This window comes from Oncorhynchus clarkii, chromosome 24 (genome assembly GCF_045791955.1).
Source record: "Oncorhynchus clarkii lewisi isolate Uvic-CL-2024 chromosome 24, UVic_Ocla_1.0, whole genome shotgun sequence".
In the NCBI taxonomy this organism is placed as follows: Eukaryota; Metazoa; Chordata; class Actinopteri; order Salmoniformes; family Salmonidae; genus Oncorhynchus; species Oncorhynchus clarkii.
This window is the reverse complement of record NC_092170.1, coordinates 11,185,424-11,256,353: the sequence shown is the minus strand read 5'-3', so window position 1 is coordinate 11,256,353 and position 70,930 is coordinate 11,185,424. Positions and strand designations below refer to the sequence as shown.

Below are 70,930 nucleotides of genomic sequence, written 5' to 3'. Positions count from 1 at the left end.
TCTCGATTGGATTCAGGTCTGGACTTTGACTTGGCCATTCTAACACCTGGATATGTTTATTTTTGAACCATTCCATTGTAGATTTTGCTTTATGTTTTGGATCATTGTCTTGTTGGAAGACAAATCTCCGTCCCAGTCTCAGGTCTTTTGCAGACTCCATCAGGTTTTCTTCCAGAATGGTCCTGTATTTGGCTCCATCCATCTTCCCATCAATTTTAACCATCTTCCCTGTCCCTGCTGAAGAAAAGCAGGCCCAAACCATGATGCTGCCACCACCATGTTTGACAGTGGGGATGGTGTGTTCAGCTGTGTTGCTTTTACGCCAAACATAACGTTTTGCATTGTTGCCAAAAAGTTCCATTTTGGTTTCATCTGACCAGAGCACCTTCTTCCACATGTTTGGTGTGTCTCCCAGGTGGCTTGTGGCAAACTTTAAACGACACTTTTTATGGATATCTTTAAGAAATGGCTTTCTTCTTGCCACTCTTCCATAAAGGCCAGATTTGTGCAATATACGACTGATTGTTGTCCTATGGACAGAGTCTCCCACCTCAGCTGTAGATCTCTGCAGTTCATCCAGAGTGATCATGGGCCTCTTGGCTGCATCTCTGATCAGTCTTCTCCTTGTATGAGCTGAAAGTTTAGAGGGACGGCCAGGTCTTGGTAGATTTGCAGTGGTCTGATACTCCTTCCATTTCAATATTATCGCTTGCACAGTGCTCCTTGGGATGTTTAAAGCTTGGGAAATCTTTTTGTATCCAAATCCGGCTTTAAACTTCTTCACAACAGTATCTCGGACCTGCCTGGTGTGTTCCTTGTTCTTCATGATGCTCTCTGCGCTTTTAACGGACCTCTGAGACTATCACAGTGCAGGTGCATTTATACGGAGACTTGATTACACACAGGTGGATTGTATTTATCATCATTAGTCATTTAGGTCAACATTGGATCATTCAGAGATCCTCACTGAACTTCTGGAGAGAGTTTGCTGCACTGAAAGTAAAGGGACTGAATAATTTTGCACGGCCAATCTTTCAGTTTTTGATTTGTTAAAAAAGTTTGAAATATCCAATAAATGTCGTTCCACTTCATGTATGTGTCCCACTTGTTGTTGATTCTTCACAAAAAAATACAGTTTTATATCTTTATGTTTGAAGCCTGAAATGTGGCAAAAGGTCGCAAAGTTCAAGGGGGCCGAATACTTTCGCAAGGCACTGTATATCAGAGAAACATTTAAATATTACTCTGAGAAACCTGACAGTTTATGACAGCCCCAAAACATGTGCAACAGTGTGGCTGGTTCCATTTTACATCTGACAGAGGTAGGATCAAAATTAGAGAATATTCTTCCAAGTTTGGCCCCGGACCAGTGGACACGGTGAACCACCTTGAATTGAATGAGGCTCTGTAGAGCGCTAAAAGAGGACGAATGTGCCCTGTACAGCACAGATTCCCAGGTGTCTTCCCCAAGTTCCTCCCCCAAATCCTTTTCCAATCGAGTCTTTAAAGGCACCAAAGAAGGGTTCTGTAAGTCATTAATGATTGCATATACATCTGAAATTGCACCCCGAGGAAGCTTGTTCAGCTCAAAGATGCTCTCTATAGCTGTATTCGCAGGCCTATGGGGAAACTCAGGTGTGTTAGCTCTGTCAAAGTTCCTAGTCTGGAGATAGCGGAAAAAGTGGGATTGGGGGAGGTTGACATTTTCCTGTAGCTGAGCAAAAGAGGCAAATGTATCATCAAATAATAATTGGGCTAGTGAGGAGAGGCCTAGTGAGTGCCAGAAGGCAAAAGCCCCATCATTCAAAGATGGAGGAAATAAAATGTTCTGATTGATTGGGCCTGATAGAGAAAAGCCTCGGAGGCTAAAGGCTAAACGGAACTGATTCCACATTTTAAGAGACTGCTTTACAATTGGGTTGACACACATGTTGCCTAGGGACACTGGGAGAGAGGAGCACAACACAGAAGAAAGTGCAGCAGGTTTACATGATTCTGACTCCATCTGGACCCAGAGTGGTCTAGGGCCAGTAGGATCAGTCTGCAGCCAGTACAAAAGGGCTCTGAAATTTGCAGCCCAATAGTATGTCTGAAAATTTGGTAGGCTTCTGTAAATGTTTTCTACCAATCCGTGGTACCTTGCCATCCCAAATAAAATATATGAATGTTTGATCCAGTGAATTAAAAAAAGATTTTGGAATAAAAATGGGTGAACATTGAAATAAATATAAACATTTGGGCAACACATTAATTTTAATGACATTAATCCTTCCAATAAGAGAAAGAGGTAGCAAATTCCAAAAAGTAAAAGATTGTTTCAAACTGTCTGCTAGAGCAACAAAGTTTTCCTGAAACAAATTTGAATATTTCCTTGTCACTTTAACTCCCAAGTAGGTGAATTGATCCCAGGCAATCATAAACTGAAAACTTGTAAAAGAGCACTTTAAAGCAGCCTTTTTACAGGAAAAAGCTCACTCTTGCCTAGATTCAGCTTTTACCCTGAGATTGATCCAAATGTTTTAAGAACAGATAAGGCACGTGGCAATGAGGTATCAGGGTTGGAGATAAACAAAATGAGGTCATCAGCATTTAGCAAGACTTTCTGCTCTAAGCCCGTCCTGATTATACCTTGAGCATAGTGCAATGGCGAGAGGCTCGATTGCCAAAGCAAACAACAAGGGGGAGAGTGGACAACCCTGTGTGGATCCGCGGTGCAAGGGAAAATAGTCAGAGGACAAGTTATTAGTCCGTACCAAAGCCATGGGAGAAAAATAAATAATCTTTATCCACGCAATGAATTTGGGGCCAAAGCCAAATCTATAAAGGGCAGCTGTTAGGTAATCCCACTCAACACTGTCAAAATCTTTTTCCGCATCAAGTGAAACCACCACCTCCGGGTCCCCCGACGCTGGGGAGTACAGTATATTCATAAGGCTTCTAATATTGAAAAACAAATGCCTATTTCTCACAAAGCCAGTCTGGTCAGAGTGTATTACTTGGTGCAGCGAGACTTCCATACGGATGGCGAAAAGCTTGGCTATGATTTTGTAATCACAGTTTAAAAGCGAGATTGGGCGATAGGATCCACATTCCAGGGGGTCTTTGTGTTTCTTTAATAGTAATGAAATTGAAGCATGATAAAGACTAGGCGATAGCTTTGAGGTATTAAGGCACTCTGCAAATAGTCGAGACAAGAATGGGCGAAGCAGACCAGAAAACGTCCTGTATAATTCAGTTGGAAAACCGTCCGGACCCGGTGATTTACCACTTTTCATTGAGGACACTGCTGTTGCAATCTCCTCTGGTGTAAATTCTTCTTCTAGACTGTCATGGGAGTCTGTATCAATTGAAGGCATATTCAAGGCATTAAAGAATTAATCAATCAGCAAAAGGTCTTGGGGAGATTCAGAGGTGCAGAGTAAAATTGTTTGAATTGATCATTGATCTCTTTATGTATAACTGTGGTGGCACCAGACAGGGTCCTTATTTGTGGAATTAAACGTGAGGCCTCAAATGTATGGATCTGATGTGCAAGGAGTCTACTGGCCTTGTCGCCTTGTTCATACACTCTGTTTCGAGCTCGCAAGAGTAACTGTTCAGCTTGCTTGGTAGAAAGCGCATCAAATTTAGATTGGAGTAGTCTTTATGTAGATCAGAGGAAGGATCCGTAGCATACTTCTCATCCAATGTGTCTATCTATGGCTTTGCTCAGATCCCGAAGCCGCTGAGAGCAAGCTTTGTTTTGATTGGCTGTATAAGAAATAATTTGGCCACGTATGTATGCTTTAAGAGACTCCCATATGGTAGAGCAGGGCATGTTGAATTAGTTTCTAGGAATAAGGCGATTTCAGAAGAAACGAAATTGACAAACTCCTTATCTGAGAGTAAAATGGGGTTAAGACACCATTCATAACACATAGGAGGTCGCTGGGGAAACTCTCGTTCAAGCACTAAGGGTGATTGGTCAGAAATAACAATACTCTCATAAGTACACCGCCGAAGGTTAGGCAGAAGTTTTTTGTCCAAAAATAAGTAATCAATGCGGGAGTATTTTTGATGAACATGAGAATAAAAGGAATACTGTCTATACAGTATGTATGCCTCACACATGGCATATTTCTGAAGAAAATATTTAATAAGTAGGGCACATTTAGATGGGCCTGTAGTTCTTCGTGAGGACTTGTCAAGAACTGGAGTGGAACACTTGACCAACCCAGTCCCTACGCATCCTAAAATGCTCACCAGTCCTCAAGTGAGTCTCTTGTAGAAATGCAACATTTGCATTCAAACCCTTTAAGTGTCAGCACTCTCTTACGCTTCACAGGGTTGTCAACCCCTTTGATGTTCAACGAAATGGCCAAACCCGGACGATGCTGGACCAATTGTGTGCCGCCCTATGGGACTCCCACTCACGACCGGATGTGATGCAGCCTGGATTCAAACCAGGGACTGCAGTGACACCCCCTGCACTGAGATGCAGTGCCTTAGACCGCTGTGCCACTCGGGAGCCATCAAAGCTCATCACTAAGCTAAAGACCCTGGGACTAAACACCACCCTCTGCAACTGGATCCTGGACTTCCTGACGGGCCGCCCCTAAGTGGTAAGGGCAGGCATCAACACATCTGCCATGCTGATCCTTAACATGGGGGCCCCACAGGGGTGCGTGCTTAGTTCCCTCCTGTACTTCCTGTTCACTGACGACTGGGTGGCCAAGCATGACTCCAACACCATCATTAAGTTTGCTGACGATACAACAGTGGTAGGCCTGATCACTGAAAACAATAAGATAACCTATAGAGAGAAGGTCAGAGATCTGGAAGTGTGGTGCCAGAACAAAAACCTCTCCCTCAACGTGAGCAAGACAAATGAGCTAATCGTGGACTACAGTAAAAGGAGGGCCGAACACGCCCCCATTGACATCGACAGGGCTGTAGTGGAGCGGGTTGAGAGTTTCAAGTTCCTTGGTGTCCACATCACCAACAAACTATCATGGTCCAAACACACCAAGACAGTTATGAAGAGGGCATGACAATGCCTTTTCCCCCTCAGAAGACTTGGAATGGGTCCCCAGATCCTCAAAAAGTTCTACAGCTGCACCATCGAGAGTATCCTGACTGGTTGCATCACCACCTGGTGTGGCAACTGCTCGGCATCTGACTGTAAGGCGCTACAAAGGGTAGTGCGTACAGCCCAGTACATCACTGGGGCCAAGCTTCCTGCCATCCAGGAGCTATATACTAGGCGGTGGCAGAGGAAGGCCCAAAAAATTGTCAAAGACTCTAGTCACCCAAGTCATAGACTGTTCTCTCTGCTACTGCATGGCAAGCGGTACCGGAGTGCCAAGTCTAGGTCCAAGAGGCTCCTTAACAGCTTCTACCCCCAAGCCATAAGACTACTGAACAATTAATTAAATGGCCACCCGGACTATTTGCATTGACACCCCCCTCTCTTTGTTTTTACAGTGCTGCTACTCACTGTTTATTATCAATAAATCAATCAAATTGATTTATAAAGCCCCTTTGACATCAGCCGATGTCACAATGTGCTGTACAGAAACCCAGCCTAAACCCAAAACAGCAAGCAATGCAGATGTAGAAGCACAGTGGTTAGGAAAAACTCCCTAGAAAGGCCAGAACCTAGGAAGAAACCTAGAGAGGAACCAGGCTCTGAGGGGTTGGCCAGTCCTCTTCTGGCTGTGCCGGGTGGAGATTATAACAGAACATGGCCAAGATGTTCAAAGGTTCGTAGATGACCAGCAGGGTCAGATAATCACAGTGGTTGTAGAGGGTGCAAGAGGACAGCACATCAGGAGTAAATGTCAGTTGGCTTTTCATAGCTGATCATTCAGCGTTAAAGACAGCAGGTGCGGTAGAGAGAGAGTCCAAAACAGCAGGGCCGGGACAAGGTAGCATGTCCAGTGAACAGGTCAGGGTTCCATTGCTGCCGGTAGATCAGTCGAGACTGGAGCAGCAGCATGACCAGGTGAACTGGGGACAGCAAGGAGTCATCAGGCCAGGTAGTCCTGAGGCTTGGTCCTAGGGCTCAGGTCCTCCGAGAGAAGAGAGAGATAAAGAGAGAGAATACTTACATTCACAAAGGACACCAGATAAGACAAGAGAAATACTCCAGATATAACAGACTGACCCTCGCCCCCGACACATAAACTATTGCAGCATAAATACTGGAGGCTGAGACAGGAGGGGGCAGGAGACACCCACTCAAGTGACACACTCCTCCTATGGATGGCATGGAAGAGCACCAGTAAGCCAGTGACTCAGCCCCTGTAATAGGGTTAGAGGCAGAGAATCCCAGTGGAGAGAGGGGAACCGGCCAGGCAGAGACAGCAAGGACGGTTCTTCGCTCCAGTGCCTTTCCATTCACCTTCACACCCCTGGGTCAGACTACACTCAATCATAGGACCTAGTGAAGAGATGAGTCTTCAAAAAATACTTAAAGGTTGAGACCGAGTCTACGTCTCTCACATGGATAGACAGACCATTGCATAAAAATGGGGCTCTATAGGAGAAAACCCTGCCTCCAGCTGTTTACGTAGAAATTCTAGGGACAGTAGGGAGGCCTGCGTCTTGTGATTGTAGCTTACGTGTAGGTATGTACTGCAGGACCAAATCGGAAAGATAGGTAGGCGCAAGCCCATGTAATGCTTTGTAGGATAGCAGTAAAACCAAGAAATCAGCCCTAGTCTTAACAGGAAGCCAGTGTAGAGAGACTAGCACTGGAGTAATATGAATAAAGAATGTGGTTCTAGTCAAGATTCTAGCAGCCGTGTTTAGCACTAACTGAAGTTTATTTAGTGCTTTATCCGGGAAGCCCGGAAAGTAGAGCATTGCATTATTATCTATGCATAGTCACTTTACCCCTACCTACATGTACAAATTACCTTGACTAACCGGTACCCCCTGTATATAGCCTCATTATTGTTATTTTATTGTGTTACTTTTGCATTTTTTACTTTAGTTTATTTAGTAAATATTTTCTTAGCTCTATTTTCTTAAAACTGCATTGTTGGTTAAGGGCTTGTAAGCATTTGGCGCATGTGACAAATAACATTTGATTTGATTTGTCTCCTCACACCTCACTATTCCTCTTCCTGTTAGTCTGTAAAACCAAGGTGGCTCATGGATCCCGCTCCCATGAGGTAAGAGACTGTCTGTCTTTCAATTGCTCAGAGTTTTTTTTGCATATTTTCCCATATATTCCATATATTTGTTTCAATTTTCTGCCTTTTTGTGTGTCTCTGTGTATTGCTGCTTTGTTGACACTGTGATCTCTCTCTATAGATGTGTATTGGTGTTTATTAGCCCATGGCTCTCACTCTAATTCTTCAGACTTTAGTGTCCCTGTTCTCTCTCCATACCATAAATGTCTCTGATCTTCAGTATGGCTGGTCTGTCAGAGGCCCGCCCTCCCTGTGTGCTGCAGAGCTTCGTCAACCACGGTGCCGTGCTGCACAAGGTGTTTGTGTTGGGAGAGGACCACTTCACTGTGGAGAGGCTCTCGCTGAAGAACTTCTCCCCCGGACCCCGTGGTCAATGTGGACACACCCTCACCTCTTCTTCTCCCTCTTGCACTTTCTCTTCCTTTCTCTCTCTCTATCTCTCTTTCTCATTCTCATGCTTATACTGTGCTTTTAATAATCTGTTTCAATAAAACGTCTTCCTAATGTCTATGGTGTGTTTTGTGACTCCAAGAGAGTAAGACAATCTTTTTCAACAGCCACCAGGTGTCCAAGCCAGAGTTCTCTCCAACCTCACTGCAGTTAGTACGACCTCCACTTTGACAATCAACCAGTGGTGGAAAAAGTACCCAATTGTCATACTTGTGTAAAAGTATAGATACCTTACTAGAAAGTTATTCAAGTAAAGGTGAAAGTCACCCAGTAAAATACTACTTGAGTAAAAGTCTAAAAGTATTTGATTTTAAATATACTTAAGGATCAAAGGTCAATGTAATTGCTAAAATATACTTAAGTATCAAAAGTAGAAGTAAAAGTCTAAATAATTTTAAATTCCTTATATTAAGCAAAGTAGATGAAACCATTTTCTTGTTTTGAAATGTACGGCTAGCCAGAGGCACACTCCAACACTGAGACATTATTTACAAAAGATGCATTTGTGTTTAGTGAGTCCGCCAGGCCAGAGGCAGTAGGGGATGACCACATGTTCTCTTGATAAGTGCGTCAATTTAACAATTTTCCTGTCCTGCTAAGCATTCAAAATGTAATGAGAACTTTGGTTGTCAGGGAAAATGTATGGAGTAAAAAGTACATTGTTTTCTATAGGAATGTAGTGAAGTAAAAGTTGTCAAGAATATAAATAGTAAAGTAAAGTACAGATACCCCCAAAAACTACTTAAGTACTACTTTAAAAGTATTTTTACTAAAGTACTTTACACCACTGCAATAAACTATGTTCAATTTGATTCACTGGTACTGATTCCTGTACAATTGAATTAAATCTGTTTTACCCTGTTCTACTTGACCCACTGTCTACAATAAGTCTTGTGCTATCCAGGGCCCGCATTCATAAAGCGTCTCAAACTTGTAGTGCTGGCCTAGGATCTGTTTGGTTTTTTAGATCATAAAGAATAAGATCAAATAGACCGGGGGACCTGATCCTAGATCAGCAATCCTACTCTGAGAACTGATCATCTGTCCTGTGTCCTTTTGGTGTTGTGTCTCAGCTGGATAAGAAGGTGCCGAGGTTGCCTCCCCCCAGTGGTGAGGCCATGTTGGCCCCAGTGAGGGATCTGAGGGCAGAGCTGGGAATGGCTCGGTTCGGGGTGGACGTCATCATCAGCATCGACACACACACCCTCACTATCATCAACATCAGCATCTTCCCAGGCCACTGGGCTTTTCCATCTTTCATTTCCGTTATACATTTAGGTCATTAACAGATGTTCTTATCCAGAGTGACTTACAGTCATGAAAGTAAGTTATACTGCTGTGTTTGCTTCCATGTTACACTTTCACTCTTGCTCACTCTTGCTCAATGTTATGTTCTCTCTCTATCTCTCATCATCCATATGTTTCCGTTCCCCTCTTCCAGGCTACGAGGGAGTGCCTCCGTTCTTCTCCTCCCTCCTCAGTCACATTGAGTCAGTATTGGACCCTCAGGAACTGGAAGTCCCCCAGGCAACATGTCCTCTTGCTCCCTCAGCAACCCAGGCTGACATCTGAACTCTGACGCGGGTTCACTGTTGACCCTTGACCCTGACCTGGCTCATCCTCTCTGATACATCCAGAAAGCCCCTGGAAGTAAGATACCTAATTGACAATGGTGGCCTTTAAATATATCTCATAAACTTGGTCTGAGTCACCTCTTCTTGCAGACACATAGGTGTCAGGATTTTGTATGAATAGACAGAGACTGTGATCAGTCAATGAAGACAACCAACCACTACTATTATAGAAGTAACAATGATTGAGAAATATTATACACTGTGCTTTTATTGATTGACATGTAGCATATAAGACACAGTAGGCACAGATGCAGGACTCTGATTGGGCCAGTACAATTACAAATGTTGACCTCCACTAATTTGTCCTTTACATCCCACTTACAATCCACAACCCTTTTGCTGGTAAAATTCATTTGGTAAATACATTTCTAAATGTTGAAATGGTATACATTCTTGAGTAAATCTCACAACACATAGTGAGTAGCCTGTTTGACTTCTTACATGGTGTTGATGTGTTTTATATTAGTTTTCTATGAGTCCCAACAGTTACCAGTGTTATATAATTAAGCAATAAGGCCCGAGGGGGAGTGGTATGTGGCCAATGTGCCACGGCTAAGGGCTGTTCTTAAGCACGACGCAACGCGGAGTGCCTGGAGACAGCCCTTAGTCGTGGTATATTGGCCATATACCACAAACCCCCAAGGTGCCTTATTGCTATTATAAATAAACTGGTTACGAACAAAATTAGAGCAGTAAAAATAAATGTTTTGTCATACCCGTGGTATATGGTCTGCTATACCACGGCTGTCAGCCAATCAGAATTCAGGGCTCAAACCACCCAGTTTATAATTGTAAATTAATGTTAGATAGAAAAGGAGTGTTTATATTTAAAAGTCTATTTCTGATGCATTTTAATGACATAACAAAGTACATTTACAGGAAATCATCATCATTTGTTTTTAATATGTACATTGTTATAGCTTTATAGGTTTTAATAAGCTGACTTCTTATTCTCATTCTTGTATTGCAATTATTGTTGTTCCTCCACCTATGTTATTAACCATGCAACTGTATAGCACATAATGCACTTATATTGATTTAACATGTGGGGGGACTGTTTCCTCACATTTCTTATTCCAACATGGCTGCGTAACAGTGGAGATCACAAACTATGAAAAACCATGACGATGAATATCAATATCTTACCAATTTAAAAACAACGTTTTAGAACAGTCACTGTTTATTATGACCAAATACTGGAAATGGCTTAGTGTAGTCGCTCCTCTATTTAGACTTCCTTGGCTGGTTAAGATAAGAGTGCAAAGCTGGGAGAAGAGCTGGGGTGCCACCCTGACCATAGAAATAGAATTATTAGAACGGACATTCCCATTCATTCCATTTCTATTACTTTTGACCACCTGGGTGACCCAAACTACAAACAAAAAGAACTAAAGAAACAATCCTCATCTTATTATATAATATTGTTTTATATCATTATGTTTTGACCTTGTTCTGTTATAGCATAGGAAATACACTACCGTTCAAAAGTTTGGGGTCACTTAGAAATGTCCTTGTTTTTGAAAGAAAAACATTTTTTTTGTCCATTCAAATAACATCAAATTGATCAGAAATACAGTGTAGACATTGTTAATGTTGTAAATGACTATCGTAGCTGGAAACGGCAGATTTTTAATGGAATATCTACATAGGTGTACAGAGGCCCATTATCAGCAACCATCACTCCTGTGTTCCAATGGCACGTTGTGTTAGCTATTCCAAGTTTATAATTTTAAAAGGCTAATTGATCATTAGAAAACCCTTTTGCAATTATGTTAGCACGGCTGAAAACTGTTGTTCTGATTAAAGAAGCAATAAAACTGGCCTTCTTTAGACTAGTTGAGTATTTGGAGAATCAGCATTTGTGGGTTCGATTACGGGCTCAAAATGGTCAGAAACAAAGACCTGTCTTCTGAAACTTGTCAGTTTATTCTTATTCTGTGAAATGAAGGCTATTCCATGCGAGAAACTGCCAAGAAACGGAAGATCTCACACAACGCTGTGTACTACTCCCTTCACAGAACAGCACAAACTGTCTCTAACCAGAATATAAAGAGGAGTGGGAGGCCCCAGTGCACAACTGAGCAAGAGGACCAATACCCTAGAGTGTGTAGTTTGAGAAACAGACGCCTCACAAGTCCTCAACTGGCAGCTTCATTAAATAGTACCCGCAAAACACCAGTCTCAACGTCAACAGTGAAGACGCAACTCCGGGATGCTGGCCTTCTAGGCAGAGTTGCAAAGAAAAAGCCCAATCTCAGACTGGCCAATAAAAAGAAAAGATTAAGATGAGCAAAACAACACAGACACTGGACAGGGGAAGATTGGAAAAAAGTGTTATGGACAGATTAATCTAAGTTTGAGGTGTTCGGATCACAAAGAAGAACATTCATGAGATGCAGAAAAAATGAAAAGATGCTGGAGGAATGCTTGACGCCATCTGTCAAGCATGTTGGATGCAATGTGATGGTCTGGGGGTGCATTGGTGGTGGTAAAGTGGGATATTTGTACAGGGTAAAAGGGATCTTGAAGAAGGAAGGCTATCACTCTATTTTGCAACAGCATGCCATACCCTGTGGACGGCGCTTAATTGGAGCCAATTTCCTCCTACAACAGGACAATGGCCCAAAGCACAGCTCCAAACTATGCAATAACTATTTTGGGAAGAAGCAGTCAGCTGGTATGTCTATAATGGAGTGGCCAGCACAGTCACCAGATCTCAACCCTATTGAGCTGGTATGGGAGCAGCTTGACCGTATGGTACGTAAGAAGTGCCCATCAAGCCAATCCAACTTGTAGAAGGTGCTTCAGGAAGCATGGGGTGACATCTCTTCAGATTACCTCAACAAATTGACAACTAGAATGCCAAAGGTCTGCAAGGCTGTAATTGTTGCAAATGGAGGATTCTTTGACGAGAGCAAAGTTTGAAGGACACAATTATTATTTCAATTAAAAATCATTATTTATAACCTTGTCAACGTCTTGACTATATTTACTATTAATTTTGCAACTCATTTCATGTATGTTTTCACGGAAAACGAGGACATTTCTAAGTGACCCCAAACATTTGAACGGTAGTGTACATCAATACTAAAGAGGTTTCCGTGGTCACACACCTTCTCTTTCTGAGGGAAGATCTCAGTTGAATACTCCTCATGTCCTCATCTCCTTCTCAAACACCATTGGATGAGAAAGCCAGATGTCTCGCCCCTCTGGTCTTCTCTTACAATGAGTTTTGAAAAGGAGGAGAGCAATTGCAAGGATTTTGCAATTAAGATTCTCCTGGAGTGGTACCCCAGTTCTTCATTAACAGTCTGCTATTAACAGTGCATTAGCCAGATAGCACAATCCTCACATTTTGTTGACATACACATGAAAATCAATCATAGGAATCAAAAAGTCAATAGTACAAAAACCAGTGATACATTGCTTACATTAAAAGCCACAATGACCTTAACAAATCCCACACACTGATTTTTAATTATTGCACAAAATATATACACGAGACATATCGTAAAGAAGACCTCTTTCCCACATATCATGAGATGTAGACTAACTATAGCTTTGCAAGGTTGTACATTTTGCCTACTAAACAATCTTTGATAATGGCAGCACACAGAAAGACTGACATCTAAAGAACTTGTAATCTCTGAATGCAATATGAGAGTTAGGGGATGGGGAGAAGTGTACCTGTATGCTTGTTCTAAAATGCAACTACTTACAGAAGTACATCCCATCAAAAGCATTATGATTATACCATGTTACTAAGTAAGTTAGTTGTGTGTGTTTCTGTGTGTGATAGCATGAGAGAGAGAGCTGCATTGTGTCATTATCTGTCTGTTTTGTGTTGTTTGTCTTTCAGTGTGTGTGTGTGTGTGTGTGTGTGTGTGTGTGTGTGTGTGTGTGTGTGTGTGTGTGTGTGTGTGTGTGTGTGTGTGTGTGTGTAATTTAGAACTTAACGACTCCTGTGAAGCTCCCGAAGCTCTGCAGCCACTTTTCGCAGCTCTGCCTCAATCTCCAGAAGCTCCTGTAGGCACACAGAACAGTTCAGACAGTGTGTTAGGAGCACACACACACACACGCAGACGCACACACAGAGACATAGTCAATTAACAATTACAATATCAACTTTACAAGCTCAGTTGTGCTAAATCCTGTTGACTCTCGCCCACTTACCGCTCCTTCATCCTCCTCAACATCCTCCTTTTTGTCCTCATCCTCCTCTTCCTCTTCCCAATCCTCATTGTTTTCATCATCATCTTCCTCATCTGCTTCTTCATCATCGTCGTCATCATCATCGTCCCTGTTCCTCTCCTTTTCAAACTGACGGGTCGACTCATCACTCGCTTTCTCCATCACTCTCTTCTGCTGAGGCTCCTTAACCTCCTTCTCACTCACTCTTTCTTTCACCTCCAACTCCTCGTGAATCTCTCCCTCCTTCTGGCTCTCTTTGTCCACTTTCACCTCATCCCCGGCATTCCCTCTCTTCCTCTCCTCCTCTTCTCGCTCCTCCTCCTCTTGCACACGTTTCATCTTTTTGAGGAGCTCCTCCAGTTCCTCCTGTTTTTCCTCCCTCTCTTTCTCCTTCTCCACATTCTTCATGCTGTCCTGTTCCTCCAGCAGCTCCTTGAGCTCCCGCTCCACCTTCCCTTTCTCCACCAGCAGCTCCACCTCATTGTTCTTCCTCTCCTCACTGCGTTTCCTCTCTTCCTTCTCAAGAATATCTAGCTGCTCTTTCTCTCCCTTTTTCTGCTCCTCCTCCTCATCCTTCTTCCTCTCCTCCTCTGCTTCTGACCCTCTCTGGAGCTCTTTCTCCTTCACAGACTCGTACCTTTTCTTCTTCAGCTCTTTGAGCAGCTCCTCAAGCTCCCTGTCCTCTTTTTCCTCCTCTCCTATCTTCCTTATCTCCTTTGCGAGGAGCTCCTCCAACTCTTTGGCGCTCTCTTCCTCATCCCCCCTTTTATCCTCCAGTCTGGGCTCTTCCCTTATCTCCTCATTTGTTCTGTCCTTCATCTCCACCTTCTCCTCCTCCTCTACCCCATCTGCCTGCGTCTCTTTCTCTCTCAGCTCTTCTTTCTCAGTCTCCTTCTTGTCGTTATTCTGCTCCTCCTTCCTCCCCTCTCTGTCCCTCTCTCCCTCAGCCTGGTTCTCCTCATATCGCTCGTTCTCCCTCCCATACTCTCTCTCTTTTTCCCTCTCTGTAAGAATAAAGTCAATTGAGGTAGATAGTTACTGTACAATTTAAAGCATATTACAACAAGTACAACAAAACATGTTTATAAAGATTTGATCTGGATTTACATGTTATTTACTGACTCTAAAACCAACATAGCATAGGAAAGCTATTGCAACAATTAGACTGATTCTCTTAATAAATCAGTATATTTTGATATTTCATATCACTGTGTACCAATTTCTGATCCCAGTCCGTCCCTGGGTACTTCACTAGTAAAGTATTAGCTAATAACCGTAGTCAGACTGACCCTCCTGGGCTAGATCCTGCAGCTCTCTCAGGAGACCCTGGTGCCTGTTGACAGCATCATCTGCACAACACAACACAACACTGGTTGCTCAACACCGACCATGTCCATCTTATCAAAATACACATAATCATACCCATCTGCCTGAGTGACAGGTGTTTCCGTGAATATTTGTAATGGAAGATTGATTCAATTGATGAAATAATGAACAGCATTATAGTCAAATGTAAAGGGTATTCCTCGCGTACAGTAAGTAATGATTCCATCATCATGATAAACTACATCCAAATTTTGACGCATTACAATGTCATAGTGAATACAGGTGAAAAGTGCACTGTGTGACCAGGTGCACTTGTGCAGCTGAGGGAGGTTATGTCAGATAAGAGATAAGGTAGGCGCTGTCACCTGTTCTCCGTTTGTCACAGCCAGAATGTGGCACACCGCTGTTACTCTTCAGAGAATCCTGAATACAGTCAGCAACCTGAGGGCACACGCACACAAACACACCCACACACAAACACATGCACACAGAGGACAGCTGGATACAGTCAATTAGCTATTGCAGCATCAATATCAATATCAATTACCACAATATGTTAGCAGTTTTATAGTACACTCGTAAAAAAAATCAGAGAGATAACATAAATGATTTGTCTCTGACCTTTCCAACCGGTAGAGAGGAGGATAGAGGAAGGCATCCCACTAGAGAGAGAGAGAGAGAGAGAGAGAGAGAGAGAGAGAGAGAGAAAGGGAGAGAGAAATGTAGTCTTTCCAAATAATTGCATATTTTGCCAACAATAACACACCAACTGATTAATGGTCTGCTGAATGTTAGTTTTTTTCTCTGGCTTTGTTTGCTCTTTTACATATTAAGTCTATCTCTGATAAGATACCCAGAAAAGGGCTGACAATAGCCCATATTAAAATATGTAGCCTTAGAAATAAGGTACATGAAATCAATAACTTGCTCACATCAGATAACATTCACATACTGTATAAGCGCATACAGCCATTTCTGAGACTCAATTAGATCATTATTTTCATGATACAGCAGTTGTATGAAATGCTTTATAGTGTATGTGATGTGAACAGAGAGATCTACTTTCTTGGGGACATGAATATTGTCTGGTTTTCATCAAGCTATCCGCTCAAGAGAAAGCTTCTTACTTTAACCACTGCCTGTAATCTGGTTCAGGTTATTAATCAACCTGCCATGGTGTTTACAAACACTACAGGAACAACATCATCCACATGTAAGGATCACATTTTTACTAATACTGTAGAACTTCGTTCTAAAGCTGTATGCGTACCCATTGGATGCAGTGATCACAATATAGTGGCTATATCCAGGAAAGACAAAGTTACAAAGAGCTGGGACTAAAATAGTGTATAAGAGATCATACAAAAGATTGTGCTATGACTCTTATATGGATGATGTTACAAATATTTATTGGGCTGATGTGATTAATAAGGAGCATCCTGTACTTTATGAATTTAGGAAATTGATTCTTCCAATTATTGATAAACGTGCACCTGTTAAGAAATTGAATGTTAGACCTGTTAAGGCTCCATGGTTTGATGAGGAATTGAAAAACTGTATGGTTGAAAGAGTTGGGGCAAAATGAGTGGCTAATAAGTCTGGCTTCACATCTGACTGGCTGATTTACTGCAAATTGAGAAACGATGTGACTAAACTCAACAAAAAAAGAAGAAACTGTATTATGAAGACAAGATAAATTATATGAAAAAACAGATTCCTTATTGATCACAAAGCCATCTGACGTTGCCAAATATTTAAATGATTATTTCATTGGCAAAGTGGGCAAATTTAGGCAAGAAATGCCAACAACGAACAGTGAGCCATCGTATTCATGCATAAAAAAACTAATAATGAAAGAAAAGCATTGTAAGTTTGAAAGTTAGTGTGGGAGAGGTGGAACAATAATTGTTATTCAATAATGACAAACCTCCTGGCATTGACAATTTATACAGATGGAAAGTTACTGAGGTTGGTAGCTGACTCTATAGCAACTCCTATCCGTCATATCTTTAATCTGAGCCTAGAGGAAAGTGTTTGACCTCAGGCCTGGAGGGAAGCAGTAGTCATTTCACTACCCAATAGTGGTAAAGCTGCCGTTACTGGTTCAAACATCAGACCTATCAGCTTGCTGCCCAGCCTGGTCTCATAGACTAAACGTAACATAATAACTGTAAATCCAGGACACTCAAATGAGTATGATATGTTACGTTTGGTAAGGTTACATAAAACAGATGGTTACTTAAGTAGGGTGGCTGGTTGCAAGTTCAAATCTCATCATGGACAACTTTTGCATTTTAGCTAATTAGCAACTTTCTATTACTTTTTAGCAACTTTGCAACTACTTAGCATGTTAGCTAACCCTTCCACCAAACGCTAACCCTAACCTTAACCCTTACAGCTAACCCTTCCCCTAACCCTAACCTTAACCCTTTAACCTAACTCCTAAACTTATCCCTAACCGCTAGCCTAGCTAACATTAGCCCCCTAGCTAGAATTCACAAATTTGTAACATAATGTCCATTTTGCAAATTCGTAACCTATTGTACATTTTGCAAATTCGTAACAGGACTCACTTCCATTCAGCCACAAGAGCATTAGTGAGGTCGGGCACTGATGTTGGCCGATTTGGCTTGGCTCTCAGTTTGCGTTCCAATTGATCCCAAAGGTGTTTGATGGTGTTGAGGTCAGGGCTCTGTGCAGGCCAGTCAAGTTCTTCCACACCAATCTCGTATGGACCTCGCTTTGTGCACGGGGCATTGTCAAGCTGAAACAGGTGAGGGCCTTCCCCAAACTGTTACCACAAAGTTGGAAGCACAGAATCGTCTAGAATGTCATTGTATGCTGTAGCATTAACATTTCCCTTCACTGGAACCAATGGGCATAGCTCGAACCATGAAAAACAGCTCCAGACCATTGTTTCTCCTCCAACAAACTTTACAGTTGGCACTGTGCATTGGGGCAGGTAGCGTTCTCCTGCCATCCTCCAAACTCAGATTAGTCCGTCAGACTGCCAGATGGTGAAGTGTGATTCATCACTCCAGAGAACCCGTTTCCACTGCTCCAGAGTCAAATGATGGGGAGCTTTACATCACTCCAGCCGACACTTGGCATTGCGCATGGTGATCTTAGGCTTGTATCCGGCTGCTCGGCCATGGAAACCGATTTGATGTAGTTCTTGTGCTGTCATTGCTTCCAGAGGCAGTTTGGAACTCGTTAGTGAGTGTTGCAACCAAGGACAGACGATTTTTACACACTATGCGCTTCAGCACTAGGCACCCTTCTGTGAGCCTCTCTGGCCTACCACTTCGCGGCTGAGCTGTTGTGGTTCCTAGAAGTTTCCAATTCACAATCACAGCACTTACAGTTGACCGGGGAAGCTATAGCAGGGCAGAAATTTTACAAACTGACTTGTTGGAAAGGTGGCATCCTATGACAGATACACGTTGAAAGTCACTGAGCTCTTTAGTAAGGTCATTCTGCTGCCAATGTTTGTCCATGGAGATTGCATAGCTGTGTGCTCAATTGTATACACCTGTCAGCAACAGCTGTGGTTGAAATAGTTGAATCCACTAATTTGAAGGGGTGTCCACATACTTTTGCATATATAGTGTATTATTGACTATAACCGGTTGTTGAAAAAATCTATGTGTTATGGCTTTTCCACCACCATATCATGGATTCATGGCTATCTATCTAATATAATTCAGAGTGTTTTCTTTAATGGAAGCTTCTCTAATGTCAAACATGTAAAGTGTGGTGTACCGCAGGGCAGCTCTCTAGGCCCTCTACTCTTTTTTTATTTTTACCAATGACCTGTCGGTGGCATTAAACAAAGCATGTGTGTCCATGTAGGCTGATGATTTGACCATATACGCATCAGCAACCACAGCTAATGAAGTCACCACCCTTAACAAAGACTTGCAGTCAGTTTTGGAATGGGTGGCCAGTAGGAGTGAAAGTAAGGCAGTACAACAGCCCAGTAAAATAAATAGTGAGGGTACACCTATCGGTAAAACACAATTAACAAAACATGCCCAAAAAACTATAGGTTATTACACCATTATTTAACATTACTGCATATCAGCCGCATGACAAATTAGCGGATTGACTGGAAACCGGGTGGTATACCTCCAAATTGTGCTGTGGTTTGAGGAGAACAGTAGGTTTTGTCAAGGCGCAGATGAGTGGCCGAGACCGAGTGGCCGAGACGTGTGGACAACAGTGGATGCATCAATTCAGGCTACAAGCGTAGGCCTAATGACAATCACAGAATTTCATTACACTCCACGTAGGTGTTTTGTAACAGCTGTCTCTTTCCATTCATCAAATTGCGGTGCACGGTGCACTGTTGGGGTTTGGATGCTGAAATTATTTTGTGAGTGAATGCGCGGGTAGCCTACCGGAGCGCCTTTGTTAAGTGATTGTTTGACAATCAGATGAAAACATAATGACTAGTTGTGTTTATGCCACATTAAAAGGCATAGGGGGTGTGTTCATAAGGCTGGTGGAGCTAAGCTTTCCCTAAAGTAAATTGAATTAAATTGCCAAAATGATGTATCCTAATTAGCTTACTCCTGTCTATACAGACATTTATTTAAATAATCATTCCAAATAGGCTACTACAACAGAAAGCATGATTTGGCCACAGAGGATCATTAGCTTCTTTAAAAAGAAAGCTGTGGATTGTTTTTAATTGCATAGCCTACAGTCTGAAAGACTCACAATTTGGGCAGCGCGCCCTGCAAATACCAAATAGATGATTGTTGAGTTGCGACTGTCAGTGAAAAGCAGAGTCCCAGCCAGACACTTCACAATATTTAAAAATGCAATTGCTGAAAAACTGTTTGGAAACCAAATGGCTATTGCTGTAAAGAGATGACAATGAAAAGCCTCCAATCTGTCTTTTGGTTATCAAAATGATTAATTGAGCGAACAATAGCCTACCATATTGGAACCCGTGGAGAACATCGGCCATATCCCTGGTGAGTGTGCATATTCACTGTCTTTATCATTGTGTCAGTGCCACTTTTGTTTGTTTTTGGACAGTAATTTCCTCCTCCAGGTTAGATGGACGTCATATTGTATTTGTGTCTCCCCTTTTCGTAGGCCGATTATATGGATCAGATAACATCATTTTTATTGATCTGTTTGACAGTGTCCGCAGAGAAGGCCACCCTGTAATTTTTGGAGCAAAAAAACAAAATGTGTGTGCGGACTCTTCGGTGTCCCGTACCTGTAAGAAATTAAATCCACTTTCACCCCTGGTGGCCAGTAATAAACTGATCCTGAACATCTCTAAATCTAAAAGCATTGTATTTGGTACAAATCAATCCCTAGGCTATAGACCTCAGCTGAATCGAGTAATGAATGGTGTGGCTGTTGAACAAGTTGAGGAGACAAAATTATTTGGTGTTACCTTAGATTGTAAACTATCATAGTCAAAACATATTGATTCAATGGTTGTAAAGATGAGGAGAGGTCTGTCCGTCATAAAGAGATGCTCTGCGTTTTTGACACCACACTCCACTAAGCAAGTCCTGCAGGCTCTAGTTTTATCTTATCTTGATTGTTGTTATATGGTCAAGTGCTGTAAAGGAAGACCTAGTTAGGCTGCAGCTGGTCCAGAACAGAGCAGCACGTCTTGCTCTTCATTGTAATCAGAGGGCTAATATTAATACTATGCATGCCAGTCTATCTTGGCTAAGAGTTGAGGAAAGACTGACTGCATCACTTCTTGTTTTATAAGAAACATTCATGTGGTGGAAATACAAATGGTTTGCATAGTGAACTTTCACACAGCGCTGAAACACACACTTACCCCACCAGACATGCCACCAGGGGTCTTTTCACAGTCCCCAGGTCCAGAACAAATTCAAGGAAATGTACAGTATTATACAGAGTGCATGGAACGCCCTTCCATCTCATATAGAGCAAGAGAACAGCAAATCTGGTTTCAAAAAACAAATAAAGCAACAACTCACAGCACAACTCCTCTCCTCATGTGACTTACTTGTTGTGTGTATGTACTGACATGTATGTGTAACTGATAGACTCACACACACACACACACACTACATGTTCATGTTTTTAAATGTATAGTTGAAGTCGGAAGTTTACATACACTTTGGTTGGAGTCATTAAAACTCGTTTTTCAACCACTCCACAAATTATAGTTTTGGAAAGTTGATTAGGACATCTACTTTGTGCATGACACAAGTCATTTTTCCAACAATTGTTTACAGACAGATTATTTCACTTAGAATTCACTGTATCACAATTCCAGTGGGTCAGAAGTGTACATACACTAAGTTGACTATGTCTTTAAACAGCTTAGAAAATTCCAGAAAATGATGTTATGGCTTTAGAAGCTTCTGATAGGCTAATTGACATAATTTGTGTCAATTGGAGGTGTACCTGTGGATATATTTTTCAAGGCCTACCTTCAAACTCAGTGCTTCTTTGCTTGACGTCATGGAAAATCAAAAGAAATCAGCCAAGACCTCAGAAAAAAAATTGTAGAGCTCCACAAGTCTGGTTCATCCTTGGGAGCAATTTCCGAACTAACGCCTGAAGATACCATGCTCATCTGTACAAACAATAGTTCGCAAGTATAAACACCATGGGACCACGCAGCCGTCATACCGCTCAAGTTCTGTCTCCTAGAGATGAACGTACTTTGGTGCGAAAAATGCAAATCAATCCCAGAACAACAGCAAAGGACCTTGTGAAGATGCTGGAGGAAACAGGTACAAAAGTATATATATCCACAGTAAAACGAGTCCTATATCGACATAACCTGAAAGGCCGCTCAGCAAGGAAGAAGCCACTGCTCCAAAACCGCCATAAAAAAAGCCAGACTACGGTTTGCTTGGTGTACATGGTGTTTGCATGCTGTACATGAGGACACAAATTGTACTTTTTGGAGAAATGTCCTCTGGTCTGATTAAACAAAAATAGAACTGTTTGGCCATAATGACCATTGTTATGTTTGGAGGAAAAAGGGGGAGGCTTGCAAGCCGAAGGACACCATCCCAACTGTGAAGCACGGGGGTGGCAGCATCATGTTGTGGGGGTGCTTTGCTGCAGGAGGGACTGGTGCACTTCACAAAATTGATGGCATCATGAGGTGGGATAATTATGTGGATATATTGAAGCAACATCTCAAGATATCAGTCAGGAAGTTAAAGCTTGGTCGCAAATGGGTCTTCCAAATGGACAATGACCCCAAGCATACTACCAAAGTTGTGGTAAAATGGCTCAAAGATAACAAAGTCACAAAGCCCTGACATCAATCCTATAGAAAATTTGTAGGCAAAGCTGAAAAGGTGTTTGCAATCAAGGAGGCCTACAAACATGACTCAGTTGCACCAGCTGTCAGGAGGAATGGGACAAAATTCACCCAACTTAGTGTGGGAAGGTTGTGGAAGGCTACCCGAAACGTTTGACCCAAGTTAAACAATTTAAAGGCAATGCTACCAAATACAAATTGAGTGTATGTACCCCCTGGGAACTTCTGACCCCCTGGGAATGTGATGAAAGAAACAGAAGCTGAAATAAATAATTCTCTATCTACTATTATTCTGACATTTCACATTCTTAAAATAAAGTGGTGATCCTAACTGACCTAAGACAGGGAATTTTTACTAAGATTAAATGTCAGGAATTGTGAAAAAGTTGAGTTTAAATGTATTTGGCTAAGGTGTATGTAAACTTCCGACTTCAACTGTATACATAGTGAGGCGATTGAACATTGCCAGGAAATAAAAAGAAAGTCATTGGATTGTTAGGCCTAAAAGTAGCAGGATCTATTTTTAAGGCCACATGCCAAGCAGCTAACAGGACAGAAAAGGACCTTGTAATCCTCCCTCAAGGAGGAAGTGGAAATCTCCATGTTATTAGCTCACAGCTTCACAGGGAGTCCAATGAATTTTACACAAGCGCTAAACGACTGAGTCACTGGACCCCTGACATATCTTATTAAAGCCACTGCCTTCTTCTATGTGTCAATAAAGCTAGTCCAGTGGTGCATGAATCAAATGGTTATTGATAATGGAGGTCAATGGTAACGGGGCTGTTAGTTGTGTGGGAGAGAGAGAGAGAGAGTTTCTTCCTAAACTGGGACACAGATCCTTTAAAGCTGCAATCCCATGTTGATTGGCTTGGCAGGCCTCCAGTCACCCTTTGTATGCACAAGGCAATTGGCAAGGAGATTTGGGTCTGTATGTTCACACACACATAGGTGACTTTAACACCTCTACACAGTGCGCACTATGCACAGAGCATTAGCCTTAAGCTCAGTTGTATTTTCATATAACACTGTTATATAATACATGTACAGCCTACCCTCCCGTTCTCACAACATTACATCCATACATCTTTACTCCCAAAACACTCCCTGACACTGATACAAAACTGCTCACATCAAACCATGGTCATCGGGTCAATATTTGGCTATTCAAACAGGACATGGTTGTAAAAGATTTAGGTTTAACAGTTACATGAGTGCACGTGCACTGTTTTCGTCACCTGTCGTGCGCGACAACATAATTCACATTTAGGTTGATATAGAAATACACTTGATTTATTATGTCATTTTTACATAAGAGTATTTCCAATACACACACATGCGATAACAATCAATATGTAGGCAATCCCAGGGAAAACCTAACTCGCTTTCTGGATAGGCTACGGACAGATTTAGCGTGACTGACCGACCGGATAAGGTGCGCTCTAAACAAATAATGTAATAAGTCGATCTTGGTCGATCCTAAATCTTAAAAGCGCAGACATATCCTACCAATTTACCTTTTTGTACTTTAGTCATTTTGGTTGAATTGCCGCATAATCCATTCTTCCCTCCGTTTTATTTATAGGCTATATTATACAAATATAAACATCCTCTAAATAGCATAAACATTCCACTTAACTGCAATCAATAGCCTACAATCACACGTTTTAGCTAATGTCCCAAGCAAAGCTATAACCAAAATGCCTATAGGCTGTTAGAACAGGCAGGCTATGGACTCGGTTAACATACGCGTTATCTAACACTGGATGCGCTCATACACTGATTGATCAGCAGCCTCACAAATGAATCCCTGATTTTCCTTACCTCCACTGAAGGTCCAAAGCAACGCCGTGAAAATAAGAACTCCCATAGGATCTGAATATAAAGGCCTTAGAGAAAAGGAAATAACCTTGAAATAATAATGCGGCGACCTCATTTTCAAGTCGAGCGAGGACCCGCTGAGGAGGAGCTGAGAGGCGCGTGTGCTTGGCTCAAAGGGACAGGTGGTGCAGGACAGGTTTTTTGCTCGCACCAAGCTGTTGACCACATCTGACCGGAGGTATCGCCAATTCTCTGGTGTTCAATCTCATGGCTCAGCAGCAGATTTGTATTACAACACATAACCTGCCATGCTGAAGGCATGTAGGCTTTACGTGAAGAGGGGGACGGGAGACACATTTGTTTTATTTTAACAAGGAGTGTACATTTCAATTATGTGTTGACAGCCATGGTATATCAGACCATATACCACGGGTATGACAAAGCATTTGTTTTTACTGCTCTAATTAAGTTGGTAACCAGTTTATAATAGCAATAAGGCACCTTGGGGATTTGTGATATATGGCCAATATACCACGGCTAAGGGCTGTATCCAGGCACTCTGCTTTGCATCATGCATCCTCGGGCCTTATTACTTAATTATAGTAGTGTCTAGCACAATTAATTACACATTTAGAGTTGACATGTAATGTCCATGTAATGCCCAGCCTAATGGGCATAGAATTTTGTCCACTTGTTTTCTGACTATTGGAAGGGGCGCATTATACCCCTGGGCTTCATTAACAATTATATTCTAATCTATTTCGCAGAATTAAGGATAGGAACACAGTCATTACAGCACTATTTGGTGTCTCTTCACTCAGTAATTCCAGTGTGCTAGTACTTCCAGGCAGTGAACATGAAGGACCCTGTGTTCCCTCTCCTGAATGATAAGCCTCTGACACAGCAAGCACTACACCTATGTGGGACATAAACAGGGGTCCAATGAATAAAACCACCAGATCTGAAATTCTTATTTGCCATAATGTTGTTTTTGAGTATATTTACATATAAAAGCATTTAGATTTGTTAGAGCAGAACTGTGTTCTCTGAAAGTAGCCTACTGTGTGGTTGCAGATCCTGAATTGTTTTAATGATCAACATGAGTTGTGAGAAAATTACATGTTTGTTTAATTTAATACCATTGCATTCTTTTGCAGACAGAAACAGGACAGTTTATGATAGTGTCATTGTGACACACATTCACAAACAGTATGGCATTAATATATTTACATGGCAGAGCAACACAGAATAAGTAAACATGCAGATGGAAAAGGCTTCAGTTGTTCTCTTGATGTAAGTGTGTTGGTGCATGATGTCATCTGGGCTTTGGGACAGGGCGGGGCATGCGATTGGGCTGGTTTGGTCCGATGTATTTCAAAGGAATGTATTTGGGCTTTTCAATCACCTCCAACCCCAGGAAGGGCTGCAAGGCAGGAGGCACTAACACTGTCCCTTCCTGAAAATGGACATGTGAGTGAGATATAGAAAGTAGCATGTTATCAGAGACACTTATTTTCATGGTGGGTGAATGTATTCATCAATAGTATTGGGAATACAGTCGGTGTTCTCTCTTACCTTGGTCTGATGAGTCTCCAGTATAGCAATGATAGTACGGGGAATAGCACACGCTGTGGCATTCACCTAGAGCAGAACACAAATAATTAAGACATTTTCAAAAAAAAAAATTTGAAAATGGTTATTCTGTTCTTGTAGAATCTATTACATTTAGTGCATCAGAAATACTGAATCTCACAACATAAATTATATCCCCCTTCCTGGTCTCACCGTATGAGCATAATGTAGGCTACCATCCTCCCCCTCATATAGGATATTGAGGCGTCTGCTTTGGTAGTCTGTACAGTTAGACCCGCTGGAGATCTAAGGCAAGCCAATGGAGAAACAAAAACATCAAGCCTGGATAACAAAACTGACCCCAATGCTCTGACAGAGCAATAATGGGAAATTATTTTCAAACAAAAACAATATTCATCCAGGACATGATTAACCAATCATAGTAGTGCCAGCAATCCCACCTCGCCATAGCTGTCCCTCCCTGGCATCCAGGCCTCAATGTCGTACTTCTTGTGTGCTGGGCGACCTAGCTCCTGGGTGGGCATGTCCAGTACTCTACAGGTAGAGAGAACGCAGCGGTTACAGGAACACTCTGCTAGGGGTTTAAATGAGTAAAATCAATAGGGTGTATTTGCACAAATAATATATTTATATGTAAATATATGACTATGGTGTGTACAAATGGCAAAATACACTGTAGTGTATGACTCAAAGCACAAGCTATGCATCTATCCAGCCAGATTGAGTGTATGAGTCTTCATCGACCTGGCCAAGGCTTTCGACTCTGTCAATCACCATATTCTTATCGGCAGACTCAGTAACCTCGGTTTTTCTAATGACTGCCTTGCCTGGATCACCAACTACTTTGCAGACAGAGTTCAGTGAGTCAAATCGGAGGGCACGCTGTCCGGTCCTCTGGCAGTCTCTATGGGGGTGCCACAGGGTTCAATTCTCGGGCCGACTCTTTTCTCTGAATATATCAATGATGTTGCTCTTGCTGCGGGCGATTCCCTGATCCACCTCTACACAGACGACACCATTCTGTATACTTCCGGCCCGTCCTTGAACACTGTGCTATCTAACCTCCAAACGAGCTTCAATGCCATACAACACTCCTTCCGTGGCCTCCAACTGCTCTTAAACGCTAGTAAAACCAAATGCATGCTTTTCAACCGTTCGCTGCCTGCACCCGCACGCCCGACTAGCATCACCACCCTGGATGGTTCCGACCTAGAATATGTGGACATCTATAAGTACCTAGGTGTCTGGCTAGACTGTAAACTCTCCTTCCAGACTCATATCAAACATCTCCAATCTAAAATCAAATCTAGAGTCGGCTTTCTATTCCGCAACAAAGCCTCCTTCACTCACGCCGCCCTAGTAAAACTGACTATCCTACCGATCCTCGACTTCGGCGATGTCATCTACAAAATAGCTTCCAATACTCTACTCAGCAAACTGGATGCAGTTTATCACAGTGCCATTCGTTTTGTTACTAAAGCACCTTATACCTACCACCCACCACTGCGACCTGTATGCTCTAGTCGGCTGGCCCTCGCTACATATTCGTCGCCAGACCCACTGGCTCCAGGTCATCTACAAGTCCATGCTAGGTAAAGCTCTGCCTTATCTCAGTTCACTGGTCACAATGGCAACACCCACCCGTAGCACGCGCTCCAGCAGGTGTATCTCACTGATCATCCCTAAAGCCAACACCTCATTTGGCCGCCTTTCGTTCCAGTTCTCTGCTGCCTGTGACTGGAACGAATTGCAAAAATCGCTGAAGTTGGAGACTTTTATCTCCCTCACCAACTTCAAACATCTGCTATCTGAGCAGCTAACTGATCGCTGCAGCTGTACATAGTCTATCAGTAAATAGCCCACCCAATTTACCTACCTCATCCCCATTCTGTTTATATTTATTTACTTTTCTGCTCTTTTGCACACCAGTATCTCTACCTGTACATGACCATCTGATCATTTATCACTCCAGTGTTAATCTGCAAAATTGTAATTATTCGCCTACCTCCTCATGCCGTTTGCACACAATGTATATAGACTCTCTTTTTTTTCTACTGTGTTATTGACTTGTTCATTGTTTACTCCTTGTGTAACTCTGTGTTGTCTGTTCACACTGCTATGCTTTATCTTGGCCAGGTCACAGTTGCAAATGAGAACTTGTTCTCAACTAGTCTACCTGGTTAAATAAAGGTGGGAAAAAAAAGAAGAAAAAAATATGCAGAGAGTCAGAGAGGAGCACTGACCTATAGTGGAGCTCCAGGGAGGAGAATATCTCCTTCTGCAGGGACAGGAACTCCTCCAGCATCTGAGAGCTCTCCTCCCCAGTCTCATCTGCAGTCACACCAAACATCTCCACCTGGACAGACACACGAGCAGAGGATGAGAACAGAAGGGTTCTTTAACACCATGCATCAAATATGGCGGACAATTGGTCCTTGGTTGATTCTAAAGATTTGCCTTTGTTTCCTGTTACCTTGTTGAAGTGATGTACTCTGTAAAGGCCCCAAGTCTCTCTGCCTGTGTCCGTCTCAGCCCTGTAACATGTGCTACTGCACACAGACCTACAATGGAAAAACCAGTCCATTCAGCTCTAATAAAAACACATAGGAGGTACATGTATATGTTACACTAGGTTGTCAGAAAACCAAACGTACAGTATTACAAATAATGTGCCTCACCTGACAGGAAGGTCCTTCCAGTTAACAGCATGGTCCATAAAATAACCTAGAAGAGAAAAAGGACACTTTCTGGTTACAGCAACGACACACTAGTACATCACTACTAATCATTAAGGTTTTTCCATTCTCACCCACAGATGACCGTACCCCACGACCTCCCCATCACAGCCTAACTCATACATGGCCTCACCTGCTATGCCCACCTCCCCTGTGCCAGCCAGGTTGAGGTCAGGGAAGCAGGCGGGGTCCAGAGAGTACACCTGAGACCTGTGGGCATGGGGCTGCATTCCACAACCCTCCTGTATGTATGAGAGAGGGAGACAGAGATAGGGTGGGAGTGTCTCCGGAGAAAGAAAGAGAGAACGTGTCAGTTTGGAGAAATGTTACTTGTGAAAACTGGCTCACTACTAGGTACACACATCGTACCTTAATCTCGGAATGCTTTACTCTCTTTTTCCAGTTTGAATATTGTTATGCATTCATGTCTGCAGTGTAAATGAAGGATAGAGTCAGATACTCACAAATACAGCCCCCTTCAGCATGTCTGGCACAACCATAGGTATAAACCCCTGAGATGAAAAAAAAAAACTGATTTGCTTTCAAAGTAGGGAGACATGTATTTATTCATCACTGCTACAGTTGTTATAATATTTATAGTGCTATTTCTATTGTTTTTTTATTATCATTTTCATTATTTTATTTCACTTAGTCCTGCATTTTGGAGCTCCGAAACCTAAGATTTTCATTGTACCCTGCAATCACACCTGCTACCTTATACATTTGACTTTTAAACACTCAGAATCTGAAATGATAATAACACATTTTGCAGATATATCAATCTATTCTCCCTGATACCCTTTGTTTGACTGTGTTATCTTACACACCCGCTGCTGCAGTGTTTCCAGGGCGAAGTTCTGTAGAGCAGACTGAAGTCTGGCCCCCACTCCCCTTAGATAGTATGACCTATGACCTGAGACATGGGCAAGACGCCTGCAGAGAGAAGATAGGAGTAAACCACATGATTTAAGCTTTATTTAACTAGGCAAGTCAGTTAAGAACAAATTCTTATTTATAATGACGGCCTACCGGGGAACAGTGGGTTAACTGCCTTGTTCAAGGGCAGAACAAAATATTTTCACATTGTCAACTTGGGGATTCGATCCAGCAAACTTTACGGTTACTGGCTCAACGTTCTAACCACTAGGAATATTTTAGATGACTGAAGTTCATATTTAATTTAGACAATGTTATGCATATTTGGAGTTTCTGTACACATGATTTCCAGTCTTCTATTTGTTACACTGAAGGTGCAGGTTTATGGTTACTAAGCTTGAAGCAGAATGTTCTGAATGACTTGATATTGATTGATGACGCCAGACTGGAGATACAAGGACCGAGGACGCTGATTATTATTGTACTCTGTGAAACAGTGTGATTCTGTAGCAGCTGACAAAGTCACTGCCTTTTGTTTTGACCTCCTAAAAGCCTCTCAGGCTGGTGTTTACAGAACAGCTGTCTGCTGATTAGGATTTAAGGACCTTCTCAGTGCAGGCCAGTTAGACATTTCCTTTGCTTCTGTGCTGGAGGTGTCTCCCTGCTGCAACATGTAATAAACAGGATAGATTTTTTTATCGACTTTACCAACAACTGCTCTCCTTTATGTTCACCTGGAAATTACAGAGGGTGAGAGTTGGTAATTAAGTTTTAAAAATATATATAAAGATAAGACATTAATCTCAAGGGGAAATTAGAACAAAAGATTGTTCATCTGAAAATCTAGCAAAGACCCTGGCCATTTGCTGTAGGAAAAAAAAGATTCCAGACAAAGAAACAACTCATACAATATTAAGCACCCATTTACTATTGACAAGCCCCAGGCTACATATTGTTAACAACAATACCAGAGGATAATGCTGGAGAGCCCCTGTTGTTTGGCTGCACTGTTGATGAGGTTCAGTTATGTGTTTACCGGTAGGCCTTTGCCAAGAATACTGGGACTGGAGGATCAACTGATCAAAATGAGAGAGATAGTATTGAGGAACAACGAGAGAGAGAGAGAAGAAATTTTGATATAAAGAGAAAAAAAAGACAATAAACAGTGAGGAGAGAGAGTAAGCAGAGTGACATGAAGAGACAGAGGGGTATGGAGAGAGAGACAGGAGGAAGAGAGAACAATAGCCAGAGAGCAGACCAGTGTGTGTCTAACCTCTGTCTGATAAGACCAAGCTCCTCCCCGATCTCTAGGTGTCCCCTGGGTTTGAAGTCAAACTCTGATGAAAAAGGTCAGAGATAACTGCATATCAAATACTGCCCTACTTTGTACGTCGATGAGATCATGAGGAGAGCATGTAATTGTATTGTTCCGCCTCCTCACCTGGCTTCTGTCCAACCAGCTCCACCACTCTCGCTTGGCTCTCATCTCCAATTGGCTGAAAGAGGGAGATGGGGGGGTGAAAATTAAATTAGTTCCAAACTATAGATTTTTTCAGATATGCAAAAAAATGTCTTCCAATAGTTGAAAGACTGTCTCTATGCATAGGTCTCTCTCAGAATGATTCTCTAACAACATACATTTGCCTCACACCTGTGTGTGTGTGTGTGTGCGCGTGTGTGTGTGTGTGTGTACTCACCACATCGGGGTGTGTGGTGTTGGGCAGCCTCAGGGCTCGGCCATAGTGCTCCTCCTCCAGCTCACTCTCTCTGGGGTAAAGCTGGCTCAGCCGATGACGGATCTCCCGACCCTCCTTCGTAGCCTCCTTGAACTCAGGAATCTGAACAAAATAAGGGGCTACTTACTCCAAAAGGGTATTATTTCTGTTCAGCCTTGATGTTAAATGCAAATACCATAAGGCCACAGCAGGCAAGGCAGAACTTACATTAGCTAGGGATTTCTTGTCATTCTGATCCTGTGAAGAGAAGGGAAATGTTTATCACAATAATTCCACAAAATAATATCTCATCATAACATGAAAAAAATGTTTTGAAGCACAGGTATTGGTATCATTGCCAACATATCAACTGACCACAAGAGCCCGAACTCTATGGCTGATCACTTTCTTCTGCTTCTCCAGATGTGAGATTTCCTTTCGGACTGCTTCAAGTTGCTGCCAAACATACACCTGCAGCACACACTTACATCAGAAACACCCCCCTAAAATAAGCCTATAGAGATCAGGCAATGTGCTTGATACTAATGCAGTAGGCTACACCGCATGCATGTACTTCAAGGCAAATGACACACAGTATATGAAAGCACAGAGGCAATCTCTCTTGCACATCAAATACACATTAATGACTTGAGGGTCAAGAGAGCATGCAAATTGCATGTAACTAGGCTACATCTACAGTATTCAACATGGTGTGGTGAGATGGGATATACAGAAAAGCTTACGATCTCCCTGACATCTGCTCCCCGTAGGTCCCCTTTCCGAGTCTCCACATTGGCAATGACTTTGTCAGTCTCCTCGCACACAAGTCGCATGTCCAAGTCTGGCTTGTCACTGTAGCCCTCGCGGACATGTTCGTACAGACTACTTCGCACCTCATGTGTGGAGCGGCTGTGGGTAAACACTTTTGTACCCTGCCTTTTAAAGTGTCTTGAAACAGGTTTTAAGACATTCAATGTGCCAACACGAACAACCATGCCAATGCAAGTCGCCATGTTTCAATGCGGAAGTAGGTTGGTACATAAGGCGGAACCAAATAAGACTACCAATTAATAAAACATATTTTTATTTGTAACAAATGTAATGTACTGACTGTGTGTTTATAAAGTCGAAAAACAAAATATATCTTACATTTGCTTTAGTTATAAAAGAAGGAACACGAGCGAGTTCAAAACTAAACGTCACATCCGTGCACTGGTTCAAAGGCTAGCCAATGAGACTAGCGAAACCATTGCATTGCGGTAATGCGGTTCAGAGAGGGAGACAAGTGAATTGTGCGGCCGACAACAGTCAGGCAGGTCTCTGGGGCAATAAAAACAGTATTTTATGTTCGTTTTACATCCGTAATGTGTTTGAGATGTTTGTGTTTTATGCCATGATTGACTAATTCCTCTGATAAGACAGAAAGGGGTGCTTTGGCGGATGATTTTTAGAGAGCTGCATTCAGCAGTTGCTAACAAACGTTAGCTAGCCGCCGCCGGGCGGTCTGTTGTTATAGTCTGCATGGTGGTTCTGAGAACCATGAGCCGTGCTGCACCCCACACTGGAGGCCGTACTCACTCAAACCAGGACAGGCAAGGCGGATCGGAGGGTGGGACACACGGATGTCAACTGTCAGCTTCCCTTTTTGACTGACTACAGACAATCGGGCCCAAAGGAGAAGCTACTAACAGTAACTGTCTGGCCCCTGGTGACATCCACACAATCAGAGCCCAGGACAGGACCACCAAGTAGGGTAGTCTCCCCTTAATGAAGGTAACGTCAACAACATTGTTGTCATTTTGTGTCACTTCCTGAATGTACCCTGTTGATTTTCCCAATAAGAGAGAGGATTAGGGAATGGTACCTTAGAGCTTTGCAAGACACTCATTCAGCCTTTAGCTCAGAGTTAGATATGATTCATTAAGTGCTTTGAAGTTGATCTTGACCGTGACCCTCTAATTACTCATAGATAGATTATCTATATACATCAAATTGTAATTATAATTGGCCACCATCTTGTGTATTTGGCTCCTTGACATAAATGTTTTTGTTGTTGTTGTTAAAGGTTCCTGATATTCCTGTTTATCTATGTCAACTCTTGACTATTTCCAGATGAGTGCAGTCCGTGGAGGAACAATCACCTGGCGGCCACAGCCCTGGCAGGACGGTGACAGTGGGGGAGGGGAGCCCCTTTCGGACAGTGACTCTGAAGAAGAGGACTTTCCCGACGACAGCACCACTCCTTTAGGAGACTACGTCACACATGGTATGGTAGAATGGGAATGTCCAAATGATTGCATCAGTCATGTTACTCAGAGAGCTCATCGTGTGTGTGTGTGTGTGTGTGAAAAGTTTGGACACATCTACTCATTCAAAGGTTTTTCTTTATTTTTACTATTTTATACATTGTAGAATAATAATGAAGACATCAACAATATGAAATAAAACACATGGAGTCATGTAGTAACCAAAAAGGTGTTAAACAAATCTATATATATTTGAGATTCTTCAAAGTAGCCACCTTGATGACAGCTTTGCACACTCTTGGCATTCTCTCAACCAGCTTCATGAGGAATGCTTTTCCAACAGTCTTGAAGGAGTTCCCACATATGCTGAGCACTTGTTGGCTGCTTTTCCTTCACTATGTGGTCCAACTCATCCCAAACCATCTCAATAGGGTTGAGGTCGGGTGATTGTGGAGGCCAGGTCATCTGATGCAGCACCATCACTCTCCTTGGTCAAATAGCCCTTACACAGCCTGGGTGTGTTTTGGGTCATTGTCCTGTTGAAAAACAAATGATAGTCCCACTAAGTGCCAACCAGGTTGGGATGGCGTATCGCTGCAGAATGCTGTGGTAGCCATACTGGTTAAGTGTGTCTTGAATTCTAAATAAATCACAGTGTCACCAGCAAAGCACCCCCACATCATCAGACCACCTGCTCCATGCTTCACGGTGGGAACCACACATGCGGATATCATCCGTTCACAAAGACATGGCGGTTGAAACCAAAAATCTCAAATTTGGACTTATCAGACCAAAGTACAGATTTCCACCGTTCTAATGTCCATTGCTCATGTTTCTTGGCCCAAGCAAATCTCTTCTTCTTATTGGTGTGATTTCTTTGCAACAATTCGACCATGAAGGCCTGATTCATGTAGTCTCCTCTGAACAGTTGACATTGAAATGTGTATGTTACTTGAACTCTGTGAAGCATTTATTTAGACTGCAATCTGAGGTGCAATTAATTGTAATTTATTTATCCTCTGCAGCAGAGGTAACTCTGGGTCTTCCTTTCCTGTGGCGGTCCTCATGAGAGCCAGTTTCATCATAGCGCTTGATGGGTTTTTGTGACTGCACTTTAAAAGTTCTTGAAATTTTCCATATTGACTGACCTTCATGTCTTAAATTAATGATGGACTGTCGTTTCTCTTTGCTTATTTGAGCTGTTCTTGCCATAATATGGACTTGGTCTTTTACCAAATAGGGCTATCTTCTGTATACCACCCCTACCTTGTCACAACACAACTGATTGGCTCAAATGCATTAAGAAAAAATAAATTCCACAAATAAACTTTTAACAAGGCACACCTGTTAAATTAAATGCATTCCAGGTGACTACCTCATGAAGCCGATTGAGAGAATGCCAAGAGTGTGCAAAGCTGTCATCAAGGCAAAGGGTGCTACTTTGAAGAATCGGAAATATGTTTTGATTGGTTTAACCCTTTTTTGGTCACTACATGATTCCGTATGTGTTATTTCATAGTTTTGATGTCTTCACTATTATTGTAGAATATAGTAGAAATAATGGAAAAACCCTTGAATGAGTAAGTGTGTCTAAACTTTTGCCTGGTACTGTAAGTCTCATTTGCCTCACTTTTTACTTATTCTCTCCCTCAGGGTTAAAGCAGCTATTGGATGCTCAGCAGCTGTGTGATGTCACTCTGTTAGTGGAGGGGAAGAGGTTTATGTGTCACAGGTGGGATCAAAGACCTTCTCTCAATTCTAGTGTACTAGATCCAGACAGTGCATGTTGCTACACACAAAGGAATATGTTACACACACTTGGATGCCTACTGCTGTTTCAGTACTCTAGTCTCCTGCAGTTCATTGTAGTCACACCCTATCTCACCCTATGTGAATGACGTCATGCTTCTACCTCTCTTCAGAGTCCTCTTGGCAGCGGTCAGCCCGTATTTCCGTGCCATGTTCACTAGCCCGTTGGTGGAGTCCCGCCTCACTGAGATCCGATTGGAGGAGGTGACGCCGTCAGTCATGGAGACTGTCATCCAGTTTGTCTACACTGGGGAGGCGGGGCTCTGCCTGGACACGGCCGAGGACCTGTTTGTGGCGGCCAATCGGCTTCAAGTGATGCCCCTGCAGGACCTGTGCTCCAGGTAACTATATAGTCAGTGCTGCCGGATATAGATGCGTTGTATTTTCCCCGGTCCAGAATGCTGCTCATACTCCTAAGCATATGCAGTTCAGTAACTGCCACAGAGTTTTGATAGCATTTAAAAAATATATATATTTTATTGTCTGGTTTTCCATCCTCAAATATCTGTGTGTCCGTAGGTTCCTGTTTGAACACCTGTCTGTAGACAACTGCCTGGGCATGTACTCTCTGGCCCGCTCCCACCACGACCAGCTGCTCCTGAGGGCCTCTCTGAGGCTGGTGGCCCAGCACTTTCCACGCGTGGCCCGCCAGAAGGACTTCCTGCTGCTGGACCCAGGTACCCTGGGAAGCCTGCTGGGCTCTGACCGCCTGGGCATAGACTCTGAGGCAGAGGTGTACGACGCGGCGCGCCGCTGGGCCGAGCACCAGCCCCTGGACCGTTACAGCCACATGCCGGCCCTGCTCCACCACCTCCGCCCTGGCCTGCTGTCCCTGGAGGAGAGCCAGCGGCTGAGCCAGGAGCTGGGCCCTGCGGCAGCCGGGGAGGGCCTGGGGGGCCCGCTGAGGCCCCGGGAAGGCATGTTCGAGAAGAAGATAGTGTGTGTGGACCTAAAGCCACGGGAGGACGAGTCGCTGAACGAGAGGGACTTCACGGTGGACTGCTTCGACCCACGCACAGGAAAATGGGAGAAGCTGGCTGCCCTGGGCTCTCTGCTGTGCCCAGGTTGCACGGCCATTGGGGGGCGGCTGTTTGTAGCGGGGGGCATCCTGCGGGGGGGCACGGTGTCCACGGAGGTCCATGAGTATGACTCTGTGTTGGATCGCTGGCAGGAGCGGTCGCCCATGGTGCAGCCCCGGGCCATGCTGGGTCTGCTGGGCTGTGGGGAGTCACTCTACGCCCTGGGGGGCTGCAACAGAGGAGCCATGCTGGACTCCTGTGAGATCCTGGACCTGGCCTCTCTCCAGTGGGGCCCCGGGCCCCGTCTGCCCCTGCCACTGCGCTCCTTTGCCTGTGCCGCCTTGCGCGGCCGCATCTACCTGCTGGGCGGCACCACGCTGGAGCAGAACCGGGCGGTGGTGCACGCTGGCGTGCTCATCTACCACACCCTGACTGACTCATGGACCCGCGTGGGACTGGACTCTGGCGCCACCTGCCTGGCCGGAGGGGTGGCAGTGCGGGGAGGGGTCTGTGCCATTGGAGGCTACATGAGGGACGCCACAAAGTTTATAGATGGAAACTACACCCATCTGGAACCTCTGGAAGCCACGGGGCGGGTGCTGTTCTTCAGGGAGGGCCGGGGCACAGGGGTGGAAAGGGAGGTGACAGGGGCGGTGGTGTCTGAGAGGGGTGGGGGTGGGGGGAGTGACCGAGCCCCCAGTCCGGTGGTTTTCCCGGGGTTGCCCAGGCGGATTGCTGCCGGGGGCGTGGCCAGGTGGAAACGCAGGATATACGTGCTGGGCGGGGAGAACGGCTCCCGTTTCTATGACAGTGTGTACTGTTGGAAGCCTGGCTGGCGCAGCTGGGTCCAGAGACGGGAGAAACTACCCGGAGACACGGGGGGAGTCAGCCAGTTCGGCTGTACCACCCTCAAGTTCCCCAAGAAACACATCCTGTCCCGGCTGAGACTGGCTAGGGAGGACCGCAATCCTGATGATGACTAGCCACAGCCGGATGAATGAGTTGTGGCTAAGACCAGCATTCATGGGGTTTCAGTAATGAAATGTTATCAACTTTTTACACTTGAGAAAGTGGGGGGGGAAGGGGACTCGCATCTGAATGTAACCACCGAATGCCACAACAACACTAAAGTTCTAATCAAAAATGATTTGAATGCATTTAAATGGTCTGAAACTTGTCTGCCTGTTGAACACACATCCTCAGCCTTTGCCACCTTCTATAGGAATTTAACGACTGCATAGGGCTATGTTTTGGATGACTGGCTGCGAATGTTTATTGAATTGTTTTATTTCTGCCTTTTCTATTCCAGACATTCTGAAATTCACTAAAGCATCCCATGTATTTAACTTTAGTCTTTCACTTTTCAATGATTCCAGGGCCATGTTCATTAGGCACGAAACGGAAGAAAATGAACTGAAACAGGGAAGGACTACCTACCAGGACTTGTCCAATAAACTAAACATTCATTTTCCATTGCAACATGTTTTGAAATGTTTTTTTGATTTATTGCTCTAATAAACATGACCTAGATTTCAGTCACTTGTTATTTTTGGTCAGTTTCTCTTCATCGCTATTCACCCTAACACTTATCCTCCTCCAATCAGATATAGTGTTATCATCAGAGGGGATAACGTGGTTTCGTAATCATTATTGCCCCCAAGTCGCCAAATTCTGTTTTATTTAATTTTCAGATGCATGGGTTACTTACCGCAAGAGCATGCAGATCCGGCAGAATACCTGACACCTTGTTTTATTTTAGATTTTAGTTGAACACGCCCCTTTGCTTTATAGAGCTGTGTGAAGATATTTGGAGTTTAAATGTGTATGTGTGTTGGGGTGTGAATGTTGGATTATGGTATGTAACAACAGGGGAGTCGTCTCTTCCCCCCCCCCTTAAGAGAAACGTCACCTGACTGATGTAATCTGATGTTTTTGAACTGAAAGTCAAATTGATAATTTGATGACAGTTATGCTATCAAATGATTAAAGGAATATTTGCTTAAGAGTTTTGGGATTATTCTCCTGTTTTACAATTTTCCTCTGGGCTACGACAACAGGTCCGTTTGTCCTTCTGTCATTTTGCGTATGTTACTAAAAGCGAAGAAATCATTAACCAGATTTACATTAGAATGGATGGTCTTGTAGTCACTCATGCACACATCTCGTAGTCTCCCTCAACACATTTCCAGCAGGTGGGGGTGAAACCATTGGTCAGAGACCGTCAGGACAGCGGATGTGGTCTTTGTTTGTGCTTTAGGCATATTTTGGGTCACGGTAAACCAAATGTTAACACCTGTAACATTCATTTAATTAAGTTACCAATAGAATTTGCACACGGAAGAGTAAATAGGTTGAACTGAACTAATGGGGTTTATTTTACTAGAACTGAACTGTGTACTGTAAGTGAACATTGAAGAGGCTAGGCGTTAATTATTACTGTCATTAATAAACCTCTGAATCAGCCTCTTTTCTGGTGACCAAAAGGTCTTATTGACCAACCACCGACCATTCTCTCCTTCACCTGGCCTTTCTCTCCTTCACCTGGCCTTTCTCTCCTTCACCTGGCCTTTTTCTCCTTCACTTGACCTTTCTCTCCTTCACCTGGCCTTTCTCTCCTTCACCTGGCCTTTCTCTCCTTCACCTGGCCTTTCTCTTATGCCTTATCGTCCGTTAGAATGTGAGCCCGCTAGTTAATAGACACTAGTATCATCATTATCCTTTGCTCCAAGTCCTGGACTGATGTCCCTTGGTTTGACATTACGGTCGTTGACACCTTTCTTCCTTTCTGTTGAGAAATGGAGAATCCTTCGTCTGAAACCACACCGGAGAAGGGGACCATTAATAATCTAACTGATATCTTGGTCATCATCGGCTACTTCATTCGGGTCATTGGAGTGGGCGTCTGGGTTAGTAGTACACCTATCTGTATATCTGTCTACAGGTCTGTAGCCTACATAAACTCAGCAAAACAAAAAAAAACGTCCCTTTTTCAGAACTGTGTCTTTCAAAGATCATTTGTAAAAATCCAAATAACTTCACAGATCTTCATTGTAAAGGGTTTAAACACTGTTTCCCATGCTTGTTCAATGAACCATAAACAATTCATGAACATGCACCTGTGGAACGGTTGTTAAGACACTAACAGCTTACAGACGGTCGGCAATTAAGGTCACAGTTATGAAAACCTAGGACACTAAAGAGGCCTTTCTACTGACTCCGAAAAACATCAGAAAAAGATGCCCAGGTTCTCTGCTCATCTGCGTGAACGTGCCTTAGGCATGCTGCAAGGAGGCATGAGGACTGCAGATGTGGCCAGGGCAATAAATTGCAATGTCCGTACTGTGAGACACCTAAGATAGCGCTACAGGGAGACAGGATGGACAGCTGATCGTCCTCGCAGTGGCAGACCACGTGTAACAACACCTGCACAGGATCGGTACATCCGAACATCACACCTGCGGGACAGGTACAGGATGGCAACAACAACTACCCGAGTTACAACAGGAACGCACAATCCCTCCATCAGTGCTCAGACTGTCCACAATAGGCTGAGAGAGGCTGGACTGAGGGCTTATAGGCCTGTTGTAAGGCAGGTCCTCACCAGACATCACTGGCAACAAGGTCACCTATGGGCACAAACTATTTTTGTCTCACCAGGGTTGATGGTCGGAGTCGCGTTTATCATCGAAGAAATGAGTGTTACACCGAGGCCTGTACTCTGGAGCGGGATCAATTTGGATGTGGAGGGTCCGTCATGGTCTGGGGCGGTGTGCCACAGCATCATCGGACTGAGCTTGTTATCATTGCAGGCAATCTCAATGCTGTGCGTTACAGGGAAGACATCCTCCTCCCTCATGTGGTACCCTCTCTGCAGGCTCATCCTGACATGACCCTCCAGCATGACAATGCCACCAGCCATACTGCTCGTTCTGTGCGTGATTTCCTGCAAGACAGGAATGTCAGTGTTCTGGAATGGCCAGCGAAGAGCCCGATCTCAATCCCATTGAGCACGTCTGGGACCTGTTGGATCGGAGGGTGAGGCCTAGGGCCATTCCCCCCAGAAATGTCTGGGAACTTGCAGGTGCCTTGGTGGAAGAGCGGGGTAACATCTCACAGCAAGAACTGGCAACTCTGGTGCAATCCATGAAGTGGAGATGCACTGCAGTACTTAATGCAGCTGGTGGCCACACCAGATACTGACGGTTACTTTAGATTTTGACCCCTCTTTTGTTCAGGGACACATTATTCCATTTCTGTTAGTCACATGTCTGTGGAACTTGGTCAGTTTATATCTCTTTTGTCTAATCTTGTTATGTTCATATTTACACATGTTAAGTTTGCTGAAAATAAACGCAGTTGACAGTGAGAGGACGTTTCTTTTTTTGCTGAGTTTAGTTTTGAATCTGCATAGTTTTAAATTATACCTGATTCTCTCCGTGTGTAATTTATCATAATGATGTCTTATGTCAAACTGGGTATTTGTATAGCTCCATTTATTGACATATACAATACTGTAGAGTAAGCATACGTCATGAGGTAAACCACTGCTTAGGGCTTACATCCAGGGAATGTCCCGTCTTCCAGTCTATGCTTCAGACCAACGGTGGCACTGTGGGAGGGTACTTTTGGCAGGACGGACCATGACTTGGTGGCCAGTGAGTTCAACTTCATCTTTAACCTCTTTGCCAACTTGTGTATTTGAACCCTTATTAACCTGTATTTTAGCTAACCCTTTGGGTCACCTTTCTTGTCTTGCTCAGTCCCATTGTCTATATTACAGCCTGTATGCGAGAGGACAGTACCACTCCAAAATCATTTTGGGATATTTGTTTCATTAGTCCAAAAGCGTTTTGCATGTCAGCAGACAAGTTTTCAAGAGCCAGGATTTTCAAGAAGCAACGTGTCACATCATCACGACGATGTGTTTTTCCTTTAACAGTTCTCCCCCTTCTCTCTCTCTCTCTAGGTTGTAGCGTCACTGTTTGCCAGTAATATTGGTAGCGGTCACTTTGTGGGCCTTGCTGGTACCAGAGCAGCAGGTGGAATTGCTGTGGGGGGATTTGCGTGGAACGTAAGTATAATTTGACGCCTAAAAAGATGTTATGACATGTTGTTACAGGGTTTCGAGTACACAACACAGTGACAATACTTTATAATATGCGCTGATCAGGAAATTGAGATTCTTCTGACATTGGAGCCCTCTCTCTCTCTACCCAGGCCTGGTTTATTGTGCTCCTATTGGGCTGGCTGTTTGTCCCTGTCTACCTCACAGAGGGGGTAAGTTACACAAGACCATTGTATGCCAGCTAACATGGCATACTGGAGAGATTTGTGTCGATTGGTAATTTCTGCATTTCTTGTTGCTTAGGTAATTACAATGCCTCAGTACCTGAAGAAGAGGTTTGGGGAAACCAGGATCAGTTTGTACCTCTCCGTCATTTCTCTGTTCCTCTACATCTTCACCAAGATCTCTGTGTGTGTTGGACAGGGCTCCCCAACCCTGTTCCTGGAGAGCTACCGTCGTGTAGGTCTTCGCTCCAACCTTAATCTAGTGCACCTGATTCTAATTATTAGCTGGTTGATGGGTTAGTTACAACTGGAGTTACAGCGAAAACCCACAGGAGGGCGGCTCTCCAGGAACAGGGTTGGAGAGCCCTGGTCTGGGACAACACTATGAGGCACTGTTTGTAACATGCTATAAACGTCCGCCACAGTCCTTTATCATTACATTTTCTTCAATATTGATAGTATCTGTGGTATTTCCAAGTCTCCTGAGTTCTGTACGTTTGATTGAGGTATGAAAGGCATTGCGATATAAACATACCCGTGGACCAGTCTGACTGTCTCCTCGTCTCTGTCTCTCCGGGTGGACATGTTCTCCGGGGCTGTGTTCATACAGCAGGCTCTAGGCTGGAACATCGATGTGGCTGTGATAGCCCTCCTCTCCATCACAGCTCTGTACACAGTCACAGGTAACATCTGTTTGATCAAATTATACACAAAACGCTTTCATTACTTGTGGTAGAAAAGGCTGTCCACGATTAAAGAGAGGTCATGTTTGGAAAAGATTAACCATAGGATAAAAACAGGGCCTTAAGCATTTTGTCTGTTACCCTCGACCCACAAGCACAGCTGATTATACTTGTCAACTTATCATCAAACCCTTGACAAGTTGAATCAGGTGTTTTTGTACAGGGCTACAATGAAAATGTGTGCTGTTGGGGGTACTGGAGGACTGGAGTTTGGAAACACTGTCCTGGATAAGGAGTTCCCAAACTCGGTCCTGGGGCCCTCCCTGTGTGCACATTTTGGGAAACCCTGTCCTAGATGACCTCTGTAGTTTGTTCATCAACTGGGTTATTGTTGCCTAGTTACCTTACCTCTATGCATATCTACCTCAGTCACTCCAGTATCCGTGCACATGTAAATATGGTATTGGAACTGACTTAAAAAAATTATTTCCTGTATATAGTATGCTTGCTTGCTTACTTTGTGTATTTAATATTTCTTATTCTTATTTCTCGTGTGTTTTTCTCTATTACTACATTGTTAATGATTATTGCATTGTTGGGTTTTGAGTTTGCAAGAAAGCCGTTTCACTGTATGTGACATTGTAACTTGAAATGTGTTCATCTGTAATGATCTGTTTTGCTCACTAGGGGGCCTAGCTGCTCTGATGTACACAGACACCGTCCATACATTTGTCATCATCGCTGGCGCCTTCAGCCTCACAGGTTTCGGTAAGTTTAGAGTCCTGTGTCCAGAGTCCAAACACATTCCACCTTGTTGACTCCACTTGTTTCTCAACGCATGACGGAGTAACAAGAAATGGAGATGTTTCTTTATCTGTGCTTAAATGTATTTTTATCTACTGTACTTTTTGTTTATGCATACATGTGTATAGATGACGTAATGTATAATAACTGATACCAATGATGTATAGATGATGTTATGTATTATAGATAGTGTACCTCCAAATGAAATACTGTACCATGTTTTGACTATGACTGCATTTAGTGTCTCAACTCTACTTGAGTGGTCCACAATGTGACTTTTAAAATGTGTATTTTGTATTGTCAACTATTCTGTCATTGTGGAATGAATATTTTAAACTCATGGCTCAACTGGTCATGATGAATTAGTTGCTGTGTCTAGTGGATCTGTTAGTGCAGCCCTTCCTTACTCACTCTCTCACTCCCTCCCTCCATCCAACCTCCCTCCCTCCTCTCGCATTCACCACCTTTAGTAAACCACTTCCTTGATCCAGCCTCACACTAGGCTGCCCTGGGGCGGCCGTCATTGAAAATTATGAATTTGTTCTTAACTGACTTGCCTAGTTAAATAAAAAATAAAAAAACTGTAGACCCACTATACAGTGCCTTGCAAAAGTATTCATCCCCCTTGGCATTTTTACTATTTTGTTGCTTTACAACCTGTAATTTAAATGGAATTTTATGTGGATTTTATGTAATGGAAATACACAAAATAGTCCAAATTGGTGAAGTAAAATGTAAAAAATATTAAAAAACGGAAAAGTGGGGCGTGCATATGTACAGTTGAAGTCAGAAGTTTACATACACTTAGGTTGGCGTCATTAAAACTTGTTTTTCAACCACTCCACACATTTCTAGTTAACAAACTATAGTTTTGGCAAGTCGGTTAGGACATCTACTTTGTGCATGACACAAGTCATTTATCCAACAATTGTTTACAGATAGATTATTTCACTTAGAATTCACTGTATCACAATTCCAGTGGGTCAGAAGTTTACATACACTAAGTTGACTGTGCCTTTAAACAGCTTGGAAAATTCCAGAAAATGATGTCATGGCTTCAGAAGCTTCTGATAGGCTAATTGACATCATTTGAGTCAATTGGAGGTGTACCTGTGGATGTATTTCAAGGCCTACCATCAAACTCAGTGCCTCTTTGCTTGACATGAGAAAATCAAAAGAAATCAGCCATGACCTCAGAAAAAAAATTGTAGACCTCCACAAGTCTGGTTCATCCTTGGGAGCAATTTCGAAACACCTGAAGGTACCATGTTCATCTGTTCAAACAATAGTACGCAAGTATAAACACCATTGGACTACGCAACCGTCATACCGCTCAGGAAGGAGACGAGTTCTGTCTCCTAGAGATGAACATACTTTGGTGTGAAAAGTGCAAATCAATCCCAGAACAACAGCAAAGGACCTTGTGAAGATGCAGAAGGTACAAAATTATCTATATCCTATATCCTAATATCCTATCCTAAGTCCTATATCGCCATAACCTGAAAGGCAGCTCAGCAAGGAAGAAGCCACTGCTCCAAAAGACTATGGTTTGCAACTGCACATGGGGACAAAGATCATACTTTTTGGAGGAATGTCCTCTGGTCTGATGGAGCAAAAATATAACTATTTGGCCATAATGACCATCGTTATGTTTGGAGGAAAAAGGGGGAGGCTTGCAACCCGAAGAACTCCATCCCAACCGTGAAGCACGGGGGTGGCAGCATCATGTTGTGGAGTTTCTTTGCTGCAGGAGGGATTGTTGAGCTTCCAAAATAGATGGCATCATGAGGGGAGAAAATTATGTGGATATATTTCAAGGCCTACCTTCAAACTCAGTGCCTCTTTGCTTGAAATCATGAGAAAATCTAAAGAAATCAGCCATGACCTCCACAACATCTCAAGACATCAGTCAGGAAGTTAAAGCTTGGTCGCAAATGGGTCTTCCAAATGGACAATGACCCCAAGCATACTATCAAAGTTGTGGCAAAATGGCTTAAGGACAACAAAGTCAAAGTATTGTGTGGCCATCTCAAAGCCCTGACCTCAATCCTATAGAAAACTTGTGGGCAGACCTGGAAAAGCGTGTGGGAGCGAGCAGGCCGACAAACCTGACTCAGTTACACCAGCTCTGTCAGGAGGAATGGGCCAGAATTCACCCAATTTATTGTGGGAAGCTTGTGGAAGGCTACCCAAAACGTTTGACCCAAGTTAAACAATTTAAAGGCATTGTTACCAAATACCAATTAAGTGCATGTAAACTTATGACCCACTGGGAATGTGATGAAAGAAATAAAAGCTGACATAAATCATTCTCTCTACTATTATTCTGACATTTCACATTCTTAAAATAAAGTGGTGATTATAATTGACCTAAGACAGGGGATTTTTACTAGGATTAAATGTCAGGAATTGTGAAAAACTGAGTTTAAATGTATTTGGCGAAGGTGCATGTAAACTTCAGGCTTCAACTGTATTCACATCCTTTGCTATGCAGCCCCTAAATAAGATCTGGTGCAACCAATTACCTTCAGAAGTCACATAATTAGTTAAATAAAGTCCACCTGTGTGCAATCTAAGTGTCACATGATCTGTCACATGATCTCAGTATATATATATACACACCTGTTCTGAAAGGATAAAGAGTCTGCAACACCACTAAGCAAGCGGCACCATGAAGCAAGCGGCACCATGAAGACCAAGGAGCTCTCCAAACAGGTCAGGGACAAAGTTGTGGAGAAGTACAGTTCCGGGTTGAGTTATAAAAAAGTATCTGAAACTTTGAACATCCCACAGAGCACCATTAAATCCATTATTAAAAAATAGATAGTATATGGCACCACAACAAACCTGCCAAGAGAGGCCCGCCCACCAATACTCATGGACCAGGCAAGGAGGGCATTAATTAGAGAGGCAACAAAGCTCAACAGAGAAGCAACACTCGAGTGGTGTAAGGGGAAACATTTAAATGTCTTGGAATGGCCTAGTTAAAGCCCAGACCTCAATCCAATTGAGAATCTGTGGTGTGACTTAAAGACTGCTGTACACCAGCGGAACCCACTTAACTTGAAGGAGCTGGAGCAGTTTTACTTTGAAGAATGGGCAAAAATCCCAGTGGCTAGATGTTCCAAGCTTATAGAGATATACTCCAAGAGACTTGCAGCTGTAATTGCTGCAAAAGGTGGCTCTACAAAGTATAGACGTTGGGGAGGTGAATAGTTATGCACGCTCAAGTTTTCTGTTTTTGTTGTCTTATTTCTTGTTTGATTCACAATACATTTTTTGCATCTTCAAAGTGGTAGGCATGTTGTGTAAATCACATGATACAACCCTCCCCAAAATCCATTATAATTCCAGGTTGTAAAGCAACAAAATAGAAAAAATGCCTAAGGGGTGTAAATACTTTCGCAAGCCACTATACATCCCCCAGTCCACTCCTCCTGACCTCTGTAACCTATGTGACAGTGTGTGTGTGTCCCTCTTCCTTTCTCTTCCTGTCCTCAGCCTTCTTTGAGGTGGGGGGCTACAATGCTCTGCTGGAGAAGTACAGGTTAGCACTTCCCTCCACGTACCAGTCCCTGGAGCCCCAGCTCTACAACATCTCCCCCCAGTGCTTCACCCCTTAAAACGACGCCTTCCAGCTGCTGGGACCTGCCCTGGCCGGGGGTCCTCTTTGGCATCACCATCGTGGGCGGCTGGTATTGGTGCACCGACCAGGTAAATAAGCTCATAGGAACACAGTGGATGGAATTCATATGTGCATTTATTTCATATTGCATTCACTGTAGATGGCACATTCAAAACTGTGATTAGATTTGAGTTGGCACATTGCTGACAATCTAATTTGCATGTTTTACATAGTGTTGCTGTCTGCTCTGCTCATTCTGTTGCTATGGTGAGAGATACTTAAATTAGATGGATGTGAAACAACATGGATCAGACAGAAAGATTGAATCGTTGGTTGAGTTGATCTGGGATCTTCCCCCATGTCTGTGTATAGGTGACCATGCAGCGCTGCCTGGCGGCCTGCAGTCTGACCCATTTGAAGGCGTCTGCATCATGTGTGGGTACCTGAAACTGCTCCCCAGGTTCCTTATGGTGTTCCCTGGAATGATCAGACGCATGTTCTTCCCAGGTGAGTTCCCAAAATATGCCGTCATAGGATTTACAGAGAGGATTGGAGAGTTTGATATTTTAGGTTCATTAACAGGGAAGCAAGCACACAGCAAAACTAAATTAATAACAGTTTGTCAAACTTTTTATGCCTTTTTCTTTTACCCTGAAGGTGTGTGTGTGTGTGTGTGTGTGGGGTTCCCTCTCTTTTCCTCCTGTCATTATGGGCTCCATGGTGACAGAGCCTGTCTTCTCTCTCTGTTGACAGATGAAGTGGGTTGTGTGGTGCCAGAAGTGTGTGGGACGGAGGTGGGCTGCTCCAACATCGCCTACCCCAAACTGGTGGTCTCTGTGATGCCCAATGGTGAGAAGTCTCTTTTCTCTGCTGAACTAGTTGCTCAGATCTGGGTGACACTTTTACTGTATAATTGTTATTTTTACACATAATTTACTGCGTGCCAGTTGTGTGTCGATGGCTACCAAGGTTTTTATCTCTCCCATCATCTTACCTTAATCTTCCTTCCCCCTCCTCTCCCCCAGGTCTGAGGGGCCTGATGCTGGCGGTCATGCTGGTGGTCCTGATGAGCTCCCTGGCTTCCATCTTCAACAGCAGCAGCACCCTGTTCACCATGGACATCTGGACCCGCTTCAGACCGCAGACCAGAGAGAGCAAGCTCATGGTCGTTGGCAGGTCTGGGCCTTTTTTCACTTGGTTTAAATAGGAAAACTTGGTTTATGTAGAAAAGTTCAGCTCTCCCAGACCATTTGCTGGAGTAGGTCAATATAACGTACGCTCCAATAAAATGGCTGCCTCTCACTCCGTCTCGCCCTCTGAGAGTGCGGGTCCTCGTCATCGTACCCGTCAGTATCTGCTGGATCCCTGTGGTCCAGGCGGCCCAGAGCGGTCAGCTGTTTGAATACATCCAATCAGTGACCAGCTACCTGGCCCCTCCCATCGCCTTAGTCTTCTTCCTGGCTGTGTTTGTGAAGAGGGTCAATGAGCAGGTGAGGTCAGAGGGTGTGTTTTCTAGTTACAGAGCAAATTGTTGTGAGATGACATAGGGAAAGCATTGTTGAGTATGAAAGACATCTGGGCCTGAATTCACAAGGCATCTGAAGGTAGTACTGCCGATCTCAGATTAGACCCCCCTTCATAAAACCTTGATCAAAAATGCCAAACTGATTCTAGATCAGCACTCCTACTCTGAGACTGTGAATGCAGACATATACCACTGGATTAACTTGCTTCTTTGATTACTTTGGTACTAAATGGACATTTGTTTCTTTCAGGGGTGTTTTGGGGCCTGATGGGGGGGGGGACCTAGCTATGGGCTGTGCCATATGGGGCCAGAGTTTTGGTTTGGCTCAGTTTGAGCGCTTGCCTCAACACTGTTATCAAATGCCTGCATCCATATCATTAATGCAGGGGACTCTTACCCACTATTATGAGAACTTATAAGCCTATGGTGGTATGCATCTCCCCATATAATGCTCTGAGTGAGGTCTGATGGAACTGAAGTGCTGGGGAGGATAGCACGCAGGGAGGCAGAGGAGAAAAGCAGAGAAGTCTGACAGCCCAGGTATGAGAAACATCCACTACACATGGCGCAGTCGAGCGGATCTAATCCATGATGCATTGTGGGTAAATTGACTGACTGATCTAAAAATGTATTTATTATGCAAGGTGATTTGTAAATCAGACAGTCTTGACTCGCCTGCAAAGTCTAACAAGCCCATAACCTTGTTTTGATTTCTTTTCTAGTGGATGCTGAAGAACCCGTATCTGTTGTCTCATTGGCTGGTTCTGTGGCATCAGCAGCTCGCAGGCCCAGAGCTCACAGGAGGTTACTGAGGCATCCAAAGAGCTGCCTGACATCAGTGAGGAGCCCTTCTGGAAGAATTTTGTTGATGCTAATGCCCTGGTTATGATGGCTGTGGCAGTTACTATGCATGAGGGGGCTAGTAAAAAACGGCAATGTGACCATTGATAATCATTTTCACTAGATTCTGAATTAAACCAAATTGTATGTCTCATACCTTTTGTTAGTGTACATATGTGCAAACATCTACTCATGAAAAATAGTCCTTTGTAGGACTTTTCCTTGTCCCTTTCTTGTAATATTATTATAAAAATGCAATTAAAGTTATGAAATTGGGTATGATTACCAATAATCCACACTCCTTTGCTAAACCTGGACATTAGCATACGTCTCCCCTCTAGTGGCCACATGATGCCATTGCATATATCAAGTGTCACTGTCCTCCGCAAGACAATTTCAAATCAATAGATTTTTCAATTAGAAGTTGCTACAGTGTAGGCCCATCAAAAGTTACCAACAAGTCATCATGCAGAAAGAAAAGTCAGGGGTCATATTCCAGTTTTAATCATTTCTGTTTATTTGAGAAGCACATTCCCATTAGCACTGTACATCTGAAACCTACAGTGGTCTCCCAATACCCGGTGAGAGGAGTCAAGTGAACAAAGTTCTCTATACTGTATTTGTCAAGGTTTTGCAGATTTAGGGAGTGAGTGGGACCAGTGGGGTTAAGGCTGGAAGCTGGTGTAGAGAGATGGTCAGGGTTTCTTTTCACCCGCATTGACGCAAAGACTGCCCTCTGCCAACTAGCAAGGAGTTGGGACTGGGGGTTAGTGGGGAGGGAGGGGCAAGAAAATAGAGGCGGGAGGGAGAACATAGTCCTCAAAAAACAGCAAACATTCGCTCACACACCAAAAAAACAAGAGCATTGATATCAAGCTGTCAAAACCATTGTACAAAGTGACACCAGAGCTTTGCAAAGTGACAATTTGCCTTCTCTTGCCCCCACACTTAAAAAAAGTCTCAATCATTAAAGGCCCAGTGCAGTCAAAAACATGATTTCCTGTGTTTTATATACATTTTTGCACAGAGGTTGGAATTATACTGTGAAAATGTGAGTTAAAGCCCTTTTAGTCTAAGAGCTGTTGGGAAATTTCAGCCTGTTTTGGTGGGATGGATTTTTGGCCTGCCTGGTGACATCACTAGTTAATAGAGCAATAAGAACGAGTTGAAAACCTCTGCCAGCAACAGCTAGCTCTCAGTTTTCCCCCTCCCCAATCAGACCCAGACAGTCCAAGCAAACATTCTTGTTTCAGAAAATGATCTTTGCCAAGATGCTATTTTTTCTTTTCGACCATTTTAATTGAACACAATCACAGTAAGGTACTAAATTGTTACCCAGAAATGATTTGATATTGAGATAAAAACAGCTGCATTGGACCTTTAAAAACTTTCACAGACTCCCTCTGTGAGCCAGCCAGTTAGTCCTCAGTGGCTGGGCCTCTGGTCAGTAAGGTTGGGGTCAGCTCCAGTACTGACAGCATGGCTAGGACGTAACTGTCAGTTGACCAATAGGCAGAAACGTTGAGCATCAGGCCTCATGCACACAGAGCACCATACCATACCACCAACATGGGCCCACTCATCAGGTGTCCAGTTTTCACATGAACTAACAACCGAGTAGGGAGCTAGTCGACTGCTAAGAACAAGGCGATAGCGAGCAGAGAGAGCGCTGACAACACAGGAGAGGACCCCAACCCTGGTCTGTAGCGTGCCACCAGGTGCAGTGGGTCTAGAGGGAGTAAGAGGGGTGCTGGGACCCAGGAAGGGCCCCCTTTACCTCCCGTCCTCCCTCTTAGCGCGGGTCTGCACCAGCTCGCAGGGCTGCAGTACCCAGTTGTTGTCATGCAGCCCCACGCAGCAGCCTGGTGTGTCCTTGTCCGTGCGCCGGCAGCACATCCAATAGGAGCGTCCATAAGGCAGGTCGTGGTGGTAAGGTTTGGGGTGCCAGCGACAGAGAGACACGTCGCCCCGTTCGTACTGCCGCTTGCACTGCTTGCAGGGGTCGTCGCGGTACAGCGGGTCCTGGTTCCAGCGCGAGTCGGTGGCGGGCACACCGTACGTCTCAATCAGAACCTTGAAGTCGTAGCAGGTGCACTTGAGGGCGGCCAGCGAGCGGGTGGGCAGGTAGCTGAAGATGTTGACCATGATGTGGTCGGGCAGTAGCAGCATGTACTGACGAGGCTCCAGCAGCCGCTGGATCTGGAAGCGGATCTCCAGGAAGTCGTGAGAGACGTGGCGGTAGAGACGGCACAGGGAGGGGTCCGAGCAGTCCTCCACGCCGGCCAGGGGGGAGTCCGGCCGGTCAGCAGCATCCCCAGCAGGATTGTTGTTATTGGTGCAGTCCAAAGAGCACATTCCACTGCTGCTGCCGGTGCCACTGTCCTCGTCAGACCCTCTCTGGGGCTGCAGGAAGAACAGCTGGCCTGGAGGGGGGTCCTCTGAGCCGTCGGCAGGGCTGACCCCACTGGGCATGGCGAAACACACCGTCTCCTCTTGCACATTCTCTGTGCTGTCCTTGCCATAGAACACACACTGGTCCACAGCACCCGTGACCACCACCTCCACGTGGAAGCCAGTCACTCTCTCCCGGGCCACATGCTTCTTCTCCCCAGAGCCGAGCTCCTGGCTGGGGTCAGGGCTGCTGGAGGCTGGCCGGTCCGTATGGCCCTCCCCATGGGGGTCAGCTTTTGGAGAGCCGGCCAGCAGGAGGCTGGGGTCAAGTGACGAGGGGCTGACCAGCTGGTAAAGATCACAGGTGATCTTCTCGTTGGCCCGGGCCCCCGCCTGCCCCCCTCCTCCCCCACAGCTCATGAACATGCAGCGGGGCCGGCCTGCGGGCTCCGACTGCGAGCGAGGATCCAGGCTGGACACCCGGAAGGCTATCCTCACTTCGCCTCGGCCGTGGGTGGGCCCGGCGCTGCCAGAGTCCCCGCTCCGCTCCCTCTCCCTGGGAGAGTCCAGGCCCGACGCGGGCCTCAATGTGTTCTCCAGGAGTTGATGTTGGGACTCAAAGTGGGCTACAACCTGAGCCACACGCCGCGACTCCTGCTGCTCCTCCTCCTCCAGGGCACCATGCGAGGGGTGTGGGGGGTCAGGGCTCTCTGACAGGAACACCATGGGGCTGGGGTCGGAGACTGTGCCCCGCAGGAGTGTGTGCTCGGGGTCTTCTGGGGCAGTCTGTCCCTGGGCCACCATGCCCTGCAGGGCCACGGCTGTACGCTGCTCTACCAGGGCCACCATCTCCGCCACAGACAGCAGGTCAGTCTCACTCACGCCGGGGAGGTCCTCTAGGGTGGAGGGCTCTGGGGGCGGGGGGGCGGAAATTACGTGGGCCCGGGCGGGGGGGTCATAGGAGGAGCAGCGCCGCCTACGCTTGGCCTTAGTGCAGTCCGTGGCCCAGTTCCCTTTCACCTTTATGGCGCTGGGTCGAGGCAGGCCCACCCCACTGAACTGGTGGGCCACGAAGAAGGCAATCTTCTCCTTGGTGTTGCCCGGCTTGATGACGTACCAGGTGTCCAGCAGCACCCTTCCATCCTCCATCTGTGTGGCCCCGGGAGGGGTGGAGGGGGCCTGCGGTGCCGATGCCGGGTCGGCGTCTGGGGGAGTGTTCTCGGAGCCGGCATCCTCCTCCTCCTGGCCATCCACGCCTCCCCCGGCCTCCAGCGACGTGTGCCCCGCAGTGTCAGCCTTGCAGAGGGAGGGGGCTGCCCCACTGCCCCCCGTACCCGTGCTTCGGGGCTTGTTCTGGGAGTAGGTGCCAAAGGGGCGTGGGCACCACAGTCGGATGTGGGAGAAGGTATCTCGGTCCATCACGGGCCAGAGGGAAGCATATCAGCGGCGTCTAGGCTGGGCATCTGCTGTGCACCACGCCACTCATTCTCTCTGTGCGAGCCAGTAGGCACCGTCACAGGAAGAGGGCATACAATCTGTAGGGAGAGGGAGAGGAGTATTACAACATTAACCATCACAGGTCATCTAGCCGGGGGAGATAAACATGAGTCATGTCATCAAGTTGTATTACATTACACATCTAAAAATCTAATTTGAGGGCCAATTTCTTCCCATGCATTCTACATGTTGCATTAGTACTAAATACCGAAGTCACCTAGTCTAATTCTGTGACCTCTATGGAAGGGTGTGAGACACTCACTGGATCAAATGTCACACCTTCTAGCCATTCATTACAGAAAGAGTACAGCAAGTCAGCTTCTAGCCTCTTGGTGGTTCAGAAACCAAGTCGCAGTGCACAAGGAAGTCAGGAGGACTCGTGCTTTCAGACAGCCTCAACAGCTAAACTCAATTAGTCAATTATCTCGCCTTGAAGGCTTTCAATCTAATTAAAGGCTTCCATTTCAGGGCCTTGTGTCTGGGGCAGATGAAGGGAGGAATAAAAGAGCTAATGGATTCCCATCCTGACACTTCAAAAGAGGACCTGCCTAATAGGAGGTGAGGAAGAACAAGGAAAGCATATGCCTAGTCTATTTTTAGAAGGGGAGAGTAGTGGAATTGATATTGCCTGCCAGGCAGAGTCTAAAGGATCTTGGCTGCGGCCTGCAGGAAAACTGTTTACCCGGGGTGCCTGTGCCATTTCATGTTACCCTGCCAAAAATGTGACACTGGGTGCTTAAGAGGAACAAGTGGTGCAAAACTGTTTCAACGAGACCTTTAGACCTCTATGTTGACAAATGTGTCTGTTTTTCTTGTTATGTACATTGTATGTGTGATGTATTTATGCAGGGCTCATCTGTAAAAGAGATCCTGCACAGGCTGTGTGTGTGTACGCGCGTACTCCTGGGTTGGTTAAGGGCTTTATAAATCACACAGCTCCAGCTAAGAGCCTGCAGATTACACCCTGTATGAAGTACATCCCAGGGCCACCACCCCACTCCGTTTTTATCCCCCCACATAAAAATATTGGTTGGCGTAACAGGGACAGTGAGTGTCAGTCTGTTTGTCCATCTTTGAAACAAACACCGGCACTTCCTGAAGCAGACAGTGAGTGGCGGACAGTGAGTGATTCATTTGTCTCCAGTCAGATTCCCTCTCTATTGACCAGTATCTACTATTTAGAGCCACCAACGTTGCTTCAGAAGATGGAGAGATGGCAGTCGCACTACCAGTCACCCAGAAGCTGGAGTCAGTGGCTATAATCCATCCTGTAGTCATAGCCTATTTACTGACTGCGATCCCACAATATCCCCTGCAATTTATTTAGGAAGTAAGGCGGCTGATGACCAGAGGGTAGTGAAATGCTACAATAGTAATAAACGGCATGCAGTATGTGGTTCTATTCTACACGTGTTTCCATACAAGCTGAAACAAAGCTGAACTCTGCAGGGAGACACCATCTAATACAAGCAGTATGTTTAAAGACGTCTATACTGGCTTAATAACAGGTAATGAGTAATAGCCTGAACGATGACAGAGTCCACAAAATGAGGACATGAGACTAGTACACCGTTTATCGTATCAAAGTGATATCCATGGACCAAAACACGGCCGATACTTTGCCAAAAATCTGTATTCCCCGACAGCTGATAAAAACTGCATTATCATTGCACAGGTTTTCCCCTCTCATTTGAAACAATTCCTGCAAATTAAGGATGGTTTTAAGCTTTTCTTTTGTTGCCTAAGCCTCCAAATCCTGTCCATGCCAAGCAGCAGTACAGAAATAGCTGAGTGCCGTGCCAGAGGCTCGTCTCTCACTGGCTCCCCAAGTTGTCTGACCGACCGCTGAACCACACACACACACACAAATGCAGGAGGATTCACTCCTCCATCATGTAGTCATCAAACAATCCAGAGGCTTTCTGCTGGAGCATATTCAGCAGGCTCCACATCATAACAGAATGCTCCAGATTTAACAGGGAACGTATAGAAACAAAACGGTTGTCAAATGCCATGGAATACATTTCAATTCCACAACTTGCGTTTCTATCTGCGCCCAATAAAATACCACCGTTAGAATAGTCTCAGGCAGTGAAGGAATGTTTAGCACGACATCATTCCTATCACAGAGAAAATATAATATTGAGAAGAAAAAAGTTTAGGCATACTAAGCAGGGAAAAACACTTGTTAAACTAAAATCCTAATTCCAGGCTTTTCCTCAGATAATTCAGACAGGCCCCTCGTTCGCCTCTAGCGATATCCTCCCTCTCAGAGGCTTTGAGAATGGTGGACTATGCAGAGAGGTGATAAATTACTCCAGCCACTGGCCCTCGCCTTGGCTGCGCCTGCAGGGACAATACAGCAGTAGCCCGTGCCAAGGTGAGGCTGATAATGGACCACCCACCCCCAATAAAATGAACCCAGAGTGCCTTTGTCGTGAGAGGGTCAGGCAGACAAGCTGGCTATAGAAGTGTTTGGTCTGTCAGCTGTGCTTCTCTGGCAGTGAACAGCACTGTGCTGAACTGCAAAGGATATTGAGGCCCTCCTTTTAAACTATAGCTCTTCATCAGGTTGTTTCTTTCCACCATTTGGCTTCAATCAAAAGAGTTCATCACCAACCCCCTCACTCAAATAGTGTTGGTTGTAAAGGGGCCAGGACAATGGTCGCCATAATGGTGAATTGTAGTTTCTCTGTAAACATTGAATACAAACCCTATCAATACAAAACTGTTCTGAGAGGATTTTAGGCTGACCCAAGCATCAAAGGATGATCCCTGGAATTTAACTATTGAATATAGACCTACATGTGAAGATGAATCATGAAGATGCCCAAAGCTTGTTTCAATACCCCATTGCTCCACTATTCCCATACTTCTGATTCTAGTACCAAAGATAAAAATGTATAGGCCTAGTTCTCAGTTGAACAACATGTGCTTTTCCTGTAGTTCGATTATTTCTTTCGTCTTTGAGAAAATAAGAGCATTTCAATGTAAAACCGGACCCTTGAGCGCCACCAAGTTCATAGGATGATGTTAAATATGGTGTCTAATGAAAGCTACAGTAGGCATCTATATTTAAGAAATCAAGGCATATATGTACACAGTTTAACTATTTTCTATCCTAAATATTAGGACTAAGCAACGGCTTCGAACTCTATTCAAACAGATGGAAAAAGGAAAAAGAAAACATTTACCAGAAAAAGTCTTAAGAGGTATCAGTAACACATCAAAACACAATCATGTTGATGTGAAGACCCCTGCCAGCTAACATCAACACACACACTGCCCTGTGCCTTAATTCTGTTATCAAAAACCCACATACCTAAGATATTTTCCCATTTCTCTCATGAGGGAGGATAATGAAAGTTCACAAAAGTAACAAGTAAAGGTAGACCTACATATTAGCGATTTTACTAATATCTATTTGGTTATGAATTATTAAGTGATTAAAAACAATTATTTTACAAATGACTGCAATTGAATTGGCAACAATGGGAAATCATAGTCACAAACCACTGTTGGGTCACCTGCTACAGTCCTTCCTTCCACAACTCCTAACGGTTTTCTTTCTCCTTCTACCATTTGGTGGTCAAAGCAAGTGTGACTACAGCCTGGACAAGCCCTCTCCATCCAGTTAATGTCACCTCTCCCGGCTACCTACTGACACCTACCCATGAGCCCCCGCTCTTTCCATTTACTGTAATCAGCTTCCTTACTCACTGAGCACCAACTGACATCAGACGTCCATGGACATTGAGAAGTATTCGGAATTTGGTCAGTCCCCCCCCGGCCTTGATTTCAACGTCCAAAGATGTTGATTTTTGGTCCGGTCCAGACCGGCCTTGATTTGACCCAAAACAGACATCCATGATTGGTTCAGATTGGGTAAAAAAAAAATTAAAATTAAAGTATAGTTCAGTAGAATAGAGTTCAGTACAGTACACAGTAAAGCACACAAGTTGAGTACACTAATTTACTGTACTCTACCGAACTACACTTGCGCTTTCCATGACAGACTGGACCAGGTGAAAGCTATGATCCCTTATTGATGTCACTTGTTAAATCCACTTCAATCAGTGTAGATGAAGGGGGAAAAGACAGGTTAAAGAATGATTTTTAAGTCTTGAGACATGGTTTGTGTATGTTAGCCATTCAGAGGGTGAATGGGCAGGACAAAAACATTGAAGTGCCTATGAACGGGGTATGGAAGTAGGTGCCAGGCGCACCGGTTGGTGTCAAGAACTGCAACGCTGCTGGGTTTTTCACGCTCAACAGTTTCTTGTGTGTATCAGAAATGGTCTACCACCCAAAGGACATCCAGCCAACTTGACACGACTGTGGGAAACATTGGCGTCAACGTGGGCCAGCATCCCTTCGGAATGCTTTTGACAACTTGTAGAGCCCAAGACCCGACAAATTGAAGCTGTTCTGAGGGAAAAAATACATTTATGACTGATTCGGATTTGGTCCGGTCCAAACTAATTTGGTCTTGGGTGCTTGAGGTGTCACTACAGACACCCTGGTTCGATTCCAGGCTGTATCACAACCGGCCATGATTGGGAGTCCCATAGGGCGGCGCACAATTTCCCCAGCGTCGTTCGGGTTTGGCCGGTGTAGGCCGTCATTGTAAATAAGAATTTGTTTTTAACGGACTTGTCTAGTTAAATAAAGGTTACATTTATTTATATAAAAAAAGTTTTAAAAATAGCCAGTGTGTAGAATAATACCAAAATATACAGAGGTCTATATTGCATATATCTACATTTGTGTGCCTATTTAAGATACAACACTCTAATATCCATAATTATGCATTTATTTCTGTATAGTACAGATCAGGGACCCATGATGAAATTCTGTCACCAGCTGTAAATCCACTTCACACTTCAATTAACAAAATAGATGTTTTCAATGTCAAGGTGTCATATGTCATAGCTGACACCCCATTGTTTCGGCAGACAAATTTGAATCTTAATCCAGAGTAACGTTAGATATTTACCAGTGTTTGGAAAACATGGTCACCTAGCCAATACTGAATTAAGAAGCTGAAAATCAAACAAACGAAACAGAGAAACGTTACTGCACTGAGGAAGTACAGGTGACATGGACTCTAGCTATAAACAAAGCACCTTCAGAATTTAACGGAACATTTCCATTAGGTTGTCTACATGGGTAACCATGCGTAGCCAATGACTAATTATTGACATCCCCACATGTGTTTATTCAATTGTCTAACAACAAACAATGAGTTGAAATGACCAAAAATATGATACAAATGTAACAATAATTGCGCAATCTAGCTAACTTAGTTACATAGCTAGCTAGGAATAGGACGAAACAGAAATCCTGGCTGTGGTTTAACCAGATGGTTTAGTTATTCTTATAACGTTAAGTTAACCCCTTAAGTCCGTACCGTGGTTAACTAGCTAACTAATGTTAGCTTACATTAGGTTAGTTATATGCTAATCAATTATTCTAACGAGCAACTGCCTGACGTGCAGGCCGCAAAGAAGTAAACACTAACGTCAGCTGGCTAATGTTAACTAGGTAGCTAACACAACTAGGTACAGTAACGTTAGCTAAACAACTTCATTTCCTAGCTGCTAGTTAGCTTAACGTTACCAATTTATCTACGTTAATGTTAGCTGGCTAGCCAACTAGGCTAAATTAGTTAGAGCGTTATAGCCCAAGACGCAAACAACAATCTCGTTGTTACATGGTTACAAACACTCGCTATGGCGCGGCTAACTGATAGGCACCACATCTGTCTTTGAAGTAAACATTAAAATCAGTTAGCCAACTACGTTAAGGGTTGTGTCGTGTAACATTGTGTGCTGGCTAGGCTGCCAAACAAAATTGCAATGGAACCCATATTGTGTGTTGCTGGCTAACGACATTGAAATGCAGCTAAGAATTGCTAACGTAAAGTGCAAGTATTCATGTTATCTTCGTCTTACCTGTAGATCCGCAAACTCTTGACCTGCAACAGTGCGGATGACAGCACTAGCAAGTCCCGTAGGCCCGTTTTCCTCTCAACAACCGACCGAGGAACCCGATTGAGCAAGGATGGGGGTGCAGGTGACTCGGGTTATCTTTTAGCGTTTACGTGTCCACGTAGCTAGCGATCTGCAGAATATAGTACTTACGTTCTAATATCAACCTAATGTTAACCTCGAAGCCTACTGTCCGTTTTTTGATTGTACACAACCTGTACTGATCCTGAGCCTGTTTCACACTCTTCCTCGTTCATCTGGCTACCTTTTCAGAGCTGACACAGGCTGGCCTTTACGGTACATTCTCTGACCAACCAAAATAATCGGAATCAGAACATCCGTGGAGAGGAAGGCCATCTTGTTGACAGGCAGCTGCACAAGGCCCACAGCCAATAGCAAGGCAGAGTCGATGGCGTACCCATATATGGCATATATGGCCCCACTCACCCCCCTCTTTGCTCTCACCCCTCCCAATCTCTCTCTCTCTCTCTCTCAATTAAATTAAATTAAAAAGGGCTTTATTGGCATCGGAAACGTATGAGTACATTGCCAAAGCAAGTGAAATAGATAACACTCACAAGTTTCAAAGGAATTGACATTTCAAATGTCATATTATGGCAATGTACAGTGTTATAATGATGTGACAATAGTTAAAGTACAAAAGGGAAAATAAATAAACATAAATATGGGTTGTATTTACAATGGTGTTTGTTCTTCACTGGTTGCCCTTTTCTTGTGGCAACCAGTCACAAATATTGCTGCTATGATGGCACACCGTGGTATTTCACCCAATAGATATGGGAGTTTATCAAAATTTGATTTGTTTTGGAATTCTTTGTGGGTCTGTCTAATCTGAGGGAAATATGTGTCTCTAATATGGTCATACATTTTGGCAGGAGGTTAGGAAGTGCAGCTCAGGTTCCACCGCATTTTGTGTACAGCGTGCACATAGCCTCTCTCTCTGACACACACACACAATGCTGCCGTAGATCCAATTTACAGTCATCAGCATTCAATACAACATGCTAGCAAATTGCAATAAAACAAATGCAAGCATCATAAGTTGCACATGCTATTCACTAAGCAAAACAAGTTGACATGACATCATGTAATGTCAACTAAAAAACTGTTTGCAATGAGAATGCAGAATAGCCTACTATGGAATGATATATGGCATTACAGTTTTATTACTATATATACACACATGAAGGAAAAAGTAAGGAACCCTCAATGTGTCCCAGGTACATGTATATCATTATCCCAACATAATTATCTGACTGGTAAACAAATTAAACTTTTCTCCCACTGTATTTACAGTTTGAAGGAAACCATCAGCAATGCCACTTTGTTTTCCCCTGATCGAAACAATGTGTGAACTTTCTCTCAACAAAACTGTATACACTGACAGATGACATTTGTATTTAAGGCTTTGCAATAAAGAGCTCAGGATGACGTACTATCAGTGTACAAAGAGTAGAAGATTGTTATAAGTCCTGTACATGTATTTGGAGATTTGATCATTGCTTGAGATTTGACAACAAAATACTAATGCTTTTAAGTGATTTATAATAAAAACTGTAAGAAACTAATATGCCAACATTTTATACAGCCTCTTCTTCAAATGCAGGATGGCCATGCATGCAAATGGTAGCACAGGTGGGTTTGTGTGGAGAAGGAGCTTAGAGCAGCTGATACAGCCCAGCAGAGGGCCAGACGGAACTTCTGAGTGTTGGGCTCCATGCATGAGCGCGCACTCACTTGTGTACACCAGCTTCAAACAGCTGAAAATACAATATTTTTGGTTATGGAATATATATATATATTTCACAGCAGTTTAGATGGTACAATGATTCTATACACTATACTTGCTTATTTTGTCACAAACTGAAATTAAGCAAAATATTAGAATTTGATTAAACAGAAAATGGCGGAGTGATTTCAGTATAGTGCGTCTTTAATACTTTTCAATTGTTTTCAAATGGCTTTATGGTCACCACCACACCACAGTGTACAGAGTTTGCATACATATTCCCCCAAAAACTATCAATGGTTCCATAACATTATTGCCATGTTTTTTTTCATTGCACAAACATGGCCCAATGTAGGCAACAGAGGAGCACAGCTGGTGGAACATGCCAAGTTTGTAGCGTGCAATCAAAAGGTAAGCTATCTAATCATGGCATGGGGTTGTTCAATGACAGGCATTTATTTGTTTAAAATCTGTCACTTGATAATTTCATTTCAGAGACAAATAATTGTTTTATTTTTTTTGCTAAATGCTATATCCGCCTCACTCTCAAACAAGTAGTATTGCTAGATTTTGGGTTTTACAGTCAAATGAAACAAATAACTACATTTTTTACCTTTTAAGGATCCGCCCCCCCCTTTTCTTTAAATAAATTGCGTAAAATGACATACCCAAATCTAACTGACTGTAGCTCAGGCCCTGAAGCAAGGATATTCATATTCTTGAAATGTGAAAGGAATGTAGGATAATATAGTACAATAGATCTGGTAAAAGATAACACAAAGAAAGAAAATAAAACGTTATTTTGTATTTTTTTTGTACCATCATCTTTGAAATGCAAAAGAAAGGTCATAATGTATTATTCCAGCCCAGGTGCAATTTAGATTTTGGCCACTAGATGGCATCAGTGTACGTGCAAAGACTGATCCAATGCACTTCCGTTCAAAATGTTATATCAAGACTGCCAAAATGTGCCTAATTTGTTTATTAATAACTTTTCATGTTTAAAATTGTGCACTCTCCTCAAACAATAACATGGTATTCTTTCACTGTAAAAGCGACTGTAAATTGGACAGTGCAGTTAGATTAACAAGAATTTAAGCTTTCTGCCAATATCAGATATGTCTATGTCCTGGGAAATTCTCGTTACTTACAACCTCATGCTAATCGCATTAGCCTACGTTAGCTCAACCATCCTGTGGAATGGACACCGATCCCGAAGTTAATAAAGAACTGTACAAATGATACATGTGACATCAATATAATTTTTTTTATTTTTATATAATTAAATACAGTAGTATGATATCTGTATGCAAAACATTTACATTTGACATTTTAGTCATTTTGCAGATAATTTTAGACCGGATACGAACATTCTATTCCAGTATTTACATCAAATACAGGTATATTGAGGTATTTTGGAATTTAGACACAAAATACATTTGCAACTACACGCCTTCCCTATAACAACATTCTCAGTAACAATTTTTTTTTACTTGCTAAGACTGTGAAATGCAGTTGCTTATCTACCTCTGTTAAATGCACTGACTGTAAGTCACTCTGAATAAAAGTGCCTGCTAAATGACTAAAATGCAAATGTTAAAAATAAAAATGGCAAAACACACTGGGTATTATTATTGGCCTTGTTTCATAGGCTCATTAGAATAGTACCCAGCATGCCTTGCAAGTGTTCATTGGGGTGGAGTTAGGTGTGGGGGGGGGGGGTTGAGGAGTACAGGAGTAATAAAGGCCTAATTCACAAATCTTGTTGTGTAATTATGTTTTATTTTTTAGGGAGTGATGCATTACCCTCAGCACCCCTACTTCCCACGGCTATGTTTGCAGGTTTCATGGACAAATGTGCCTTTGTTTAAAGGAGAATATTGTTGAGCTATTGCATTACTTGGCTGCTGTGTAGGAATTTCCTATGTTTATCCCAAAAGATACTCGGCATCAGCAGTCGTGGTGTGTAGGTAAAATCCACGGGGAAGCCAAGCCAGGGGGATAAAATGCCCTATTACAACCTGTGTTGTGATAATAGTCTGCACAGTATGAGTCATAATACCTATAAAACCTAAAGGTCAAACAGGGACATGGTTCCAATCGATTTTCCACCATTCATTTTTCAATTTTAGAAACACTTAAAAGGGAATAAGGGCTGTTTCGTGTAGGCTTACCCTGGCATGACGTTTTGAAAACCATGTAAATCTCTCAAGAACAAGGTGATTTTTATCAATATATATTTGCCTGTTTTTACCCACCAAAAATGAAATGTTAATTAGCTGCTAATGTGGCTATCATAAAGAACTACAAATGCCATGATGATCTGGATGAGACTGCCGAATCGAGGCAAAGGTAAGAATTTGTTCCGGGATTCTTCCGATGGCATTGAGGACTACACCACATCAGTCACTGGCCTTGTCAATAAGTGCATCGAGGACGTCGTCCACACAGTGACCATACGTACATACCCCAACCAGAAGCCATGGATTACAGGCAACATTCACACTGAGCTAAAGGGTAGAGCTGCCGTTTTCAAGGAGCGGGACTCTAACCCTGAAGCTTATATAAAATCCCGCTATGCCCTCCGCCGAACCATCAATACAGGACTAAGATTGAATCGTACTACACCGGCTCCGACACTCATTCAATGTGGCAGGGCTTGCAAACTATTACAGACTACAAAGGTCAAGCACAGCCGAGAGCTGCCCGGTGACACGAGTCTACCAGATGAGTTAAGTAACTTCTATGCTCACTTCGAGACAAGTAACACTGAAACATGCATGAGAGCATCAGCTGTTCCGGACGACTGTGTGATCACACTCACCGCAGCAGATGTGAGTAAGACCTTTAAACAGGTCAACATTCACAAGGCAGCAGGACCAGATGGATTACCAGGACGTGTACTCTGAGCATGCGCTGACCAACTGGCAAGTGTCTTCACTGACATTTTCAACCTCTCCATGTCTGAGTCTGTAATACCAACATGTTTCACGCAGACCACCATAGTCCCTGTGCCCAAGAACACTAAGATAACCTGCCTAAATGACTACCGACCCGTAGTACTCACAAATGTAGCCATGAAATGCTTTGAAAGGCTGGTCATGGCTCACATCAACACCATTATCCCAGAAACCCTAGACCCATTCCAATTTGCATAGCGCACCAACAGATCCACAGATGATGCAATCTTTATGGCACTCCACACTGCCCTTTCACACCTGGACAAAAGGAACACCTATGTGAGAATGCTATTCATTGACTACAGCTCAGCGTTCAACACCATAGTGCCCTCAAAGGTCATCACTAAGCTAAGGACCCTGGGACTAAACACCTCCCTCTGCAACTGGATCCTGGACTTCCTGATGGGCCGCCCCAGGTGGTAAGGGTAGGTAACAACACATCCGCCACGCTGATCCTCAACACGGGGGCCCCTCAGGGGTGCGTGCTCAGTCCCCTCCTGTACTCCCTGTTCACTCATGACTGCACGGCCAGGCATGACTCCAACACCATCATTAAGTTTGCTGATGACAACAGTGGTAGGCCTGATCACCGACAACGATGAGGCAGCCTATAGGGAGGTCAGAGACCCGACCGTGTGCTGCAAGGATAACAAACTCTCCCTCAACGTGATCAAGACAAAAGGAGATGATTGTAGACTACAGGGAAAGGAGAGTCGAGCATGCCCCCAGTCTCATCAACAGGGCTGTAGTGGAGCAGGCTGAGAGCTTCAAGTTCCTTTGAGTCTACATCACCAACAAACTAACATGGTCCACGCACACCAAGACAGTCGGGAAGAGGGTACGACAAAACTTATTCCCCCTTAGGAGACTGAAAAGATTTGGCATGGGTCCTGAGATCCTCAAAAGGTTTTACAGCTGCACCATCGAGAGCATCCTGACGGGTTGCATCACTGCCTGGTATGGCAACTGCTCAGCCTCCGACCGCAAGGCACTACAGAGGGTAGTGCGTACAGCCCAGTACATCACCAGGGCCAAGCTTCCTGCCATCTAGGTCCTCTATACCAGGCAGTGTCAGAGGAAGGCCCTAAAAATTGTCAAAGACTCCAGCCACCCTAATCATAGACTGTTCTCTCTGCTACCGCAAGGCAATCGGTACCGGAGCGCCAAGTCGAGGTCCAAGAGGCTTCTAAACAGCTTCTACCTCCAAGCAATAAGACTCCTGAACAGCTAATCTAAGGGCTACCCAGACCCCTCTGCTGTTACTCTGTTTATTATCTATGCATAGTCACTTTAACTCTACCTACATGTACATATTACCTCAATTACGTAGACTAACCGGTGCCCGCCGCACATTGACTCTGTACTGGTACCCACTGTATATAGCCTCACTTGTTATTTTACTACTGCTGTTAATTATTTGTTACTTTTATTTTCTATTTATTTTTTAATGAACACTTATTTTTTTCTTAACTTCTTAATGCATTGTTGGTTAAGGGCTTGTAATTAAGCATTTCACTGTAAGGTGAACCTGTTGTATTCGGAGCATGTGACAAATACAATTTGATTTGATATGGATAATTAGGTAAAACCACGTTCCCAATCGCTATCTCTGTCCATGGCCATTCTAGGAAAGTGTCAATTTGAGCTAGCCAGCCACCGTAGGACAACACCACAACAAGATGCAACAACTCAAGATTTTTTCTGTCAATGATGTTTGTCTTTAATGTGATGTAATTGGTGTGAAGCCAAATCCAAACTGTATTCCCTTGACACTTTTTATTTTGGTGTTCCAGGACCATTAACAGTTGAGCTCGCTCAGTTTAGTTCAATGCTGATTGGCTATTATTCGACTAGCGACAAATCTAGCAACTTTTTCTGGTGTTATTGGAGACTCTGACGTGAAAGCAGGTATTGTTCTTACTCTTCTCAACGAGCAGCGGGTGCTGTCGTGGGCCCAACCCCCATCCCAAAGCACTCCCAGTCCTCGCGCAGCAGTCCCTCCCAGCTGCAGTCAGAGCAGGAGATGTTCACCCCTCTGTGTCCAGGCTGCAAATGAATCACGCATGCAGGAAGCCGCTGCTGGCTGATCCCGCCCTGACTTACATTCAGGGCGGGATGTAAATGTAAAAGGTTCTTTGTCTAAAAATAAATCACTGCACAAAAATAAATCACTGCATTTGACTCACATAGCCTCTGTCACTTACTCACCTTGTCCACTGTGTGTGTGTGCCTCTCTGTGACATAAGCTAAACATTTAGCTGGCTAGCTCATCATGTCTCAGTCTAAACTGTACACTCAAAAATACAGAAAGTAGTGGGAATCAAACCCTGAATTTAAAGGCTGGTTGAAGCCGTTTATTGGAGATGATACATGGGCATACTGCCTGTATTGTAAGGCTGATTTCTTTGCCAAACTTAGTGATGTAAAAAAAACACATGACAACTCAAAAACATACTCAAAAGGCAAAGCCTTATAACAGTTCCACCCAAAACAAGCTGCCATTTATGGTTAAAAAAATGGACTCTGCAAAAAAGGCTGAGGCCACCATGGCATTAGCTATCGCTGAACACTGTTTGTTCCATGCTGGCATGTGATCACATTGGAGAAGCATGTAGAGCTGCTTTCTCAGACTCCACTGCTTGCTACCCACTTGAAAATGCACAGGACAAAGTGCACAGAACAAAGTGCACAGAAATTATTAATGGTGTTCTAGCACCATACTTTCTGAAAAGGTTGGTTGCAGATGTGGGTGACCAGCGTTTCAGCCTCCTCCTCGATGAGTCCACGGATGTAAGTGTTTCTAAGTACCTGGGGGTTATGATAAGGTACTTTAGTGACACCAAGCAGACAATTGTATCAACATGTCTGGGGCTTGTTGAGTTGGAGGGAGGAGATGCCAAATCTATAGCCCGTGCTGTTGTAGCTCTATAGCTCCTCGAGAAGTGTTGTCTTAAAAAAGAGAAACTCCTGGGGATAGGGACTGACAATGCCTCTGTTATGACGGGGATTAACAATGGGGTCCATAAAGTGCTGAAGGAGGAGTATGACCTCAAATATCTGGTTCTTATTCGCTGTGTGTGCCACTCTCTGCAGCTTGCTCATTTGTAGTTCTAAACATATTTAAGGTGTTTTTTTACTCACGTTTTGTCTCTCCCGCGACGTTATTCCTCTCTCCTACAGCGTCCATCACAATTACATGCACATGGACAATTATGCAAATTAGGAGATGGCGTCATTTAGCGACTTCCAGCGACTTTTAGGACAGCCAATATCTACTTTCCTTACTGAGGAGTTGGCTACACTGGGTCGCTAGCTTCTCTACCAATCAGCAGAAAACAACACTGGAGATCAGATGATCTGAAACATGATGGGTGAGGGTTTTAACACAAGATAAGACCAGCTCTTTTAAGGAGATAAGGAACTATTTTCTATTAATTTTGGCATGGGTCCTGCCACCGGCGCCAACAAGATCATACTCATTTTGCCCAGACGGCTGGCGCTGGCTGGCTGCTGCAACATCATAGCATCAGATAGATGGGCTAAACATAAAGAGACAGAGGGACACTGTTTCGTTCGCTTGGGTGCTTTCTCGATGAGATACATGTTGCCTCTTGCGAATTGAATGACATTATGAAACTCTCAGAGACGAAATATAAATTATTGTATATATTTTTTTCCTTGGTCAATTATTGGGGGAAGCCTGGCTTTCCTTTGCATCCATAAATACACGCCACTGAGCATCAGCACCATCCTCAAGATTTTTAAACTACATTCCAAACACCAGCATTCTCCCTCATGATACGCCCATTAATATGTTATTAGCCATTAGGTTGTCGTAGCCACACCTGTCACTTTTCTGATTTGTTCAGTGGACAGACGTTCCTCTGTCAATCACACATTAAATCGTTGAAACGTGGCGTAGGATTGGTCTAGTGATATTACGCCGGGCTTATCCTATTTTGCCCGGCGCAGTTGGACCACAGGCACCTCTGTCAATCTAGTTAAACCTCTATTTCCGGGTCTGAAAGTTGTTGCAAAACAGCGTCCATTGACTTCACGGGCAAGAGGACAGTCGTCAGCTACTGCAAATTCTATAGAAAGCATCCCTTCAATAGTAAGTGACTGACAATTCCTCGGTATATTTTAAACTATCTAGCTAAAGTTAACTAAGTGATTCATTAGCGTTGATGTTGGGGTGTGAAGACTAGCTAGCTAACTTAGTAGCTAGTGTGAACAACATGCTTAGGTTACATCTATGCATTCAACGTTACCCAAATTAAAAATCGAAATTTTGTCTCTTTATATTCGATAGTGGTGCAGTTACGACACAATCTTCACTTGGTAATCAAACGACAACGTCTTTGGGAAAGTATATGAGTTACTTATATAGCCTGTGAGGAGTGCAGGTCGAAGATACACGTGTGTGCATTACATGTCATGCATACTGAATCTTCTTCAATGATAAGCCAAGCTTAGACTAAATGTATAGGTCGCTAGATTGCTTAAAGTGTGTGTGTGTGTGTGTGTGTGTGTGTGTGTGTGTGTGTGTGTGTGTGTGTGTGTGTGTGTGTGTGTGTGTGTGTGTGTGTGTCTTTGCAGAGATGCTAGCTGAGGTGTTTCAGGTGCTGCGGGGAGCAGGGAAGGTTGGCCAAGCGTTTGCCAACACCCAGGGGGAGATGCTGAGGCTAATGGCCTGTAACTCCACGCCTGGCACTGGGGTCAAAGCTGCCCAGGAGGTGGTCGAGGGCGTGATGGGCACAGTCATGGGTGGTTCTGCCATGGTATGTTCACACGGGAGAGAAGGAAGGGGGCCTTTCTGCACACATCAAATAAATAGATGTACACACATTATCACAGTTCAATGCCCTTTTCAGCTTTTAGGCTGCATAAAGTGTTTTAGTACTCTGCCTAATACAGTTGCGTGCACCATGGTGTCTATTGCCTGCCGTGACATTGAATGAGGCACTGAATGTGACGTTTTCCATATTCAGCAACAGTCTATCAAGGATGATGTGTTCCCTGATGCTGAGGGATGGGAGGAAATGGACCCGGATGAGGCTGCTAAATGGGCGGTGGGCTCTGAATTCCCCCCAGGCCCAGGGGCCACAGAGATGCCCAGCGGTGTTCCTCCCAGCCCAGCCCGGGGTCCAGGGGGAGCAGGCTTGCCTGGCCAAAGTGCCCGGTTCCTGCACATCGCCTCGACGCAACACCACACCAGGTCTGTCCATGACTCGGTAGTGGCCAGACTCACCCCAGAGGACATCGAGAAGGCCAGGAAGTCCAAGCAGGCACTCTCCAGGCCTATTGTTAAGCAGAAGGTGAGCGGTGTATGCTTACCTCCTGATTGTCTGAGCTTTTCCACTGACTGGGTTTTGGGCTGGCATTGTAGTTGTAAATCATGATGGGGACATTGGGGGTTAAGTTGGTCTTTGCTATATTAGGAAATAGTTTCCCCATTTTCTAAAGAAGTATGCAATGGTGGTCTTTGTACATACATTTATACTGCTGTACTGTGCTTCTCATGAATATTGTAAATCTAAATATATCCTTTGAGATGAACCAATTTTATATAGGCCTACCGATGTGGTACTGTATTATTCCAGGTATGTGCTATAGCTGAAACATGGTGGCATGTAGTCTCTCAGGCCCTTATGTTATGTAACATCTCTCACTGTGCAGTGTTATCCTTTGGCACGAGACTGTGGTCTTTTAGCCTAAAATAATTTAGATGTTGCAGGTTGTAGCTCAAATTAGCTAATTTGATTATGTTTGGTGTTAGATATTGTTTTAATGGAAGTCTAATTTTAACAGCTTAGTGATCGTGCAAGAGAGAGGAAGGTCCCTGCCACGAGAATCAGCAGGCTGGTCAACTTCGGGGGTAAGAGTTTCACTGCAATGAATGGAAATCAACCCCAGATATTGCAGTTTTATTAGGTACGCCAAAAGGATTCTATTGATAGAATGCCATACAACCGATGCCTAAAGAAACATGACCCAGCCAGCATGCAGCTATATTACAATCAATCAACATTTCTAGTACATTATTAAATCAACCATTATAGTCATTACATCATTGCACAGCCCAGTCCCTATGACCTTGATTTTACTGGGGCTAAGCTGCCTGCCATCCAGGACCTCTACATCAGGTGGTGTCAGAGGAAGACCCTAAAAATTGTCAAAGACCACACCCACTCCAGTCATAGACTGTTCTCTCTACTACCACATGGCAAGCGGTACCGGAGTGTCAAGTCTAGGACAAAAAGGCTTCTCTGACTTAAATGGCACATGTGTATGATGGCCAGACAAAGGAGAGATCAGTGTGCGTCTCAAGTGAAACAATGTAGTGTTTGGCACACTTCCTTATGTCTGTCTCGTTGGCAGGTCTGGCAGTCGGGCTGGGACTAGGTGCCATTGCAGAGGTGGCGAAGCAGTCTATGGGAGCCAAGCGTGCAGGTACAGTTGAATTCGGAAGTTTACATACACCTTAACCAATACATTTGAACTCCGTTTTTCACAATTCCTGACATTTAATCCCAGTAAAAATTCCCTGTTTAAGATCAGTTAGGATCACCACTTTATGTTAAGAATGTGAAATGTCAAAATAATAGGAGAGAGTGATTCATTTCAGCTTTTATTTCTTTTCATCACATTCCCAGTGGGTCATAAGTTTACATACACTCAATTAGTATTTGGTAGCGTTGTCTTTAAATTGGGTCAAACATTTTGGGTAGCCTTCCACAAGCTTCCCACAATAGGTTGGGTGAATTCTGGCCCATTCCTCCTGACAGAGCTGGTGTAACTGAGTCAGGTTTGTAGGCCTCCTTGCTCGCACATGCTTTTTCAGTTCTGCCCACAGATTTTCTATAGGATTGAGGTCAGGGCTTTGTGATGGCCACTCCAATACCTTGACTTGTTTGTCCTTAAACCATTTTGCCACAACTTTGTAAGTATGCTTGGGGTCATTGTCCATTTGGAAGACCCATTTGCGACCAAGCTTTAACTTCCTGACTGATGTCTTGAGATGTTGCTTCAATATATCCACATAATCCCCCCCCCCCATGATGCCATCTATTTTGTGAAGTGCACCAATCCCTCCTGCAGCAAAGCACCCCCACAACATTATGCTGCCACCCCCGTGCTTCACGGTTGGGATGGTGTTCTTCGGCTGGCAAGCCTCCCCCTTTTTCCTCCAAACATAACGATGGTCATTATGGCCAAACAGTTCTATTTTTGTTTAATCAGGCCAGAGGACATTTCTGCAAAAAGTACGATCTTTGTCCCCATGTGCAGTTGCAAACCGTATTCTGGCCTTTTTATGGCAGTTTAGGAGCAGTGGGTTCTTCCTTGCTGAGCGGCCTTTCAGGTTATGTCGATATAGGACTCATTTTACTGTGGATATAGATACTTTTGTACCCGTTTCCTCCAGCATCTTCACAAGGTCCTTTGCTGTTGTTCTGGGATTGATTGGCACTTTTTGCACCAAAGTACGTTCATCTCTAGGAGACAGAACGCGTCTCCTTCCTGAGCAGTATGACGGCTGCGTGGTCCCATGGTGTTTATACTTGCGTACTATTGTTTGTACAGATGAAATTGCTCCCAAGGATGAACCAGACTTGTGGAGGTCTAAAAAATGTTTTCTGAGGTCTTGGCTGATTTCTTTTGATTTTTCCATGATGTCAAGCAAAGAGGCACTGA

The 70,930-nt window shown here is 43.9% G+C and overlaps 5 protein-coding genes and 1 pseudogene across 5 annotated transcripts in view; 3 read left to right on the top strand and 3 right to left on the bottom strand.

Moving 5' to 3' along the window:
- Positions 1–13,141: 13,141 nt before the first annotated feature.
- Positions 13,142–24,067, bottom strand: LOC139383069 (glutamic acid-rich protein-like). The gene is made up of 6 exons (XM_071127377.1): positions 23,892–24,067; positions 15,401–15,441; positions 15,145–15,220; positions 14,728–14,802; positions 13,436–14,457; positions 13,142–13,286 (listed from the first exon to the last, which is right to left on the bottom strand). Exons 1-6 carry the CDS (start codon positions 24,001–24,003, stop codon positions 13,215–13,217), a joined length of 1,398 nt encoding a protein of 465 aa, XP_070983478.1. The 5' UTR covers positions 24,004–24,067; the 3' UTR covers positions 13,142–13,214.
- A 925-nt stretch (positions 24,068–24,992) lies between these two features.
- Positions 24,993–31,838, bottom strand: LOC139382509 (seryl-tRNA synthetase 2, mitochondrial). The gene is made up of 16 exons (XM_071126603.1): positions 31,551–31,838; positions 31,183–31,278; positions 31,036–31,065; positions 30,790–30,930; positions 30,534–30,588; positions 30,366–30,429; positions 29,044–29,149; positions 28,681–28,728; positions 28,350–28,458; positions 28,160–28,205; positions 27,955–28,042; positions 27,725–27,837; positions 25,922–26,015; positions 25,674–25,766; positions 25,464–25,529; positions 24,993–25,344 (listed from the first exon to the last, which is right to left on the bottom strand). The coding sequence occupies exons 1-16, from the start codon at positions 31,818–31,820 to the stop codon at positions 25,204–25,206; spliced, it is 1,560 nt and encodes a 519-aa protein (XP_070982704.1). The 5' UTR covers positions 31,821–31,838; the 3' UTR covers positions 24,993–25,203.
- A 217-nt stretch (positions 31,839–32,055) lies between these two features.
- Positions 32,056–37,884, top strand: LOC139382555 (kelch-like protein 12). Its single transcript, XM_071126663.1, has 5 exons — positions 32,056–32,580; positions 32,920–33,073; positions 34,707–34,785; positions 34,976–35,203; positions 35,382–37,884. The coding sequence occupies exons 1-5, from the start codon at positions 32,575–32,577 to the stop codon at positions 36,862–36,864; spliced, it is 1,950 nt and encodes a 649-aa protein (XP_070982764.1). The 5' UTR covers positions 32,056–32,574; the 3' UTR covers positions 36,865–37,884.
- A 792-nt stretch (positions 37,885–38,676) lies between these two features.
- On the top strand, positions 38,677–48,619 carry LOC139382236 (sodium/glucose cotransporter 2-like; annotated as a pseudogene).
- Positions 48,620–49,140: 521 nt separating this feature from the next.
- LOC139382777 (F-box only protein 46-like) lies at positions 49,141–58,912 on the bottom strand. Its single transcript, XM_071126923.1, has 2 exons — positions 58,490–58,912; positions 49,141–52,573 (listed from the first exon to the last, which is right to left on the bottom strand). The coding sequence occupies exon 2, from the start codon at positions 52,455–52,457 to the stop codon at positions 50,421–50,423; it is 2,037 nt and encodes a 678-aa protein (XP_070983024.1). The 5' UTR covers positions 52,458–52,573; positions 58,490–58,912; the 3' UTR covers positions 49,141–50,420.
- An 8,353-nt stretch (positions 58,913–67,265) lies between these two features.
- LOC139382909 (atypical kinase COQ8B, mitochondrial-like) overlaps positions 67,266–70,930 on the top strand; it is a 12,028-nt gene continuing 8,363 nt past the window's right edge. Inside the window, exons 1-5 of the mRNA XM_071127173.1 lie at positions 67,266–67,349; positions 67,835–68,016; positions 68,227–68,553; positions 69,047–69,113; positions 69,617–69,688. Coding sequence (XP_070983274.1) covers positions 67,837–68,016; positions 68,227–68,553; positions 69,047–69,113; positions 69,617–69,688 — 646 coding nt within the window. The 5' untranslated portion in view covers positions 67,266–67,349; positions 67,835–67,836. The remainder of the gene's footprint in view (positions 67,350–67,834; positions 68,017–68,226; positions 68,554–69,046; positions 69,114–69,616; positions 69,689–70,930) is intronic.

What these genes read in the sequence shown, in the direction of transcription:
- LOC139383069 (XM_071127377.1), bottom strand. Translation starts at nt 24,003, where the DNA reads ATGAGGTCGCCGCATTATTATTTCAAGGTTATTTCCTTTTCTCTAAGG. An exon ending in CCTCTCTACCGGTTGGAAAG is followed by an intron (nt 15,221 to 15,400) that starts GTCAGAGACAAA and finishes GTGTGCCCTCAG; the next exon opens with GTTGCTGACTGTATTCAGGA. An exon ending in TTGAGGAGGATGAAGGAGCG is followed by an intron (nt 13,287 to 13,435) that starts GTAAGTGGGCGA and finishes GTGTGCCTACAG; the next exon opens with GAGCTTCTGGAGATTGAGGC.
- LOC139382509 (XM_071126603.1), bottom strand. Translation starts at nt 31,820, where the DNA reads ATGGCGACTTGCATTGGCATGGTTGTTCGTGTTGGCACATTGAATGTC. An exon ending in AGGGGAGGTGGGCATAGCAG is followed by an intron (nt 28,206 to 28,349) that starts GTGAGGCCATGT and finishes TTTCTCTTCTAG; the next exon opens with GTTATTTTATGGACCATGCT. An exon ending in TCCCTGGAGCTCCACTATAG is followed by an intron (nt 26,016 to 27,724) that starts GTCAGTGCTCCT and finishes CTCTACCTGTAG; the next exon opens with AGTACTGGACATGCCCACCC.
- LOC139382555 (XM_071126663.1), top strand. An exon ending in AAGAGGTTTATGTGTCACAG is followed by an intron (nt 34,786 to 34,975) that starts GTGGGATCAAAG and finishes ACCTCTCTTCAG; the next exon opens with AGTCCTCTTGGCAGCGGTCA. An exon ending in CTGCAGGACCTGTGCTCCAG is followed by an intron (nt 35,204 to 35,381) that starts GTAACTATATAG and finishes GTGTGTCCGTAG; the next exon opens with GTTCCTGTTTGAACACCTGT.
- LOC139382777 (XM_071126923.1), bottom strand. Translation starts at nt 52,457, where the DNA reads ATGGACCGAGATACCTTCTCCCACATCCGACTGTGGTGCCCACGCCCC.